Consider the following 70,037-nt stretch of genomic DNA (forward strand, 5'->3'; position numbering starts at 1 on the left):
GATGTTGAGGCCCTATGCTCAACTAGGAGGCTGTTGAGGCCCTATGCTTCACTAGGAGGCTGTTGAGGCCCTATGCTCCACTAGGAGGCTGTTGAGACCCTATGCTCCACTAGGAGGCTGTTGAGGCCCTATGCTCCACTAGGGAGGCTGTTGAGGCCCTATGCTCCACCAGGAGGCTGTTGAGGCCCTATGCTCCATTAGGAGGCTGTTGAGGCCCTGTGCTCCTCTAGGAGGCTGTTGAGGCCCTATGCTCCACTAGGAGGCTGTTGAGGCCCTATGCTCCACTAGGAGGCTGTTGAGGCCCTATGCTCCACCAGGAGGCTTCTGAGGCCCTATTCTCCACCAGGAGGCTGTTGAGGCCCTATGCTCCACTAGGAGGCTGTTGAGGCCCTATTCTCCACCAGGAGGCTGTTGAGGCCCTATGCTCCATTAGGGAGGCTGTTGAGGCCCTATGCTCCACTAGGAGGCTGTTGAGGCCCTATGCTCCACTAGGAGGCTGTTGAGGCCCTATGCTCCTCTAGGAGGCTGTTGAGGCCCTATGCTCCACTAGGAGGCTGTTGAGGCCCTATGCTCCTTTAGGAGGCTGTTGAGGCCCTATGCTCCACTAGGAGGCTGTTGAGGCCCTATTCTCCACCAGGAGGCTGTTGAGGCCCTATTCTCCACCAGGAGGCTGTTGAGGCCCTATGCTCCACTAGGAGGCTGTTGAGGCCCTATGCTCCACTAGGAGGCTGTTGAGGCCCTATGCTCCAAAAGAGAAGTATAAATAACAGCTTGTATAAATGACTCAGTGTCTTTTTTTCCCAAAGCATTTGACACAACGGTTGTGTCAATATTTAGTGCCAAACAACTGTTGTGTTAAATGTGTTAAATGTGTTGTACAACCTGACAGGGTATGTGGGCAATGTGTGTTTGTTTTTCAGTTCCCTCCATCCAGCACTACATTTCATTGATAGGACCATGGGAAAGGTGATTCCCCATAAACAATATAAACAGGTGTGTGTGTGTGTGTGTGTGTGTGTGTGTGTGTGTGTGTGTGTGTGTGTGTGTGTGTGTGTGTGTGTGTGTGTGTGTGTGTGTGTGTGTGTGTGTGTGTGTGTGTGTGTGTGTGTGTGTGTGTGTGTGTGTGTGTGTGTGTGTGTGTGTGTACGTTGTGTGTGAGACCAGTTCATATTGTGAGACCAGTTCATATACTGTATATACTCTAGTTGGATGGTTGTAGGCATCAATTCTCCCATTAACAATCACCCATATTAGCAAACTTATTTCATTTCAAACTTCACATTTCTCTAGTATAGGCTACTTATCATAATGAACGATATCAGTAAAATGCCTGCCCATAAGTGATCGGTATTGGTTGGAGTCGATAATTTTCGATTTTCTCATCCCAGCTCTTAGCAGTAGTCCTGTGATGTACTGATATTAATCCGCTTGCTATCAGTTAATGGTTAAATCCATGCTTTTCTCCTGGATGTAAGACGTTGATCTTCCTGCACTAAAGTATCACCATTCACTCCAGGAGACATATGAGCCGACTAGGTGAAAAATCTGTCGATGTGCCCTTGAGCAAGGCACTTAACCCTAATTGCTCCTGTATGTCGCTCTGGATTAGAGTATCTGCTAAATGACTACAATGTAAACATGTAAATACCACTCCAGCTAAAAACAGCTGCTGTGTGTGAACCACTAAATATGCATAACAAAATATGGAGAGTGAAATATGGAGCCACTAGAAATCTCCATGACGAAATAACGACCCTCCTCAGGCAGAACATTCAGGTAAACAACGCCCTCCTCAGGCAGAACATTCAGGTAAACAACGACCCTCCTCAGGCAGAACATTCAGGTAAACAACGCCCTCCTCAGGCAGAACATTCAGGTAAATAACGCCCTCCTCAGGCAGAACATTCAGGTAAACAACGCCCTCCTCAGGCAGAACATTCAGGTAAACAACGCCCTCCTCAGGCAGAACATTCAGGTAAACAATGACCCTCCTCAGGCAGAACAATCAGGTAAACAATGACCCTCCTCAGGCAGAACATTCAGGTAAACAACACCCTCCTCAGGCAGAACATTCAGGTAAACAACGCCCTCCTCAGGCAGAACATTCAGGTAAACAATGACGCTCCTCAGGCAGAACATTCAGGTAAACAACGCCCTCCTCAGGCAGAACAATCAGGCAAACAATGACCCTCCTCAGGCAGAACATTCAGGTAAACAATGACCCTCCTCAGGCAGAACATTCAGGTAAACAATGACCCTCCTCAGGCAGAACATTCAGGTAAACAACGCCCTCCTCAGGCAGAACATTCAGGTAAACAAACGACCCTCCTCAGGCAGAACAATCAGGTAAACAACGACCCTCCTCAGGCACAACATTCAGGTAAACAAACGGCCCTCCTCAGGCACAACATTTTTCGTCTGTGATTCGTTGTTTCCCTGTTTGCTACTCAAAGATATTTTACTTACTAAATAGACATAATTTACTGCAATACACTGCAGAACCTTCACAGACCCATTGTAAAATGAGAGGCCTGGCTCCGTAATAATGTGTCCTAGTGCATGAGCAATAACATGCCTAGCTCCGCCCACTGGGGTGTGGTTTACAGAGTAAACTGTAAAATAATATGCGTGTCTAACATCTTGACACGGTTGTCAGTTATCTCACTACACCGGCAGTGAGTATGCACACAATAATATCATCATTGTGAATAGTCAGATAAATATAGCAGTTCGATTGAAACGTTTACATGCTTTGCAAGAAGAACAATTTCCCTAATAATCCTGTTTCCATGGACACATCTGAAATCAGGCTACTTGATCCTGTTTCCATGGACACATCTGAAATCAGGCTACCTGATCCTGTTTCCATGGACACATCTGAAATCAGGCTACTTGATCCTGTTTCCATGGACACATCTGAAATCAGGCTACCTGATCCTGTTTCCATGGACACCTCTGAAATCAGGGTACCTGATCCTGATGGATTTTGACATATGCACAAAAATCGACAAACAAAATAAACGTTCAACCACAGCAACCATGTTATTTTGGGGGGAAATTCTATTTGATTCTGAGTTCGGACATATAAAGTTTGTATGTGAAAACGATTTATTTTCCGAAATCACTAGCGTATAAGCATAGAGGGAGGCTGAGGCTTCTAGTGCTGGCACATGGTCAAACGCACGCCTGCAGTTGACGTAGCCTCACTAGAGTAAATCCGTATCAATTCAATCACTTTTTTGACAGCACCCCCTTTTTAATTTGAACGAAACCTTCCATACACATTTGTCCATTGTAGAAATGCTCAGAAATATTTTTTTTGGGGGGGGCCTGAATGCTAAAAACACTCAAGAGATAAACATTTAAGCATACCGTGCCATACCATGACACATCCACATCTTCATCACTGGAAAAGATAAAAGGTTCAGATTTATATCATTTTAAAGCTTTTATTTGATCACTTCTGGAAAACAAACTATAACATCAATTACTTGATGTCCACATCACTAAGGAATTATCATGGTCCACACACATCAATACAGTTGTGAAGAGGGCACTAGAACACCTCGTCGCCCTCAGGAGGCTGAAAATACTTTTTATGGGGAATCATGATTCTCAAAAAGTTATACAGCTGCATCACCGCTTGGTATGGAAACTGTTTGGCATCCGACCCTCAAAGGCGCTACAGAGGGTAGTGCGTATGGCCCAGTACATCACTGAGGCCGAGCTCCCTGCCATCCAGAACATCTATACCAGGCGGTGTCACAGGAAGACAATGAAAATTGTCAAAGACTCCAGCCACACAAGTCATAGACTATTTTATCTGCTACCTCACAGCAAGCGGTACCGATGCACCAAGTCTGGACCCAACAGGACCCTGAATAGCTTTTAATCCCAAGCCATACGACTGCTAAATAGTTAGTTAAATAGTTAACCAATAGCTACCCAGACTATCGGCATTGACCCTTTTTGACTCATCACATATGCTGTTGTTACTGTTTATTATCTGTCCCGTTGCTTAGTCACTTTATCCCTTCCTATATGTACATATCTACCTCAACTATCTCGTACCCCTACACATCGACTCGGTACTGATACTCAGTTTATATAGCCAAGTTATCGTTACTCATTGTGTATTTACTATTCCTTTCATTATTACTTGTTATTGTATTTCTATGTTTCTTCTTGCATTGTTGGGATGGGCCAGTAAGTAAGCATTTCACTGTTAGTCTACACCTGTGTTTATGAAGCATCTGACAAAATACAATTTGATTTGAGACCATAGACAAAGACACAACATTCTCTTGAATAGTGTGGTGAAAAGAAGGAGTCTACCATGTCCAGAAGCGACTTCCTCATTCATTTCCTGTATTTAGGGTTCACTCAAACATCATTTTAAGCTTTGTTTTACTATTGATATTCGGGATTGTATATCGATTTGCTTTGCTTCAATATAAGTCATCGGATTTATTATTTTCAGCAGCTAGGTTTCCATCTAATTGGCGACAGAATATTCTAAAACCAGCATAAAACCAATATGCGCATTCCCCCCCAGAGATGTGTTTCCTTCAAGTTGACTTGTTGCAGATAAAAGGCTGTGCGTGATGACATACCTTTTGCGGTTAAAATTGCCATGTACCGGATAAAAAAAACACATGGAAAGTGGGTTTCCATCTCATTTTCAACTCTACTGATGGTTTTCTCACACACAAATGTTGAGTAATATAACGAGTGAGCCCACTCTGGTATTGGCACATGCGCTCTAGCCAACAGCGCTATCTGCGGGCGGTTGGCTAAAGAAGAACACGTCTAGCCTACATGATGACGTTATTATTATGGACAAAAGAGCTAGATTATTTTTAATTGTGAAACGGCAGCCAAGCATCGATTATCATGTAACCAAGATAAGACCCCCGATATTTATTGGAAAGGAGCATCAAGATCAAACCTTTTATTTTGAAAATTATAAATAGAAGTATAAGTTTATAACATCAATGTGGACCCCAGTTTTTATTTATTATCCTTTAAACTGCTTCTACTGGTTTGATGGTTGTAGGCATCAATTCTCCCCTTAACAAATCACCCATATTAGCAAACCTATTTCATTTCAAACTTCACATTTCTCTAGTATAGGCTACTTATCGTAACGAACTATATCAGTAAAATGCCTGCCCATAAGTGATTGGTATGGTTGGAGTCGATAATTTTCGGTTTATCATCCCAGCTCTTAGCAGTAGTCCTGTGATGTACTGGTATTAATCCGCTTGCTATCAGTTAATGGTTAAATACATGCTTTTCTCCTGGATGTAAATCGTTGATCTTCCTGCACTAAAGTATCACCATTCACTCCAGGAGACATATGAGCCGACTAGGTGAAAAATCTGTAGATGTGCCCTTGAGCAAGGCACTTAACCCTAATTGGTCCTGTAAATCGCTCTGGATTAGAGCATCTGCTAAATGACTACAATGTAAACGTGTAAATACCACTCCAGCTAATATAACGAGTGAGCCCACTCTGGTATTGGCACATGCGCTCTAGCCAACAGCGCTATCTGCGGGCGGTTGGCTAAAGAAGAACACGTCTAGCCTACATGATGACGTTATTATTATGGACAAAAGAGCTAGATTATTTTTAATTGTGAAACGGCAGCCAAGCATCGATTATCATGTAACCAAGATAAGACCCCCGATATTTATTGGAAAGGAGCATCAAGATCAAACCTTTTATTTTCACCACCATTTATTTAATCTGTAGCCTAATAAACTGCATGTTTTCCCGAAGAGTCGCAGTGGGAAGACTACACAACATGTCATCGTGTGACTCGAGGTTTACTTCAATATGATGGTTATTATATCAACGTTTGAGCATTAATGCATTTCCGCCGTCACTTCTCCCATAATTCATTTTACCGTCACTAAAAGATCCCACCTCTTCTAACGTATTTTGTTTTGTCGACATTTGGAAAGTTTACCGACAAAATGTTCTGTTTACATCAAGAATGTTATTACATTTTCTACTCTACTCGCATAAAAAGGTTGGATGGAAACCTGGTTAGTCTCTAAATTGTTTATGGTTAGTCTCTAAATTGTTCAATCAAACTTTTCGCCGCAAACTCCTGATATCAGGACCTAAAAACTACAATCCATCTCCTGAATTAGCCTAGTTGGTGCACATCCACACTAGGCCCGAGCTCATTTCCCCCAGTTTTCCCTGGCTAAACTAGTCTTCACTAGTTACCGCAGCCACAAAGTCATAATTATCGCTACTCCACCTATTTCTACAATGTATCTTCTTAAAATCTGATTTTAAAACCTAAACACACTGCTAACCTTATGCCTAACCTTTTTGTTTTCATGGATTTCTAAAATATAGTCCATTTTGACTTTGTGGCTGTGGTAACTAGTGACAACCCTAAACTAGCTGGCTAGCTGAACTATGCTAGTTTTCACCCTCATTGCTAAACTTAATAAATACTGCAACCTTAACTACAAGTCCTCTGCTAGTTATACAATAATGTAACGAAGAAATTTGCTTGAAAGAAACTTAAATTATGTATTGTTTTATTGAATAGTCATGACTGGTTTGAGATATCGTTCATAAAATGATGGTGGTGAAGGATATCACTAGCTAGGTTTCCATCACATTTGTGACAGATAATTCATGCTAATATCCTAAAATCTGCATAAAACTTGGCTCATCGCACTCTAGCGACTCCTTGTGGCAGTCCGGGCGCCTGCAGGCTGACTTCGGTAGTCAGTTGAACAGTGTTTCCTCCGACACATTGGTGCAGCTGGCTTCTGAGTTAAGCGGGCGGGTGTTAAGGAGCTTTGTTTTGGAGGATGCATGACTCGACCTTCGCCTCTCCCGAGCCCGGAGGATGCATGACTCGACCTTCGCCTCTCCCGAGCCCGGAGGATGCATGACTCGACCTTCGCCTCTCCTGAGCCCGGAGGATGCATGACTCGACCTTCGCCTCTCCTGAGCCCAGAGGATGCATGACTCGACCTTCGCCTCTCCCGAGCCCGTTGGGGAGTTGCAGCGATGAGACAAGATCTAAAAATTGGGGAGAAAAAGAGGGTAAAATACAAATAATTAAAAATATATAATTAATTAAAAAATAATAACTATTAAAAATAAATGGCTTTCCCTGGCGTGACGTTTTGATAACCATGCAAATCTCTCTAGGACATGGTGACTTTTATTAATATATTCGGCTCTATTTATCCCCCCAAAATTAAACGCTAATTAGCTGCTAATGTAACGGATGTGAAATGGCTAGCTAGTTAGCGGGTACGCGCTACTAGCGTTTCAATCAGTTACGTCACTTGCTCTGAAACCTACAAGTAGTGTTTCCCCTTGCTCTGCAAGGGCCGCGGCTTTTGTGGAGCGATGTTGCAGAGCGATGGGTAACGACGCTTCGTGGGTGACTGTTGTTGATGTGTGCAGAGGGTCACTGGTTCGCGCCCGGGTCGGGGCGAGGGGACGGTTTAAAGTTATACTGTTACACTAACGTGGCTATCATAAAGAACTACAAATGCCATGATGATCGGGATGAGACTGCCAAATCGAGGCAAAGGTATGAATCTCTCTGGATTAACTATCTAATGTTAGCTAAACGTAGTAATTAATACATTGGCTATACTGTATGTCTTTAAATGGACAATACTGTGAACTATCATGTGCAAGTTTTAAATTGACACAATTCCTGTTAGGGAAGGTGTCAGCTAGAGATGACGTGCAGGAGCTTGCTGGGATATGCGCAATGTCTACTTTAAAGCTAACTGGTATTCTTGAACCTGAGAGTAAACAGAGCCGAATATATTGATAAAAGTCACCTTGTCTGAGAGAGATTTGCATGGTTGTCCGAGAGAGATTTGCATGGTTATCAAAACGTCATGCCAGGGTAAGACTACCCGACACAAAGACCTTATTTTAAGTGTTTCTAAAATCCCCTGTTGGAAAAATGAATGGTAGAAAAACGACTGTAACCATATCTGTTTGACCGCTAGGTTTTATGGGTATTATGACACCTCAACTCTGGGGCTCTTTAGACGTAGCTGGACGTTTCTGAACTGTGACAAACCGGCAACCTCACCCAGCTCGGCTCGATGAGATATAGTGATTTTGCCAACACAGCCCGATTTATAAACTGTTATCAACGGACTATAATATTTGTTAATTAAATCGGACTTCATTAATATGAGTAATCCACGAATGTCACCAGTTAATGAACACGATAAAACTCGAGATATAGCAAGTCTATAGATCACAATGACTACAATGAATGGCTAAATGAATTCCGGACATTAATGGTCTTCCTCACTGATGTATAATGAGAACGGGACTTCCTCCTCGGGATAGAGAGCAGAGCAGAGCAAACAAATGAAAATAATATCGCGAGTGATTTAGGGATAAAATGAAGCCTAAGTAATGGTAGCTCATTATTGTATTTTTTTTCACCCACAATAAAAGAAAGCTGACAAAACAGTCGGTTGGGCTGTGCCCCGCCTCTTGCTACCGGAGACTCCACCATCCCACATTGCATTGCGAATGTGTTTGCTAGCATTAGCGTTTAACATTCAGTGGCGTTAGTGTTTTTGTAGGCAGGACATGTTGGTTTAGTGAATAACCTACTTTTTTATATTAATAACGACTCTTAGTGTATTAGGTACAGCACACGCAAACATGGAGATCGGCACAGAGATAAGCAAGAAAATACGGGTGAGGTCATTTCGATGCTAACTATTTGTCTTATTAACTATCTAGTTAGCGTAGCTAACGCTAGCTAGCTAGCTAGCTAACGGTGCTACCTTGCTATTAGCTCAAGTGACGGTAGCTAGCTAGCTAACCTTTGAGAGAATTTGTACAAATTTACAAGCAACCCAGAAATATGCCTATTAGGCACCCAGTACTGCAACTCACATGTTGGAAGTCCACAACAGCTCTGAGGTGCCGAATAGGTATTTTGTATATTTTTATTTTGACTTTTTGTTTAGAAGTAACGTTAGCTAACTACATACCGGAGGTAACGGTGGTAAATAATGATAGCTAAGGTTAGTTGCTCTGCAAAACTCCATATTGGGTGAGTAACGAACACATTTTGACATTAACTCTTGCAGAACTGTAGCTTTGGGACCCAACATCGGGAGTGTGTAGAATGGGAGTTTGAATCGGAGTTTTCTGGCCGTAAATTGGGTTTCTAACGCACATATACTGGTTCAGCTATGGCTGAATTTAATATTTAAGTTTATTACCCAAACAGAGGTGGGGAATATAAACTGTTACTGTTTCTACTGCTGATTGCTGCTTTACCTTTTCAACCGGTACTGGTACCTCGTAGCTAAGTTGTTTTCTGGCCCAAGGCTAGCAATTGACAATATATTGTTATTTTCTTCCAGGCTGCTATCAAGGGAAAGCTTCAAGAACTCGGTGCCTATGTTGGTAAGTGTGAATATTGACATCAGCTTCTGATCTGCAGCAATTAATCTGACTGCTGTTGACATTAGAAATATATATATAAAAATACAATTATAATATTTCTATGGATGTTGACCTTCTACCGAGGGTTCTAGAATATAATACGTTCTTCTGATTGTTCTCTCTTCCCCCAGACGAAGAGTTACCAGACTATATCATGGTGATGGTGGCCAACAAGAAGACTTCACAGCAGATGTCTGATGACCTGTCCCTCTTCCTCGGCAACAATACCATCAAGTTTACTGTCTGGTACGTATGCAACCAGCTAGGCCTGGTCCCAGAAACTCTAAAGTCATCATCTTGCTGTTTGGCAGCTACAGCAAGTGTCTTGAGAGGATTGTTTGGGTGTAACTTTGTATTTTCTATTTCAATGGTTCTAAGTATGGTGTGTTGTTGTTACAGGTTACATGGAGTCCTGGAGAAGCTGAGGTCTGTGGCTGTAGGTAAGTTCAGGTTACATGGAGTCCTGGAGAAGCTGAGGTCAGTGGCTAAGTTCCAGTGACCACAAAGGAGTACCAGCTCCCTAGCTGAAAAGTCAAAATATACAGTATTGAACAGAGTATATCACCCTATATTTATTTAACCTTTATTTAACTAGGCAAGTCGGTTAAGAACAAATTCTTATTTACAATGACTGCCTACACCGGCCAAACCCGGACGACGCAGGGCCAATTGTGCGCCGCCCTATGGGACTCCCAATCACGACCGGATGTTATACAGCCTAGATTCGAACCAGGGACTGTAGTGGCGCCCTTTGCACTGAGATGCAGTGCTTTAGACCACTGCACCACTCGGGAGCCTGCTGCGCCACTAGATTCCCACCCTAGTGGAACAAACAACCCCTAAGAAAGGATTGTAAACAGTCTTATCAAGGCTAGGAACGTTACAACACTATAGCATAAAGTAGTCTAGCTATTTGATTATGTTGTAGAGCTGGCATTGACAGTATTCTATCTCTACCCTTGTATAGCTAAATTTAAAATCTCTCTGTGTGTATCAAGAACCCGCGTCCCTGAGGCCTCAGCTGTACTCCGACACTGGCACCTCGTCAGGGAAGAGTGAGTGGAAGGGGGAGGAGTCAAAGGGCCTTGCGGTGTCCAGCTCACGCTCTGATAGGACAGAGGCCCGTGTGTCAAGCTCCGCCCATGAGCACAGGTAAGGGTTGATTTTCAAACATTGATTAGCTATATATTGAAAAGAAAGGCCATGCCATGTTCACTGAAATCAGCACGGTTCAGGTTGGCTTGGATCATATGCAACACACCCTTAACACATTTATTTAATTCAGAAGTAGCTCCTCAGACGAGACCTCAACACCTACATGTGGATCAATTAATTGACGTGAAGCTTCGGCATTTTATTGCAACCAAACAGGGTGAAACAGCCCAGCTCATACTCACACACACTAACATCACTGTCATTCTGTCCAGAAGGGTCTCCTCAGACAAAACCTCCTTGTCCCGCCTCACCTCCGCGGTCAAGCCCCTGATGGACCCTCCCTCCTCTGAGGCCGTCATCGACATCAAGCCCGAGCTAGACGATGACCTCATCGGCGAGGACCCCGTGGACATGGGCGTCCTCCCAGGTCGCCTGCGTGGATCCACCTCCGGAGGAGGGCGGGCATCAGCTCAGATCTACAGGCCACCCCAGGGCAGGTCCTCCTCGGGGACAGGCAGGTCGGCGGACGCCTATAGGTCCTCAGAGGGGTCCTCGGGGTCTCACAGCAGGCAGCAGCACAGCAGCTATCACCTGGACAGTAGGAGCAGCAGAGACAGCAGGACATACAGAGAGGGAGGCAGCAGCAGGGTACAGATTGTTTACTTATGACCTTTATTAAGTCAAGGGCCTTGCTCCAATACAACAAAAATGCATCCTTCCTCATTTTCTTGACATAATCAGAGATCAAGAAGTGATTTAGATTGGTGAAACCACCGTATTACTTTAATCATTCCAACCAATGAGATCTCTGATTACTTAAAGGAATGTAAGGATCAAACTGTCGCCAGTCAGTACGGCTTATCCCGTGTCTGTCGCCAGTCAGTACGGCTTATCCCGTGTCTGTCGCCAGTCAGTACGGCTTATCCCGTGTCTGTCGCCAGTCAGTACGGCTTATCCCGTGTCTGTCGCCAGTCAGTACGGCTTATCCCGTGTCTGTCGCCAGTCAGTACGGCTTATCCCGTGTCTGTCGCCAGTCAGTACGGCCTATCCCGTGTCTGTCGCCAGTCAGTACGGCTTATCCCGTGTCTGTCGCCAGTCAGTACGGCTTATCCCGTGTCTGTCGCCAGTCAGTACGGCTTATCCCGTGTCTGTCGCCAGTCAGTACGGCTTATCCCGGGTCTGTCGCCAGTCAGTACGGCTTATCCCGTGTCTGTCGCCAGTCAGTACGGCTTATCCCGTGTCTGTCGCCAACCATCTCTGTTCTTGTTGTCTCCAGCAGCAGGAGGAGGCTTCGAGGAAGCGCAAAGCCCCGGTGGTGAGCTCCGTGGTGCGGGTGAACCAGGCAGCAGACGGGGGTCGAGACAGTGATGAGGAGGAGGATGATGATGAGGAAGATGAAGGATACGGGGTCAAGAACCTGTCCAGCAGAGTGTCCCTGCCTTCCAAACCAGAACGCAAGTAAGGGAACGCACACCCACTATCCCTCTACCTCTGTTACTCTCCTTTCCACATGTTCATCTACTCTGTGTGTTTTGCTTCTTGTTGTGTTGACTAGCAACTCTTGATTCCAGTTAGTTAAAGTGAACATCTTAGAACAGCAGCAGAACTGTTTTCAACGTCCCTCCTTTCACATTACTGGTATGTTGGTACCCCCAGGGGGTTGTCTGTGTATTGACCCATGTCTCGGTGCGTTTCTAGACCCTCCCTGCCCCCGGCCAAACAAGCCAACAAGAACCTGCTACTGAGGGCTATGTCTGAGGCCCAGATCTCTATCAACAAGACTGCAGCCTACCCACCTAGTACGTTTCCCCTCACACTCTGTCAATCTGCCTTAAACCAAGAATACATCTGACTATTAGAAAATTATCACCTGTAATGTGTCGTCCTGTTTATCGTGACACCTATTACTGACTAAACTAATGAAAACATACTGTCGAAGGAACTAATTGAACCTGTGTTTCCCAGTGTGTGCCCTCAGGACCATACTCCACTACCACATATCTACAACACAAAATCCATGTGTACGTGTGTGTATAGTACGTATGTTATCATGTGTGTCTAAACTAATGAAAACATACTGTCCAAGGAACTAATTGAACCTGTGTTTCCCAGTGTGTGCCCTCAGGACCATACTGTCCATGTGTACGTATGTTATCATGTGTGTCTAAACTAATGATAATTGAACCTGTGTTTCCCAGTACCACAGAGACAGACGGTTCCGGTCGCGCCCAGGACGCGTTCAACCGCTGACGAGATGAACGCAGCCATCCAGCTGGTTCAGGAGCACCTCCACGGCCTGGTCCCCAGGGGGCAGTCTTACACCCCCTCAGAGCCTCAGCCCCCCAGGCAGCTAGGTAAGAGCCCCAGGGGGCAGTCTTACACCCCCTCAGAGCCACAGCCCCCCAGGCAGCTAGGTAAGAGCCACAGCCCCCCAGGCAGCTAGGTAAGAGCCACAGCCCCCCAGGCAGCTAGGTAAGAGCCTCAGCCCCCCAGGCAGCTAGGTAAGAGCCTCAGCCCCCCAGGCAGCTAGGTAAGAGCCTCAGCCCCCCAGGCAGCTAGGTAAGAGCCACAGCCCCCCAGGCAGCTAGGTAAGAGCCACAGCCCCCCAGGCAGCTAGGTAAGAGCCACAGCCCCCCAGGCAGCTAGGTAAGAGCCACAGCCCCCCAGGCAGCTAGGTAAGAGCCACAGACCCCCCCCCGGCAGCTAGGTAAGAGCCACAGCCCCCCCCCCGGCAGCTAGGTAAGAGCCACAGCCCCCCCCCCCGGCAGCTAGGTAAGAGCCACAGCCCCCCCCCCGGCAGCTAGGTAAGAGCCACAGCCCCCCCCCCCGGCAGCTAGGTAAGAGCCACAGCCCCCCCCCCGGCAGCTAGGTAAGAGCCACAGACCCCCAGGCAGCTAGGTAAGAGCCACAGACCCCCAGGCAGCTAGGTAAGAGCCACAGACCCCCAGGCAGCTAGGTAAGAGCCACAGACCCCCAGGCAGCTAGGTAAGAGCCACAGACCCCCAGGCAGCTAGGTAAGAGCCACAGACCCCCAGGCAGCTAGGTAAGAGCCACAGACCCCCCCAGGCAGCTAGGTAAGAGCCACAGACCCCCCCCGGCAGCTAGGTAAGAGCCACAGCCCCCCCCCCGGCAGCTAGGTAAGAGCCACAGCCCGCCCCCCCGGCAGCTAGGTAAGAGCCACAGCCCCCCCGGCAGCTAGGTAAGAGCCACAGCCCCCCCAGGCAGCTAGGTAAGAGCCACAGCCCCCCCAGGCAGCTAGGTAAGAGCCACAGCCCCCCCAGGCAGCTAGGTAAGAGCCACAGCCCCCCCAGGCAGCTAGGTAAGAGCCACAGCCCCCCCAGGCAGCTAGGTAAGAGCCACAGCCCCCCCAGGCAGCTAGGTAAGAGCCACAGCCCCCCCAGGCAGCTAGGTAAGAGCCACAGCCCCCCCAGGCAGCTAGGTAAGAGCCACAGCCCCCCCAGGCAGCTAGGTAAGAGCCACAGCCCCCCCAGGCAGCTAGGTAAGAGCCACAGACCCCCAGGCAGCTAGGTAAGAGCCACAGCCCCCCCAGGCAGCTAGGTAAGAGCCACAGCCCCCCCCCCCCCCCCGGCAGCTAGGTAAGAGCCACAGCCCCCCCCCCCCCCCGGCAGCTAGGTAAGAGCCACAGCCCCCCCAGGCAGCTAGGTAAGAGCCACAGCCCCCCCAGGCAGCTAGGTAAGAGCCACAGCCCCCCAGGCAGCTAGAAGAGCCACAGCCCCCCCAGGCAGCTAGGTAAGAGCCACAGCCCCCCCAGGCAGCTAGGTAAGAGCCACAGCCCCCCCCGGCAGCTAGGTAAGAGCCACAGCCCCCCCCCCGGCAGCTAGGTAAGAGCCACAGCCCCCCCCCCGGCAGCTAGGTAAGAGCCACAGCCCCCCCCCCGGCAGCTAGGTAAGAGCCACAGCCCCCCCCCGGCAGCTAGGTAAGAGCCACAGCCCCCCCAGGCAGCTAGGTAAGAGCCACAGCCCCCCCCGGCAGCTAGGTAAGAGCCACAGACCCCCAGGCAGCTAGGTAAGAGCCACAGACCCCCAGGCAGCTAGGTAAGAGCCACAGACCCCCAGGCAGCTAGGTAAGAGCCACAGACCCCCAGGCAGCTAGGTAAGAGCCACAGACCCCCAGGCAGCTAGGTAAGAGCCACAGACCCCCCCCGGCAGCTAGGTAAGAGCCACAGCCCCCCCCCCCGGCAGCTAGGTAAGAGCCACAGCCCCCCCCCCCCGGCAGCTAGGTAAGAGCCACAGCCCCCCCGGCAGCTAGGTAAGAGCCACAGCCCCCCCCAGGCAGCTAGGTAAGAGCCACAGCCCCCCCAGGCAGCTAGGTAAGAGCCACAGCCCCCCCAGGCAGCTAGGTAAGAGCCACAGCCCCCCCAGGCAGCTAGGTAAGAGCCACAGCCCCCCCAGGCAGCTAGGTAAGAGCCACAGCCCCCCAGGCAGCTAGGTAAGAGCCACAGCCCCCCAGGCAGCTAGGTAAGAGCCACAGCCCCCCAGGCAGCTAGGTAAGAGCCACAGCCCCCCAGGCAGCTAGGTAAGAGCCACAGCCCCCCCCCCCCCCCGGCAGCTAGGTAAGAGCCACAGCCCCCCCCCCCCCCCCCGGCAGCTAGGTAAGAGCCACAGCCCCCCCCGGCAGCTAGGTAAGAGCCACAGCCCCCCCAGGCAGCTAGGTAAGAGCCACAGCCCCCCCAGGCAGCTAGGTAAGAGCCACAGCCCCCCCAGGCAGCTAGGTAAGAGCCACAGCCCCCCCCGGCAGCTAGGTAAGAGCCACAGCCCCCCCCCCCCCCCCGGCAGCTAGGTAAGAGCCACAGCCCCCCCCGGCAGCTAGGTAAGAGCCACAGCCCCCCCCGGCAGCTCAGGTAAGAGCCACAGCCCCCCCCGGCAGCTAGGTAAGAGCCACAGCCCCCCCCGGCAGCTAGGTAAGAGCCACAGCCCCCCCCGGCAGCTAGGTAAGAGCCACAGCCCCCCCCGGCAGCTAGGTAAGAGCCACAGCCCCCCCGGCAGCTAGGTAAGAGCCACAGCCCCCCCAGGCAGCTAGGGAAGAGCCACAGCCCCCCCAGGCAGCTAGGTAAGAGCCACAGCCCCCCCAGGCAGCTAGGTAAGAGCCACAGCCCCCCCAGGCAGCTAGGTAAGAGCCACAGCCCCCCCAGGCAGCTAGGTAAGAGCCACAGCCCCCCCAGGCAGCTAGGTAAGAGCCACAGACCCCCAGGCAGCTAGGTAAGAGCCACAGACCCCCAGGCAGCTAGGTAAGAGCCACAGACCCCCAGGCAGCTAGGTAAGAGCCACAGACCCCCAGGCAGCTAGGTAAGAGCCACAGACCCCCAGGCAGCTAGGTAAGAGCCACAGACCCCCAGGCAGCTAGGTAAGAGCCACAGACCCCCAGGCAGCTAGGTAAGAGCCACAGACCCCCAGGCAGCTAGGTAGAGCCACAGACCCCCAGGCAGCTAGGTAAGAGCCACAGACCCCCAGGCAGCTAGGTAAGAGCCACAGCCCCCCCAGGCAGCTAGGTAAGAGCCACAGCCCCCCCAGGCAGCTAGGTAAGAGCCACAGCCCCCCCCAGGCAGCTAGGTAAGAGCCACAGCCCCCCCCAGGCAGCTAGGTAAGAGCCACAGCCCCCCCAGGCAGCTAGGTAAGAGCCACAGCCCCCCCAGGCAGCTAGGTAAGAGCCACAGCCCCCCCAGGCAGCTAGGTAAGAGCCACAGCCCCCCCAGGCAGCTAGGTAAGAGCCACAGCCCCCCCAGGCAGCTAGGTAAGAGCCACAGCCCCCCCAGGCAGCTAGGTAAGAGCCACAGCCCCCCCAGGCAGCTAGGTAAGAGCCACAGCCCCCCCAGGCAGCTAGGTAAGAGCCACAGCCCCCCCCAGGCAGCTAGGTAAGAGCCACAGCCCCCCCAGGCAGCTAGGTAAGAGCCACAGCCCCCCCAGGCAGCTAGGTAAGAGCCACAGCCCCCCCAGGCAGCTAGGTAAGAGCCACAGCCCCCCCAGGCAGCTAGGTAAAAGAGCCACAGCCCCCCCCGGCAGCTAGGTAAGAGCCACAGCCCCCCCCCCCCCCCCCCAGGCAGCTAGGTAAGAGCCACAGCACCCCAGGCAGCTAGGTAAGAGCCACAGCCCAGCCCCCCCCCCCCCCCCAGGCAGCTAGGTAAGAGCCACAGCACCCCAGGCAGCTAGGTAAGAGCCTCAGCACCCCAGGCAGCTAGGTAAGAGCCCCAGGGGGCAGTCTTACACCCCCTCAGAGCCTCAGCCCCCCAGGCAGCTAGGTAAGAGCCTCAGCCCCCCAGGCAGCTAGGTAAGAGCCCCAGGGGGCAGTCTTACACCCCCTCAGAGCCTCAGCCCCCCAGGCAGCTAGGTAAGAGCCTCAGCCCCCCAGGCAACTAGGTAAGAGCCTCAGCCCCCCAGGCAGCTAGGTAAGAGCCTCAGCCCCCCAGGCAGCTAGGTAAGAGCCTCAGCCCCCCAGGCAGCTAGGTAAGAGCCACAGCACCCCAGGCAGCTAGGTAAGAGCCACAGCACCCCAGGTAGGACCCCCAGGCAGCTAGGTAAGAGCCCCAGCACCCCAGGTAGGACCCCCAGGCAGCTAGGTAAGAGCCACAGCACCCCAGGTAGGACCCCCAGGCAGCTAGGTAAGAGCCCCAGCACCCCAGGTAGGACCCCCAGGCAGCTAGGTAAGAGCCACAGCACCCCAGGTAGGACCCCCAGGCAGCTAGGTAAATCAGACTCCAAGGCACAATCCCAAATTATCCCTATGTACTTGTGGAGATCTGAGAGATATGTTCAATGGCGCCGGAGGAGATTGCTGCTGTTTTTATTGTGCTATTGTGTGTTATTCGTAAGTTATTTTGTACATAATTTTTCTGTAACTGTTATATATGACCGAAAAGAGCTTCTAGATATCAGGTATCAGGACAGCGATTACTCACCTCGTACTGGACAAAGAATTTTTTCTTTAACGAATCAGACCCGAAGGATTTACTTCCGACACCTGACAAGACCCAAACTCCTGTGATTCGCATGAGAAAGAGACGGAGATATCGGGGACGTAGGTTTTGGGGTGCCTTGTAAGGCCTTGTAAGTGGGTAATCTGCCATTACCATCGGTCCTATTAGCCAACGTACAATCATTGGATAACAAAATAAAGCTACGATCACAAATATCCTACCAACGGGACATTAATAACTTTAATATCTTATGTTTCATTCGAGTCGTTGCTGAACGATGACATGAGTAGTATACACCTGGCTGAGTTTACGCTGCATTGGCAAGATAGAACAGCTGCCTCCGGTAAGACGAGGGGTGGCGGTTTGTGTATATTTGTAAACAACAGCTGGTTCACGAAATCTAGTAGTAAGGAAGTCTCTAGGTTTTGCTTGCCTGAGGTAGAGTATTTCATGATAAGCTTTAGACCACATTATTTACCAAGAGTTTTTATCTATATTTTTCGTAGTTGTCTATTTACCACCACAAACCGATGCTGGCATTAAGACCGCACTCAATGAGCTGTAGAAGGCCATAAGCAAACAGGAAAAGTAGCGGCAGGTAGCCTAGTAGTTAGAACGATGGGCCAGTAACCGAAAGTTACTGGCCTAACTCTATCTACATGTACATATAACCTCAATTACCTCGACGAACCGGTGCCCTCGCACATTGACTCTGTACCAGTAGCCCCTGTATATAGCCTCGCTACTGTTATTTTACTGTTGCTCTTTAATTATTTGTTTTATTTTTTACTTAACACTTATTTTTTCTTAACTGCATTGTTGTTTAAGGGCTTGTAAGTAAGCATTTCACTGTTTTTCACCTGTTGTAATTGGCGCATGTGGCAACTAAAATTGGATTTGATTGCTATAAGCAATATTGTGTAACCTCCACCTAGCCTATCAGAGAGCAAGGTGTAGCTACTTCTATATTGAGTACACTTTTCATATCCACTCAGCTCTCCGCATAGGGTCTAGAATTGGAATTGGGCCCATGGCTTCTCATTGCAGAAGGAGCATAAATGTTGTTTCAGTGTCACGTGCACTATTACAGTGAAATGCCTTTTTTTTTTGCAAGCTCCAAATCCAACAATGCAATAATCAATATTAATTGTCCTGACTATAACTGTACTGGTCTCTCCCAGTAGTTCAGTCTCGGTCCCTGGCCTCTCGGCTGCAGTTAGACGTGCCAGAAGACAACATGAGCGCACAGCACAGTGACTATTTAGGTGAGTCTGTCACATCCTAACTAGAAGTCTTTATGGATCCACCAAGGCTCCAGTGGGTTCGGATCCAGAATTTCGAAATCATGTCACGGGTCTGGGTCGGCTCTCTGATATTATCAAATAAAATGTTATTAGTGGCGTACACACGTATTTTGCAGATGTTATCGCAGGTGCAGTGAAATGCTGATGTTTCTATATAGCTCCATCAGCAGTAATACCGAACAAAACAATACACACAAATCCTTCAAAATAAAGACATTTTTTGAAATATCAGAACGCGCAATGTCTGAGTCTGGAATGCACTGAACTAAAATATAAAAATGTTGCCACAACATGGAAAGTGTTGGTCCCATGTTTCATGAGCTGAAATAAAAGATCCCAGAAATGTTACGATACGAATGAAAATATTATTTCTCAAATGTTGTGCACAAATTTGTTTACATCCCTGTTAATGAACATTTATTGTTTGCCAAGATAATCCATCCACCTGGCAAGCTGATTAAACAGCATGATCATTACACAAGTGCACCTTGTACTGGGGACAATAAAAGGCCACTCTAAAATGTGCCGGTTTGCTTATGGTAGAGAAATGAACATTAAATTCTCTGCTAACAGCTCTTGTAGATATTCCTGCAGTCAGCATGCCAATTTCTCCCTCAACTTTTAGTGGCCTTTTATTGTCAGTATTCAGACCCCTTCACTTTTTTCCACATGTTGTTACGTTACAGCCTTATTCTAAAATGTATTAAATTGTTTTTTTCCCCTCATCAATCTACACACAATACCCCATAATGACAAAGCAAAAACTGATTTTTAGAAAGTCTGTAAACATATCACATTTACATATGTATTCAGACCCTTTACTCAGTACTTTGTTGATGCACCTTTGGCAGTGATTACAGCCTTGAGTCTTCTTGGGTATGACGCTACAAGCTTGGCACACCTGTATTTGGGGAGTTTCTCCCATTCTTCTCTGCAGATCCTCTCAAGCTCTGTCAGGTTGGATGGGGAGCGTCGCTGCACAGCTATTTTCAGGTCTCTCCAGAGACGTTCGATCGGGTTCACGTCTGGGTTCAGGTCCGGGCTCTGGCTCTGGCTTGGCAACTCAGACATTCAGAAACTTGTCCTGAAGCCACTCCTGCGTTGTCTTTGCTGTGTGCTTAGGGTCATAGTCTTGTGGAAGGTGAATCTTTGCCCTCTGGAGCAGGTTTTCATCAATGATCTCTCTGTACTTTGCTCCGTTCATCTTTCCCTCGATCCTGACTAGTCTCTCAGTCCCTGCAGCTGAAAAACATCCCCATAGCATGATGCTGCCACCACCATGCTTCACCGTAGGGATGGTATTGGCCAGGTGATGAGCGGTGCCAGGTTTCCTCCAGACGTGACGCTTGGCATTCAGGCCAAAGAGTTCAATCTTGGTTTCACCAGATCAGAGAATCTTGTTTCTCATGGTCTGAATCCTTTAGGTGCCTTTTGGCAGACTCCAAGTGGGCTGTCATATACCTTTTACTGAGGTGACTTTCGTCTGGACCATAAAGGCCTGATTGGTGGAGTGCTGCAGAGATGGTTTTTCTTTCTGGAACGTTCTCCCATCTCCACAGAGGAACTCTGGAGCTTTGTCAAAGTGACCATCAGATTCTTGGTCACCTCCCTGACCAAGGCCCTTCTCCCCCATTGCTCAGTTTGGCCGGGCGGCCACCTAGGAAGAGTCTTGTTGGTTCCAAACTTCTTCCATTTAAGAATGATGGAGACCACTGTGTTCTTGGGGACCTTCAATGCTGCAGAAATGTTTTGGTACCCTTCCCCAGATCTGTGCCTCGACACAATCCTGTCTGGGAGCTCTAAGGACAATTCCTTCGAAACTCATGCCTTGGAGTTTGCTCTGACTTACACTGTCAACTGTGCAATGGAAACCGGATGCACCTGGGCCCAATTTCGAGTCTCATTTACATAGGGTCTGAATACTTATGTAAATAAGCTATTTCTATTTGAATACATTTTTTTTTTTTTTACGTAAACCTGTTTTTGCTTTGTCATGAGGTGTTGTGTGTGGATGGAGGACTGTTCTGTCCAACGCTGCGTGATTAGTGCTTTTTGAGGTCGGTTCAATTAGAAAATAAATCAAAAAAATTATGGGTTTCTATAAAATAAAATAGTCTTTATTTCATAATGAATTTCAGAGCTTTTTAATGGAGAAGCCAAAAAATATACATTCATTTGCCAAAATATTACATTGTCTCTGTCCAGGTCCACATTGGATAGACGACATCAATAGAAAAATAATTAATTACTATGAAATAATAAAATAATTTCATTTGTGTATATTTAATTTCTCTCGCGTTACTTTATTATTTTTCATCCTTAAATTCTTCTCGTTTCTCCTCGGGAAGTATCAGCCAGCCAGACAACGTTCTCTCCCTGCTCCCCATACGGTACTGTCTGTTCTCTCCCTGCTCCCCATACGGGACTGTCTTCAGTCATCCTATTTAGCCTAGCCTAAACATGCTGTCTGACGAAATAATTTCACTAGTTCTTCAAAATAGACTTTCAAAACTCTCTCTCCCTCCCTGTTGTGTACATTCCTCTCTCATGCGGTCTGTGTGTATCTAACTTAAAGTAGCAGCCATAACAGAGTATCCATCTCGGTCCGAGCTGGAAAGAACCGGCACAATGGATTATGGTCATTGTAGTTAATGACCACGTTTCTGCGCTGAACTAGGTTGAATATTTGCTAAGTGAAAACTACAACTACCTTCGGCCCAGCGTCCCACATAGTTCTTGATTCGATTTCTCTCATTAATTATTCGATTTCTCATTAATTATTCGATTTCTCTCAATAATTATTCGATTTCTCTCATGAATGATTTGATTTCTCTCATGAATGATTTGATTTCTCTCATTAATTATTTGATTTCTCATTAATTATTCGATTTCTCATTAATTATTTGATTTCTCTCTAGAAAAACGGGCACGTTGGGCTCACAAAAATAACAAATAAATGGAATTCAAGTAATGTATCTGACGTCAGTCAATTAGTTGTCTTTAATAACAAACAAAAAAACATTTACCTACATTTTTGTTAATCGCTCACCGCTACTAACACACTGGAGAGTAGGACTGTTTAACTCAGGACCAACTCCTTCACGTCTGACTTTGTATAGGATTAACTAACAAAATATTGGTTTTCTCACATCATCCTTGTGTAGCTCTGGAGGTGGCTGAGGGGAGTGTTCTGAAGCCATTTGACACACGCTCCTTCATCGTGAGGAGACCTGAACTGGAGGAGGAGCTGGTTCCTGTCCGGAGCAGACTGGGACAACTGGACAAGGTGATGATGATGAACATAACATGAATTGTATCCATTTAGCCCAAAATAAAAAATGTTTTCCATGTAAGCATGGAAATACATTTAGACAGACTGAAATCTGAGCTATTGGGGGGAGGGGGGGTTCTACTAGGCTAACATATGGAATTGTTTTAAGGTGGCCATGTGGAATTGTTTTACGATGGTCATATGGAATTGTTTTAAGATGGTCATACCATGGATCATTTAGCTCTTTGATTTAGTATTTTAGAACCCCTTTAGGTATTTATTTCACCTTTATTTAACCAGGTAGGCCAGTTGAGAACAAGTTCTCATTTACAATTGTTTTACTTTATTATATGAAAAATTATAGAATTTGGCCTTTACTACTATAGACCAGAGAAATGCATGGAATAACATGAATAAAATAACAAAATAGACCGAAAAAATCATAAGGTTTTGAAGTGTCTGTCCTGAATCTAGGACCGGGGTATTCAACTCTGACCCTGTGAGGTCCGGAGCCTGCTGTTTTTCTCTTCTACCTGATTATTCATTGCAGACACTTGGTGTCTCAGGTCTAAATCAGGCCCTGATGAGAGGGGGAACCACCCACCTGGTGTCCCAGGTCTAAATCAGGCCCTGATGAGAGGGGGAACCACCCACCTGGTGTCCCAGGTCTAAATCAGGCCCTGATGAGAGGGGGAACCACCCACCTGGTGTCTCAGGTCTAAATCAGGCCCTGCTGAGAGGGGGAACCACCCACCTGGTGTCTCAGGTCTAAATCTGGCCCTGATGAGGGGAACAATGTAAACCCGCAGTGGAACTGTCTTTGAGGTCCAGAGTTGTTTGAGGGATCTCAAAACTACTTCAATTCATTATTTTTTTTAAACCGGTACCGTGGTTACCTTCAGACGAGTCCCGTGACACTTGTAAGGGTCGTAGAGCAAAATGGAGAACACCATTCGTGTTCGTGAGTCATCTTTTCATAGAGGTGTCATATTAGTTTTGTTGGTCAAAGTATTTTCGTGAGACCTAGGCAGATGGATTGAGACATGAAGATACACGTAACCACTCTATTGTGATCTCCTAGAGAGTAACAACTGTAATTTTATATAAACACAACCTGCATATCTTATTTTCCACTGTGGTCCTGTTAGGTGCCTATGACGAGTAGGCTGGGGTTAGAGGAGGTGCCACCTCCTATGAGGAGTGGACTGGAGGAAGTGCCACCTCCTATGAGGAGTAGACGGGAGGAGACCACAGTGCCTATGAGGAGCAGGCTGGGAGCCATGGTCAAGGAGGAGATCCAGCCAGCTACTCCACGCATGGTGCAGCCAGCCAGGTATATCATACTGACTACCCTCTTCGTGTGTGCTGGCTCAGATATTTTCTTTATACGTTGTTGTTGTTGCAGCAGCAGGGTTCCAGCATAGCTTGTTTTCAGTGAGCCAAGTAAACAAAATTGTCATAATGCTTTTTGTCTGTCTGTCTCCCTTTCTCCTTTCCCTTCCTCCTCCTCTCCCTTCCTCCTCCTTCCTCCCTCCTCTGCCTTCCTCCCTCCTCTGCCTTCCTCCCTCCTCTGCCTTCCTCCCTCCTCTGCCTTCCTCCCTCCTCTGCCTTCCTCCTCCCTCTGCCTTCCTCCTCCCTCTGCCTTCCTCCCTCCTCTGCCTCCCTCCTAGCAGTGAGAAGGCTGAAGCCGCGGGATCAGCCAGTCCTAAGTTCATTGTGACTCTGGATGGGGTTCCTAGCCCCCTGGGTAACCTAGGAGACTGTGACATGGAGGCAGACGACAGTTATCCTAAACCAACCAAGACCACCATGCCTGACCCCTCCATCCACCTCGGAACAAAACCCAAACTCAGCATCCACCACAGACTGCAGGGGGAACCACAATACCCCGATGGTAAAGGGATTGATTTATTTATTGGCAAAATGGTTATAAATAAAATGCATGATGTTTTTTGCTTCTGTAATTAGTATTAGGGTGTGAGCCTTGACACTCGGGTATTACAATTGTGAAGGCTTTTTCAGTGGTTAAGCACTTTGACCGGTCAGCACTTGATTCATCGTTATTACTAGTGACTGATCATAACCACACCAGATGTTGTTCTGATTGGCTGTCTCTGTTTAACAGCTGAGGCTTCCACACCAGATGTTGTTCTGATTGGCTGTCTCTGTATAACAGCTGAGGCTTCCACACCAGATGTTGTTCTGATTGGCTGTCTCTGTTTAACAGCTGAGGCTACCACACCAGATGTTGTTCTGATTGGCTGTCTCTGTTTAACAGCTGAGGCTACCACACCAGATGTTGTTCTGATTGGCTGTCTCTGTAGAACAGCTGAGGCTTCCACACCAGATGTTGTTCTGATTGGCTGTCTCTGTTTAACAGCTGAGGCTTCCACACCAGATGTTGTTCTGATTGGCTGTCTCTGTTTAACAGCTGAGGCTTCCACACCAGATGTTGTTCTGATTGGCTGTCTCTGTTTAACAGCTGAGGCTACCACACCAGATGTTGTTCTGATTGGCTGTCTCTGTATAACAGCTGAGGCTTCCACACCAGATGTTGTTCTGATTGGCTGTCTCTGTTTAACAGCTGAGGCTTCCACACCAGATGATGTTCTGATTGGCTGTCTCTGTATAACAGCTGAGGCTTCCACACCAGATGTTGTTCTGATTGGCTGTCTCTGTTTAACAGCTGAGGCTTCCACACCAGATGTTCTGATTGGCTGTCTCTGTTTAACAGCTGAGGCTTCCACACCAGATGTTGTTCTGATTGGCTGTCTCTGTATAACAGCTGAGGCTTCCACACCAGATGATGTTCTGATTGGCTGTCTCTGTTTAACAGCTGAGGCTTCCACACCAGATGATGTTCTGATTGGCTGTCTCTGTTTAACAGCTGAGGCTACCACACCAGATGTTGTTCTGATTGGCTGTCTCTGTATAACAGCTGAGGCTTCCACACCAGATGTTCTGATTGGCTGTCTCTGTTTAACAGCTGAGGCTTCCACACCAGATGTTGTTCTGATTGGCTGTCTCTGTTTAACAGCTGAGGCTTCCACACCAGATGTTGTTCTGATTGGCTGTCTCTGTAGAACAGCTGAGGCTACCACACCAGATGTTCTGATTGGCTGTCTCTGTTTAACAGCTGAGGCTTCCACGCCAGATGTTGTTCTGATTGGCTGTCTCTGTTTAACAGCTGAGGCTTCCACACCAGATGTTGTTCTGATTGGCTGTCTCTGTTTAACAGCTGAGGCTTCCACACCAGATGTTGTTCTGATTGGCTGTCTCTGTAGAACAGCTGAGGCTTCCACACCAGATGTTGTTCTGATTGGCTGTCTCTGTATAACAGCTGAGGCTTCCACACCAGATGTTCTGATTGGCTGTCTCTGTTTAACAGCTGAGGCTTCCACACCAGATGTTGTTCTGATTGGCTGTCTCTGTAGAACAGCTGAGGCTACCACACCAGATGTTCTGATTGGCTGTCTCTGTTTAACAGCTGAGGCTTCCACGCCAGATGTTGTTCTGATTGGCTGTCTCTGTTTAACAGCTGAGGCTTCCACACCAGATGTTGTTCTGATTGGCTGTCTCTGTTTAACAGCTGAGGCTTCCACACCAGATGTTGTTCTGATTGGCTGTCTCTGTAGAACAGCTGAGGCTTCCACACCAGATGTTCTGATTGGCTGTCTCTGTTTAACAGCTGAGGCTACCACACCAGTCAGTCACACTGACACTTTCTGTCAACTACACTACAGCTCCTCTAGGATTTCAACGTTGTCTTAAGTGACCAGTTTTCTGGGCTAGTCTGTGACCTGACTGGGGATGTTCACCAGTCACTACTGTCAGCGACCAAACTACAGAAATCTGTATTTTTCAATGGAAAGAGATTCTGGTGAGGCAAGGAGACTTTGGGCTGAGCAAGGTTCTCACTAGCCAGCGTTGACACTGTGCTGGATAGGGTACGAGTCAACTTTTTGTTTGGGATGTTTTTTGTTGTAAGAAACACCCAGAGAGCTAGGTGGATATCTTTCTACGGAGTCGTTTCTGGTCTGGAAAGCCGTCCTTCATCTGAACTCTGTCATCCTTCTAATCATGTCATTCCACGGGTTTCAGAGTTAGGGATGGAGACTGAGGAGGAGGAGGCGGGTCCTGTGAAGAGACAGAAGGTTCTGGAGAGGTGTAAGTTCTGGCCCGTCTGTAAGAGTGGAGATGAGTGCGTTTACCACCACCCTACCACTCAGTGCAAGTAAGAACAGCCTGATGCAAATCTTTTTCCCTTTAGCCTCTAGAATGTTGAATAAAGACCAATAGACACTCCGTGAATTTGAAAATCAAAACAATGTCTGCGTTTTTAGTCTGTTTTGTGGAATTCTGGGTCGTTTTAAACCCTAAAGCTACATAAATGTATTTAATTTTATTGACTTGACTAATATGTTGTTCCCTCCTCCGTCCCCCTCTCTCTTTCTGTGGCTAGAACTTTCCCCAGCTGTAAGTTTGGGGACAAATGCCTGTTCGTCCATCCTAACTGTAAGTTTGACGGCAAGTGTTCCAAGCCAGATTGTCCCTTCACTCACGTCAGCCGCAGAGGACCTGCCCCCTACGCCCCCCCAGTCAGACCAGGTACAGACACACCCCTTTTAAGCCCCTCCCCCAGTAGATTAGAACGTAACGCTGCATTCATGACACGTGGGGAAACTCAGAAAATACGACTTGTAAACTGGAAGCAACGGGTTGCTTTGAACCGATTTGAACGCGAACAAGCTGGGTCAACCATAAACTCAAAGTACAGCTGTCATACTCCTATTCTAATGTTAAAAAAGATATATATTTTACGAGCGCAGCATTAGATTAGGATGTTTGTATATGTTATTAAATATGTAAATATCAGTTGAGATGTTACCTTTTTTATTTGTTGTCTTCTACCTTTGTCTGTATCTAACAGCCGTGTTTTAACTGGTGTTCGTTTAATTACAGTACCTCCAGTCCAGACCAGCAGTGTCTGCCGTTTCTTCCCAGAGTGTAAGAAGATGGACTGTCTCTTCTACCACCCCAAGGTCAGAACAATACTCTAGGACCATGAGGTTGAAAGGAGTTTGTCCTCAAATACCTGTTTGAGCTGTCTGTTATAAAAAATCTTTCATTAGGCACTAGTAAGGAAATAATGAATGTTTTGAGTGCTGATCAAAATGTTGCTGTATAACTTCAAGATGATGTTGATGACCGTTTTCTTTTCTCTGTCAGCCTTGTCGGTTTGGAGCCCAGTGTAAACGTACTGGCTGCACCTTCTACCACCCCACTGCCTCGGTCCCTCCCAGACACGCCCTCAAGTGGACTAAGGCCCAGAGCAGGTAACCAAGCATTACTTACCTAGTATTACCTACCCAGAGCAGGTAACCTAGTATTACCTACCCAGAGCAGGTAACCAAGCATTACATACCTAGTATTACCTACCCAGAGCAGGTAACCAAGCATTACTTACCTAGTATTACCTACCCAGAGCAGGTAACCAAGCATTACATACCTAGTATTACCTACCCAGAGCAGGTAACCAAGCATTACATACCTAGTATTACCTACCCAGAGCAGGTAACCAAGCATTACATACCTAGTATTACCTACCCAGAACAGGTAACCAAGCATTACATACCTAGTATTACCTACCCAGAACAGGTAACCAAGCATTACATACCTAGTATTACCTACCCAGAGCAGGTAACCAAGCATTACATACCTAGTATTACCTACCCAGAGCAGGTAACCAAGCATTACATACCTAGTATTACCTACCCAGAGCAGGTAACCAAGCATTACATACCTAGTATTACCTACCCAGAGCAGGTAACCAAGCATTACATACCTAGTATTACCTACCCAGAGCAGGTAACCAAGCATTACATACCTAGTATTACCTACCCAGAACAGGTAACCAAGCATTACATACCTAGTATTACCTACCCAGAGCAGGTAACCAAGCATTACATACCTAGTATTACCTACCCAGAGCAGGTAACCAAGCATTACATACCTAGTATTACCTACCCAGAGCAGGTAACCAAGCATTACATACCTAGTATTACCTACCCAGAGCAGGTAACCAAGCATTACTTACCTAGTATTACCTACCCAGAGCAGGTAACCAAGCATTACACAATCCCAGTCTTACCTACCCAGAACAAACTCTACATACTTAACGTTACCTCTCATAACTTCCGTGGTGTGTTTTTATAAGTTCGAACACGTTTCATTATCATTTGTTATGCAACATCTTTTACTGGTATTTTGTTCTAGTCCAAGTAACTTTCATGAGACGTCATTTCAATCTCCGTTGTCAATCTCAAAACTGTGTCCTATTTGGTCCTAATGCTCTTCTTTATTTTCCTTGTATCTTCCTAGCTAAACTACAAGAGTACCTGAGACTGACCGAGTCAAGATGATGTGAAGCTATAGAACAGGGTTCCCCAACTGGTGGCCCGCGGGCTAAATTTGGCCCGCAGGTGATTTTATTTGCCCCCCCAACCCTCCGCCCCCAAGTTTTCTGAGCAAAATAAAGTGTTTATTATTGTTGGACGTAAGACTGTAAAAACACCAGCATTTCAGCTTCAAGTGAAATTTTAACTTTGGGAATGTGTTCCAAACTATTCCCATGCATAATAGAGAGATTTGATTGTATACAAATGTAAGCAAAGTTTGAAGTAATTGTTTTAGTCAAATATATCTGTTTGGGCTTCTTGCTGTCAATTTACAGTTCTTGCTGTCAATTTACAATTTACAAATTTACAATTTTTATTATGTTCTGGCCCCCTGAACATTTCTTTAGAATTTTGTGTTGCCCGTGAATCTAGTTTTTGATCCCTTCCTGTAGAAGATATGATGATACTGTTCAGTTATTCTTTTATTCTCTTACGGTTTAATTATCAACGATCTGGTCAGTCCTTTTATTTGTTTTTATTTCATTTTGTGAAACTGACATTTTTTCTTTTTTAACCAGACAAAACTTACAGGGTTTTGTAAAGTTGTTGTACTGCATATTTTGTTTTGATAATGTTGAAAGTATATTAAAATACTCCCATGTCAAGTTTGCTGGTGTGTGTGTATTTTCATAACCTCGTCCCCAGGCTCAGTTGAGGGAGAGACGGATCATTACGCTGCTGGACTGACTGGGTACCACCCCTTTGATCTGTCTGGACCTGCTGTTTCCACACTGAACAGCAATCAAATGTATTTTGTAAAGCCTCTTTTTACATCAGCAGATGTCACAAAGTGCTTTATATAGAAATCCAGCCAAATACTTCAAAGAGCAAGCAATGCAGATGTAGAAGCACTGTGGCTAGGAAACACTCCCTAGATGGCAGGAACCTAGGAAGAAACCTAGAGAGGAACCAGGCTCCGAAGGGATCGTCTGATGAGGGGTGGGTGCTGAGGAGCCTGGTTCCCCAATGGGTGGGTGCTGAGGAGCCTGGTTCCCCAATGGGTGGGTGCTGAGGAGCCTGGTTCCCCAATGAGTGGGTGCTGAGGAGCCTGGTTCCCCAATGGGTGGGTGCTGAGGAGCCTGGTTCCCCAATGGGTGGGTGCTGAGGAGCCTGGTTCCCCAATGGGTGGGTGCTGAGGAGCCTGGTTCCCCAATGGGTGGGTGCTGAGGAGCCTGGTTCCCCAATGGGTGGGTGCTGAGGAGCCTGGTTCCCCAATGGGTGGGTGCTGAGGAGCCTGGTTCCCCAATGGGTGGGTGCTGAGGAGCCTGGTTCCCCAATGGGTGGGCCATGGCTGCACCTCTGCCCAGTCATGTGAAATCCAAAGATTAGGTCCTAATGAATTTATTTCAATGAACTGATTTCCTTCTATGAACTGTCAGTAAAATCTTAAATTGTTGCATTTGTATTTTTTGTGTGTGTGTGTGTACATATATATATGTGGACACCCCTTCAAATGAGTGGATTCGGCTCACAGAACGGGAACACTGTGTGCTGAAGTGAGTTTCGTGTAAAAATCGTCTGTCCTCGGTTGCAACACTCCCTACTGAGTTCCAAACTGCCTCTGGAAGCAACATCGGCACATTAACTGTTTGTCGGGAGCTTCATGAAATGGGTTTCCATGGCCGTGCAGCCGCACACAAGCCAAAGATCACCGTCCGCAATGCCAAGCGTCAGCTGGAGTGGTGTAAACCTCGCCGCCATTGGACTCGAGTGATGAATCACGCTTCACCATCTGGCAGTCCAAAGGACAAATCTGGGTTTGTTAGATACCAGGAGAACGCTACCTGCCCCAATGCATGGTGCCAACTGTGAAGTTTGGTGGAGGAATAATGGTCTGGGACTATTTTTCATAGTTCAGGCTAGGCCCCTTAGTTCCGGTGAAGGGAAATCTTAACGCTACAGCATACAATGACATTCTAGACGATTCTGTGCTTCCAACTTTGTTGCAACAGTTTGGGGGAAGGTCCTTTCCTGTTTCAGCATGACAATGCCCCTGTGCACAAAGCGAGGTCCATACAGAAATGGTTTGTTGAGATCGGTGTTGAAGAACTTGACTGGCCTGCTCAGAGCCCTGACCTCAACCCCCGTCGAACAACTTTGGGATGAATTGGAACACCGACTGCGAGCCAGGCCTAATCACCCAACATTAGTGCCCGACCTCAGTAATGCTCTTGTGGCTTAATGGGTGCAAATCCCTCCCAGAAGAGGGAATAAGGCTGTTCTAGCTGCAAAGAGGGGGAACCAACTCCAAATGAATGCCCATGATTGTGGAATGAGATGTTGGATGAGCAGGTGTCCACATACTTTTGGTAATGTAGTGTATCTCAGACTGCCACTCTAAGCTATTGTACACCATTGCATAATATGGAAACCATTACTATGGAAACCAATAATATGGAAACCATGTCCTTTTCAGGATCACTTAATGTCAGAACCCAGTTCACACCAAGTAAAACATACATCATGTATCATCTTTGTCCTTCAATAAAATGAATTAACTGTTACGAGACACAAGACTTAGCTTAGCGCCAGAGTTTCTCTTTCTCTCTGCTCCCGGAGGACCTGAGCCCTAGGACCATGCCTCAGGACTACCTGGCCTGATGACTCCTTGCTGTCCCCAGTCCACCTGGCTGTGCTGCTGCTCCAGTTTCAACTGTTCTATCTGTGGCTATGAAACCCTGACCTGTTCACTGGACGTGCTACCTTGTCCCGGACCTGCTGTTTTCGACTCTCTCTAGCGCACCTGCTCTCTCTAATTTTGAATGATCGGCTATGAAAAGCCAACTGACATTTACTCCTGAGGTGCTGGCCTGTTGCACCCTCGACAACCACTGTGATTATTATTATTATTTGACCCTGCTGGTCATCTATGAACGTTTGCACATCTTGGCCATGTTAGAAGGATTACTTTATCCTATCCTAGGTATTCCTTAAAGAGGTGGGGTTTCAGGTGTCTCCGGAAGGTGGTGATTGACTCCGCTGACCTGGCGTCGTGAGGGAGTTTGTTCCACCATTGGGGTGCCAGAGCAGCGAACAGTTTTGACTGGGCTGAGCGGGAACTGTACTTCCTCAGAGGTAGGGAGGCGAGCAGGCCTTAGTTAATAACAGTAATAACAGTTAGTAATAACAGGTGTTAGTTCTGTTTTTGTCTTTTTATATTTTATTACATAAATAGATGTACTAAAGGGTCACCCACAACAACTAGGGCAGGATTTCAACACGGACAGCAAGCAAAATTTGAATACCACTGCAATTTCGTATGCCACCGTAAGAGGTCGCTGTTGACCACACTAGGCGCCGTGTGACGTCACGAATTTAACTTGAAATGCCCTAAAAATCGTCTCTTCTCTCGCCGGGTGCAGTGGCGTGCGCCTGTAATCCAAGTTGCTGGGAGGCTTAGGCTGGCGGATCGTTTGAGCTCAGGAGTTCTGAGCTCCAGTGGACTATGCCGATCGGGTGTCCGCACTAAGTTCGGTATCGATATGGTGCTCCTGGGGGAGCCCGGGACCACCAGGTCGTCTAAGGAGGGGTGCACCGGCCCAGGTCGGAAACGGAGCAGGCCAAAGCCCCCGTGCCGCTCAGTAGTGGGATCGCGCCTGTGAATAGACGCTGTAGTGCAGCCTGAGCAATACAGCGGGACCCAGTCTTTTTTAGTTATTTTTTCTTCCAAACATCTTTATGAATCTTTTGGTTTGCATATGTAACAGAAATATGCAAACGATACACTTGTATCGTGAAGAAACCCACAGAGCAGACGTCAATGTATAATATCCATTGAAAGTACATGGAAACAACGTTGATTCAACCAGTGACAACAATTTATAACGATAATGTTAATTTATTTGCTTCATTTTCGGCCGTTTCTCTGATTTAGCCACGATGTGACAAACATTGAGGCTGCCTCCTGCTGGTGCTCCGGCGTAACTACAACTATCTTTCTGAAAACTTCATCGAGAGTTCCAGTAGTGGGCGCTGTTCTGGCTTCATACTGGTAAGCAATATCATTGTAAATAATTTATTTTCTTCTTTGAAATAACATTCTGTAAATTCTATTAAATTACAATGAAGTCTGAAACAAAACATTTTGAAACTTCCATCAAATCAAACAAAATGTCAAATCAAAAATATTCTTACATCAGCTGATATATCAAATCATACTATAAACTCATTGGTTTCACAAATCATTGAAAAGACTAAAACAAACCAAATGCAATCCATTGCATAAACCTTTTTTAATTTTATTTATTATGATTAGCATTTTCTGTACACTGATTACAGTTCGTGGTCCTCGGGGTGGTAGAGTTCACTCATCAGCCGGTAGATGTAAGAGGGAGCGTTGCCGCCGATGTTAGAGATGAACAGAGTGATGAGTTCAGGAGGAACGTAGTCAAACACGGGGCAGTGCACGTTCACCTTGGATAGAATCTCTCCTACAGAGACAAACGTATAAAGAGTCAGATGAGAGAAAAACATTATTTGATTTTTTTAAATCAGTCATTGCTAGCTTTTACACAGACAAGCGTTGACACTTTGGCTAAGAGTCTCAAGAGTATAAAACATGAAATAGGTTCTCAATTAAAGTACTACCTGCTGTGAAGGGAAGCACCTCATGTGGGGAGACAAACTTATGGAATGTGTCCTCTTCATTGGGGAACTGAGAACAGGAAAACAACTATTTCCCTCATTCAATGATAAGGAGCTTTCAGGTGAAAAAAGGGCTCACTGACATCCATCTCCATCCAGAACGTGTTCATGTTCATACTGAATATCAAATCAAATTTATATAGCCCTTCTTACATCAGCTGATATCTCAAAGTGCTTATACAGAAACCCAGCCTAAAACCCCAAACAGCAAGCAATGCAGATGTAGAAGCACGGTGACTAGGGGGGAGGGGGGGTCTCCCTAGAAAAGGCCAGAATATGGTTGTGAATACCTGAGGCGAGAGCTTGAACATGGGAGCACAGATGATGAGCGGAGTAGAGTGGTGCCTGGCTGCTAGAGCTACAGAGTGGGCTCCATTGACCGCCCTGAGCCCGCCATTGGCTAGAACTGTCTGTGTGCCGATGATGACCTGGAAAACACCACATCTGGTCCATTAACAGTAGTCAAGCTTTCAATAGTTTAGTAAGAGCCTGTTCTAAAATAAGCAACATCACAGTAAAAATAAAAATGTAAAAATCGAACTCACCTTATTCACTCGGGACATCACTGCAAATATGGCAGCATCTGCTATTACAGTGGTCTCGATGCCCGCTTTGGAGAGACCTGTAGCCATTTCATGACCCTTGGGAGAGGGACATTACTGTAGCATATTAAATAATGAAATATTATGGAGAGAATTCATTAATTAAATAGATGTGTGCTTCCTTTAGCACTACTGTATATACATATAAATAGATAGAAGGATGATGGATGGATAGAGGGAGGGATGATAGAAGGAGGCAGGGAGGGATGATGGATGGATAGAGGGAGGCAGGGAGGGATGATAGAGGGAGGGAGGGATGATGGATGGATAGAGGCATACAGGGAGAGAGGGATAGATAGGGATGGAGGTATAGTTGGATGGTGGGATGGTGGGAGCGAATGAGGGATGAAAGGATGGCATATACCTGGCAGAAGGGGGCACACTCGGCCACGATGACGTGGAACTTGCGTTTCCTCGCTGCGTCTTTGAGGAAGGCCTCGACGGTACGTGAGCGGCCGACAGTCATGATGACCTCGTTAGAGTGGATGTGTTCCAAGGCCTGCATGGCGATGTTGTCTGTGGTGCCATCTGGGAGAGGAGGACGACAAGAAGGAGAATATAACAGTAAGCTCAGTGCTGCTTGACCAAGGATAATATTCTCATAGGATCTTTAGGAATAAGCAGTGTACAGATGAAAAGCACTAGAGAACAGGGGGGGGGGGCTGAAAGGGGACTTCAGCTAATGCCGACTACGTCCTCCAGATGACAGAGATCCTCCAGATGATACAGGGATCCTCCAGATGATACAGAGATCCTCCAGATGATACAGGGATCCTCCAGATGATACAGAGATCCTCCAGATGGTACAGAGATCCTCCAGATGATACAGATCCTCCAGATGACAGAGATTCTCCAGATGATACAGAGATCCTCCAGATGATACAGATCCTCCAGATGACAGAGATCCTCCAGATGATACAGAGATCCTCCAGATGATACAGAGATCCTCCAGATGATACAGAGATACAGTCTGAGATGTTATTTTCCTTATGCTTCAGTTAAGCGACATGATTATATCTCCCTCACTAACTTTAAGCATCAGCTGTCAGAGCAGCTTACAGATCATTGCACTTGTACATAGTCCATCTGTAAATAGCCCACCCAACTACCTCATCCCCATATTGTTATTTATTTTTTTGCTCCTTTGCACCCCAGTATCTGTACTAGCACATTTATCTTCTGCACATCTGTCACTCCAGTGTTTATTTGCTAAATTGTAATTATTTCGCCACTACGGCCTATTTACTGCCTTACCTCCCTAATCTTACTACATTTGCACACACTGTATATAGAATTTTTCTACTGTATTATTGACTGTATGTTTTGTTTATTCCATGTGTAACTCTGTATTGTTGTTTGTGTCGCACTGCTTTGCTTTATCTTGGCCAGGTCGCAGTTGTAAATGAGAACCTGTTCTCAACTAGCCTACCTGGTTAAATAAAGGTGAAATATAAAATAAATGAAAAAGCTTAAAAAGCTGCTGGAAAGTATTTGATAACGGTTGGTGTTAATGTGTGTGTGCTATCAGTGAGACTCTTACCTAGCTCTGTGAGGAGTTCATTGATGGCCTCTATGACGTTGGCTTTGAGATGAACAAACTGTTGTCTGAAGTTCTCCTCACTCAGCCCCCCCGACGTCAGCAGCTTGTGGAGGGACTCCTGCTGCTCGGTCTCCTCACTGCTACCACGGGACCTGAGGAAACAAAAAAACATTGTTGACATGAGAAGAGAGTGACAAGCTGGGTATATTTCATTGAAATGATCGTAGAACAACAAGACATTGTACAGATGGTAGCTTTAACATGAGTAGAGTGGCAACAGAGAGATGTTCAACAAGTCCATCTCTATTACATAATTAACCAGATTCTGTTTTAGCTAAAGTTCCACTCGTTGTACTCCACGGCATATGCTCAAAAAGATGTTTAGCATGACAGGGTTGGTAAGGAGTGGAACAATAGCTAAACAGATTGGTACCCAGACTAGCCTATGATATGGCCAACCATAACAAGCGTATCAGACACCAGATGAACAATGTTGATTACAAAGCGTCAGCCTGTTCTTTGAAGGAATATTCCCCAGACTCCCCCCATCTCTCTCACCTGGCATACTCCTCCCTGATGATCTTGAGCACGCGCCGTACCATGTTGCCCACCGTGGTCTCGGACGGTTGGGCGGCCGTCATTCTCCTTCCCTCGTTGCGAATGATCTCCATCAGGTCGCCTGTTATGACATACAAGAGGATTTCTTTGTCATACATCATTCCTAGTCAGTGAATAGAGAAATAGTAATGGTGTCTTTTTGTAGGAACCCACTCTGCCGTGGTTCGTTGGACAAACATATGGGGGAAATTATTTGCGTTTTTTTTTTTAGGGGTTTTGGATAAAATGCTGAAAATAAAGTCTGTGGTAAACACAAGCTTAGGATATCTTATCTTGTTATATGAGAATCTTCATCAGCGAAAGTCACTTTTTGTGAATTTTGAAGAATTTATGTAATGATTAAAAAAACTCAAAGCACATAAAGGCTTCATAATTCATAAAGGTCATGTTAACTGACTGGCATTATCGCATAGAACAAAATGTATAAGAGCTCCTAAGCCTGTGTTAACCTCAGACCTTATTTTCGGCATTTATTATTAATTCCTCATTCATTTTTCCCTATAGGGAAGGCTGAACGAGCCAGAGATAACTTATTTCCGGGTTTTAGGACGACAAACTGGCGAGCTCTATTATCAAAGACTTTTAGAAATAACCTAAGATAGACCGCAGCCTGTCGTTTCCAATGGGAGCAAATTAAATCATAGTGGTCAGAACAAGCAAGGAGATAGTGAGCTCCTATTGGCGCGTTCTGGCATTTATTTGCATATTTCCGTTAGGTAACGCCTTCTATGTGAAGTGCGTGTGTCCAATAACTCAATTCGCCCTTGCTCTCCTAAACAATGCCATTTTTTAAAACTTTGGCAAAGGTTAAAGTAAAAAAAAATGCAATCCACTTTGTTTGTTATAGATTCTAGTTTTGGAAACAGAAAACTGTATAGAGTTCAAATGTTTAACGATGAGAAAATTAGCAGAATCTCGGCCAAAATCCATTTCGCGCCATCTTCTCCCACTGGACTTCCTGTCATCACCATATTTGGTAGTGAGTAGAAACGTCAACCGGATGCTTCACATTTATAAATCCGGTGAAATATATGTCTAATTGTTCTATCTGTGCTATTATGTTCAGACATAGCGCGGTCACACCATTGACCAGTTTCAAAATTACATCAGCTTCTCGTGGTAGTTCAGATTTTGACAGCTGGCTAAAGTTACTATCGTCTAATAGCGGATAAAAAGTTGGTCACAAATGCTAAATGTAATTTACAAAAACACTTACAGCTAGCTTGAGAACTAGAAAACTATTAATCTAGCCATCGAATAAACTAGCTAGAGTTCTGCTGTTATAACGTATACCTGCGCTGCTCCATCGTGCTTGGGCTGTTATTCTCCGAAGCAAATATGTGGTTTCTCTGGCCATTTCCCCCGACCCTCGGAGGGGTCCTGTCCCACTGCCTCCCCGCTTCAAATCGGCAAGAAAAGCCTCGATTCGTTCCGTAAGATCTGTTTCCTTGTCTGCCCCAGGCATATTGTTTTCTAAATTTACTTGCTAGATGCTGTATAAAAAACAATTTGGTGTTGTCACACATTTACTTAAGAGGGAAATTGAACCGGAACTACATTGCGCGTGAAGGAAGGTGCTTCCGGGTCATTATATTAGTCCAACGCTGATTGGACCAAATTATTAGAAACGCACATCTTGCAATATTTTCATAGATTTCATAATTTATTCATAATCATTTTATTAGGTAGACAGTAACAGGTAGACAATACTAGTGTAACCTTTATAAAATTATATATATGATCCACTTATAAAGATGCCATAATGACAAAGATTTTTAGAGCCAAGCAGGAGCTAGTGAGATCCTGTTGGTGCCTTAGGGAACTCCTCTGTGAAGCGCTTGTGCAGTAACTCAATTCGCCCATGCACTCTTTCTAAACAATGCTCTTTGTAGAAACGTTGGCAAAGTCTACAAAATGCGCTCCACTGTTACATATTTTAGTTTTGGAAACAAAGATATATGGAATTAAAATGTTTAATCGATGAGAACATGTAGAATGTCGGCCAAAACCCACTGCCGGACACTTGGCTTCCTCTCGTCACCAGATTTGGTAGTGAGTGGAAACGCCAATTGGATTTTTCACATTTATACATCCGGTGAAATATTTGGCTCATTGTTCTGTGATAACGCTGCGTGAATGTCCTTTGGTCATCCCATCACAAAATCTCAAGCAACATTTTTTTTGTAAATCCATCCAATATTTTTATTGAATAAAAGCCTAAACACAAACCTTTTCCAAATTGATATCAATCAACATAGAAATCATTGACTGAAAAACATAGCAAATGTTAACTGTTAAATGTATGTACCCCACATAATTGGTTATTGCAGTAGCTTTAATAACAGTGACAAAAAATTGTTGGAATATCTTTTAACCAACTCCAAACCCTCATGTAACTCAGACCCCATAATTATCTCCGAAAGAATGTTGGATGGATCTTGAAAGCCTGGTCGCAGATCAGTTTGTACTCTCACTAACTCCATTGCCGTCCTTGTCACGCCAAACCTGACAAGGAGTTGCCATGATTGGACCAAAGAGAGTGGCAACTCAGGCTAGGATCTTGGATGTAAGTGTTGTAATTTGAAATCGATCCCCAAAATCAATAAGCAATAGCCTGGTCCCAGATCTGTTTGTGTTGTCTTGCTTTGCCAACTCCCATTGACACTGTTGTCAAACAAACAGATCTGGGACCAGGCTAAAGAAGCAAATAATTTCCCCTGAAATTGCAGTAAAAATAAAAAATACACTAGCCTACTCAAATGGAATACATCCAAGGAAGAGTTAGGATATTTTCCATGTTACTACAAAACTACCACCGATGCAAAGTTGGCATGTAAAATGGCAGTACAATCCTACTATCCTGATGTTGATGATAGTATAACATGTCTGCCATTTTTTAAGTAATAAGGTTTGACATGAATTTGTGAGTCAGGTTCTAATAGGCAGATTCAAGGGTTCTCGAAAGAGGAATTCATACAGGGGACCACTACTTGGCTTAAAACACATTCAGATGGCAATGTAGATGTGTGGCTGTTATCTTTTGTACATCTTTAAGATAAAATAAAAACTTAAGAACTAGCAACAAGTGTATTGCTAGAAATTACCTAGTTTTCAAAATGATATTTTTTCTGCGTTAAATTACAGCCTATTCCTTAAATAGTGCACTACTTTTGACCAAGGCCCAATGCACTTTTATATGGAATAGGGTGCCATTTAAGACAACCAACCATTCATTCCCTGATAACTTATGAAACCCTCTCCCCTAAAATACCTGCCCTGCGATAGCATTTTACAAAATCAAAACAAACTAAAAGACACTGTCAAATTTAGTTACCAAAACATGTATTCAAATTAATTAACCGACAAAGCACACAAGTTCAGTGGTTGCCATAGTTTCTCTTTTGAGTTATACCACATTCCACCTGCTGTTCATCGAAGGCTTCACTTAAAAAGGACAATATAAAGGGACATCTCAAATGGCACCCTATTGCAATACTTTGACCAGAGTCCTATGGGACCTGCTCAAAAGTAGTGCACTATATAGGGAATAGGGTGCCATTGGCGACATACAGCACACTATAGCTCGCTTGGCATGGCCAAGACTTTGTACAACAATATAAAGGGCCATAGACATTCTCTCAAAAGGGGGCAACCATTCATCCCAACAAAATAAAACATAACTCCAAATCAAACTGTACACATTAAATGACAATCTGAGAAATGTAAATAACACATGGAACATTCTCGCTCTCTTTGAAGATAAATCTGTGTATATTCTACATTTCTACCTTTAAAAAAAAAAAAAAGATATTTCACTCTGCTGAATGAGCCCCAGGTGTATATAGTTTTCAGAGAATAGGCTACCCCTTTGTGCCCTCTCACACCACCGAAACTAGTAGAGAGTTCTGCTCAACCCTTTGTTTTGTCATTATTGGATAGGTCCGAAACGGTGCCCTGGTTATGCCCTGTATAGTGAACTACTTTTGACCAGAGTCTACGGGCCTTCGGCAAAAACTTCAGCCTATGGGGCTCTGGTCAAAAGTAGTTCACTATACAGGGTGCCATTTCGGACAAAGCCATAGTTTTTGCTGAAGCTAGTCCGATGAGGGTGAAGGTTGATCGGGTAGCATTGGCTGCTCCTCCTGGGTGTAGTGGTGATGCCTCTCTACTCAATCAGCTTCTTGGCCTTGAAGAAGCGTCGCAGGTAGAAGACCTGCCAGGTGGCCAGGCCAATCAGACAGCACATAGAGAAGATACTGAAGTACAGGACGCGTGTGTTGGTGGACTCTGGAAGAAGGAGAACAGAGGTAGAAATATTGACGATAGTGAAAATTACCCCTCATAGCCTGGTTCCTCTCTAGGTTTCTTCATAGGTTTTGGCCTTTCTAGGGAGTTTTTCCCTAGTCACCGTGCTTCTACACCTGCATTGCTTGCTGTTTGGGGTTTTAGGCTGGGTTTCTGTACAGCACTTTGAGATATCAGCTGATGTACGAAGGGCTATATAAATAAATTTGATTTCAGTAATGTAATGTAAAAAGATATGTGTTGACGATGAGCTACGACTATGCATTAGAATAATCACATATATAACTTGAAATTCTGCATAAAACATGTATTGATGGTCAAGGGGAAGATTTCTCAAATGGACGGACTGAGAAGTTCACAATCACACAACACAGGTCCATGTCGGACTAGTAAACGGAACTACTACTATCAGTACTGTGCTCTTCTTACCGTTGGTATCTCTCATCTCCTCCTCCCTCCTCTTCATGTAGGCAAAGTCATTGACGATGGACTCTGATAGGTCCTCCAGTCGCCTTAGCTCCACCTCCAGGGGCTTCAGCTTCTCCACTTTGGCGATCTGAGTGGACGAGAGAGCCGCCAATCAAAAAAAAACTATGCAGGTTGGTGTTTATTGGATTTAAGATCTCAACTTGTTCCGGTGGATAGTGCAGCAGGAAAGGGATGAACATTTATAAATAAGGACATTTTAGATAGAAGCTTGGACTGTGTCTCAGTTTGTCCAGTAGGTGTCACTCTCGAGCTATGCAGTAGCAGTGCCAGTTTTCCTAGTAGTTCAACATGAACAGGAACACAGTGCAATCGGTCTGGTATGCAGAACGCTTTATCCCTCCTCTCTCTAGTTTTACAGAATTTCTCTTCCCATAAGCTACAGCTAAAACATATAAACTCAGCAACAACAAAAAAGAAACGTCTTCACTGTCAACTGTGTTTATTTTCAGCAAACTTAACATGTGTAAATATTTGTATGAACATAACAAGATTCAACAACTGAGACATAAACTGAACAAGTTTCACAGACATGTGACTAACATAAATTGAATAATGTGTCCATGAACAAAGGGGGGGGGGGGTCAAAATCAAAACTAACAGTCAGTATCTGGTGTGGCCACCAGCTGCATTAAGTACTGCAGTGCATCTCCTCCTCATGGACTGCACCAGATTTGCCAGTTCTTGCTGTGAGATGTTACCCCACTCTTCCACCAAGGCACCTGCAAGTTCCTGGACATTTCTGGGGGGAATGTCCCTAGCCCTCACCCTCCGATCCAACAGGTCCCAGACGTGCTCCATGGGATTGAGATCCGGGCTCTTCGCTGGCCATGGCAGAACACTGACATTCCTGTCTTGCAGGAAATCATGCACAGAATGAGCAGTATGGCTGGTGGCATTGTTATGCTGGAGGGTCATGTCAGGATGATCCTGCAGGAAGGGTACCACATGAGGGAGGAGGATGTCTTCCCTGTAACGCACAGCGTTGAGATTGCCTGCAATGACAACAAACTTAGTCCGATGATGCTGTGACACACCGCCCCAGACCATGACGGACCCTCCACATCGATCCCGCTCCAGAGTACAGGCCTCGGTGTAACGCTCATTCCTTCGACGATAAACGCGAAAACCGACCATCACCCCTGGTGAGACAAAACCGTGACTCGTCAGTGAAGAGCATTTTTACCAGTCCTGTCTGGTCCAGCGACGGTGGGTTTGTGCCCATAGGCGACGTTGTTGCCGGTGATGTCTGGTGAGGACCTGTCTTACAACAGGCCTACAAGCCCTCAGTCCAGCCTCTCTCAGCCTACTGCGGACAGTCTGAGCACTGATGGAGGGATTGTGCGTTCCTGGTGTAACTCGGGCAGTTGTTGTTGCCATCCTGTACCTGTCCCGCAGGTGTGATGTTCGCATGTACCTATCCTGTGCAGGTGTTGTCACACGTGGTCTGCCACTGCGAGGACGATCAGCTGTCCGTCCTGTCTCCCTGTAGCGCTGTCTTAGGCGTCTCACATTACGGACATTGCAATTTATTGCCCTGGCCACATCTGCAGTCTTCATGCCTCCTTGCAGCATGCCTAAGGCACGTTCACGCAGATGAGCAGGGACCCTGGGCATCTTTCTTTTGGTGTGTTTCAGAGTCAGTAGAAAGGCCTATTTAGTGTCCTAAGTTTTCATAACTGACCTTAATTGCCTACCGTCTGTAAGCTGTTAGTGTATTAACGACTGTTCCACAGGTGCATGTTCATTAATTGTTTATGGTTCATTGGACAAGCATGGGAAACAGTGTTAAAACCCTTTACAATGAAGATCTGTGAAGTTATTTGGATTGTAACGAATTATCTTTGAAAGACAGAGTTCCTGAAAAAGGGACGTTTATTTTTTGCTAAGTTTATAAATAAATTGGATCAAGACAATATTAAAAATCAGGGTTTTGGCTAGGGGATAGGGCAGTTTCAAATATATATACGAATAATGTCATAAGCTGGAAAATCACATTTCTCAACCAAGTAAATCAAATGAATAACTTTGTACCGACGCCACATTCCATTGGAAATTATGTACTTCTGGTGTACCAAAACGCAATGGAAATTATGTACTTCCTGTACCAAAACACAATGACGTTGTCGGTCTGATCGAGGCGTAAGAATAAAAGAGAACAAGTGAAATCAAGCTGACCAGACGGACCAGGTGACCAGACGGACCAGGTGACCAGACGGACCAGGTGACCAGATGGACCAGACGGACCAGGTGACCAGACGGACCAGGTGACCAGACGGACCAGACAGACGTCACAGTAGCAGGCCATTGCTTTGGTTACAGACAAGACAGGGATTCTAGCCAACTTGCACTTCCTGGTTTCCTTTCCAACTAGGCTCTACTCTAACACAACACGTTGGCGTTACGTAGCTAAGTACGCACGTACTGTACAGTATTCACCCACATAGGCATGCCCACATTAACACAGACACCAGTAGCTGGCCTAGTCCTCCAACCCACGCATGAGCTTCGGGCTCAATCAGTATGTGTGGGGTGTGGGTAGAGTGGATTATCAATTCACAATACAAGTCAGTAGAACAGTGTGTGCAGTGTTAACTCTAGTGTCTTCAGAAAGTATTCACAACCCTTGACTTTTCTTTACAAGGTTTTCCAATGCCTTGTAAAGAAGGGCACCTATTGGTAGATGGGTAAAAAGAAAGCATACATTGAATATCCCTTTGAGCATGGTGAAGTTAATTACACTTTGGATGGTGTATCAATACACCCAGTCACTACAAAGATACAGGCGTCCTTCCTAACTCAGTTACCAGAGAGGAAGGAAACCGCTCAGGGATTTCACCATAAGGCCAATGGTGACTTTAAAACAGTTATAGAGTTTAATGGCTGTGATAGGAGAAAACTGAGGATGGATCAACAACATTGTAGTTACTCCTTAATACTAACCTAAATGACAGAGTGAAAAGAAGGACGCCTGTACAGAATATAAATATTCCAAAACATGCAATAAGGCACTAAAATAATACTGCAAAAAATGTGGCAAAGGAATTACCTTTATGACCTAAATACAAAGTGTTATGTTTGGGGCAAATCTATATTTTCAAACATGGTGGTGGCTGCATCATTTCATGGGTATGCATGTCATCGTTAAGGACTAGGGAGGTTTTTTTTGTTGAAAAAAGGAACGGAATAGAGCTAAGCACAGGAAAAATCCTAGAGGAAAACTTGGTTCAGTCTGCTTTCCACCAGACACTGGGAGATGAATTCACCTTTCAGCAGGACAATGAACTAAAACACAAAGCCAAATCTACAATGGAGTGGTTAACCAAGAAGACAATGAATATTCCCGAGTGGCTGACAGAGCATCAAATTAAGTCTTTTTTTTGGTCCACCAGCCACTGTGGGAAGTAGATTATTATTCTTTTTAATCTACCAGCCACTCAGATTTTTTTTACCAGACAAAATATTTTTTGCCCACTAAAATTACACCGACAAAACACACAAAAACAGAGGAACATGCTTTATAATGTTTCTAAAACAATATATGTATTACTAGTAAGAAGTAATGTGGTATATTGTTTAATTTCATCTTTTGTGACCTGGGTCTTTTAACCCCCCCCCCCCAAAAAAACACCTGCCCCTTTAAGGTTACCGTGGTAACGTGACTCCAGTCATGTTTGTACCTGTGAGATTGAGTTTGACTAGTTGAAACGCCGTCTCTTCTCTAGCAGTTGAAACTCAAACATAGAAAAACAATCTAGCTTGTGAACAAAATAATGTAAATAGCCAATAAACACAAGGACAAAGTCTCACTTTCGTTTCAAGTAAATTAAACCTATTTTTTATGCCTGTGCGCAGCGCTTCTAAAAGTCAATTTTCCACTCAGCTCTTCAGGTGTGCACAGCTCCCAGCCAGGCAGAGCTGCAGCACGAGGTGGAATAGGCTATATAGGATTCCTACATCTTTTGACTTTGGGCGATTGACATACCAGCTATGAAACAAAACAGCGGAAATACTTTGAAAACAGCTACCGCAGCATTTATGTTACTATAAATGTGATATGATTTTTTTTTTTTTTTCACAAATGCAAGTGAAACGCTCACACAGCGGAGCTCTCACTTCCCACCAACAAGGCTGGTGAAATAGACTTCTTAGCCGCCAATGCCAAAATCTACCCACATCAATTTAAGCACTGGTGGCCGAGTTACGGTTTTGACTTAAATCTACTTGAAAATCTACTGCAAGACTTGAAAATGGCTGTCTAGCAATGATCAACAACCATCTTCTTGACAGAGCTTGAATAATTTTTTATAATGTGCAAATATTGTACACTCCAGGTGTGCAAAGCTCTTAGATAAGTACCCAGAAAGACTCACAGCTGTAATCGCTACCAAAGGTGATTCTAAAATGTATTGACTCAGGGGTGTGAATATTTATGTAAATTAGGTATTTCTGTATTTTCATTTTCAATACATTTCCCCCCCCCTAAAAAAAACTTTAAAAAATTGTAACAATTTCTAATTTTGTCATTATGGGGTATTGTGTGTAGATGGATGAGAATTTAATTTAATACATTTTGAATTCCGGCTGTAACAACAAAATGTGAAATAAGTCAATAGGTTTGAATACTTTCTGAAGGGCCAACACACCTTGTTCTAATACTAGCCCAGTGACTCAATCATCATAACAATCAATGGAAGCCCCATGACATGACATTACCTTTTTTTCTCCTTCATTTTTTAGATTGTCTAGTTTTTATTTTTGGTGGTTGTTAGTTCTCAAAGATGATCTCATAAATATATTGTATATCTCCATTAACTTTTTTGACGTACTTTATATCCGTTTACATGAGCTAGGTTTACATCCAAATGACAACACATTTTTCATGCAAATATTCTAAAAATCTGCATTAAAAACAATGAGCATTTTCCAACCATGTTGTTTCCATTAAACTGACTTTTTGCGGATAAAAAAAACTGTGCGTGATGACAGTGCACATAAAAATAACTTTAGTGATTCAATTCTTAATTTTTTTAAAACAAGTTAAATGGGTTTCCATCTAATTTAACTCTACTGCATTATATAGCGAATGTGCCCACTCTGGCCTTGGCATGTGCGCTCCAGCCAACAGCTTCGCTGATACAGTGCGGGTAAACTACCTACAGTACATGAGATTATTATGGACACAAGAACTAGATCATTTTTATTTGTCAAAACGGCAGCCAACCATCGATCATCACCAGAATAAGACCCTCGATCATCACCGTGCACTTTCACCACCTTGTGAAATTCATCATCATTTATTTAATCTGTAATCTAATAAACTGCATGCCTTTCCCCGAGTCGTAGTGGGAGGACCACACACCATGTCATCGCGTAACTCCAAGTTTACTTCAATATTCGTTATTATATCAATATTTGCGCATAAAGACGTTTCCACCGCCATTTCACTCAGAATAAATTTTAGACAAAAAAAAAAAAATCCCACCTTGTCGAACATATATATTGTTTTGTTGAAATGTGGAATGTTTACAGTGAAATTTGCTGTATCCATCAGGCCCGTCGTGGCATTTTTATCCGACGTACTTAACTCGCATTTAAAAAAATTGAAAGGAAACCTGGTTACTGAAAACGTTCTGCCATCCCCAAAATTATTTATACTTTTTTTTTTTTTGTGGCGGCACCTTACATGAAATATTTTGTCCCTGAAAATCTGATGAAATGCTTCCTAAGTCCCTACCAAAATGTTGGCACCAAATTAACAAGTCATACTATTCCAGCCCAGTGTACAGAGGGGCTTCTTTAAACAATTTCAACTATCATTTAACATTTCCGAGACAATGGGCCTGCAAAGCAAATAAGCAATCCCTTTGTGGTGCAAGAGTGTACGTGCATTTCAGTTTCACTTTGAAGCAGTACCAGCGACTCACCTCTTCATAGTTCTTGGCCTCCACTCCGTGCTTCATGTCCAGATTAAGCAGCTGGTCGGGGATCCTCCCAGTTCCTGGGTGACAGAACACACACGTCATTTTCAAGGCATGGATGGCTTTACTCAGCTCATTCAATAACAGCAAGCAATAATACAAGTTGGAAGGACTCCTTCCAGGTCACATGGACCGTGTTCGGCTGGACACAATGTTTTGTTTCATTCACATAGAAATATGCTATGTAGAACAAACAATGTTTTGTTTCATTCAGATAGAAATATGCTATGTAGAACAAACAATGTTCCCATTTCTATCTGAAACAGAGTTTGGGTCCTGAATGTGACCCAGCTATAAACCTATCCCGTCCTAACTTATCCCCTGCTGCTTCATTCACTTATTGGTTGCTGACTGACTGGCCTCCATTAAGTGTTTAAACAGAGTAGTGTTCTGTGGGGTTTTGCTAGGTTTAGCGTGCTAAAATAACTATAAACTAGAAGGATTTTACATTAATTAAAGTTTGAGCTACTGACACATGTAGGCCTGACAATTTGTCTTTGTTCTCAGGAGTAACAAGTTCTCATAGCCTAACCATGGGGCCACAGCCTGAAATATGTGTGTGTATGCAACATTGTACAAGGGCATAAGATATGAACAGCAGTGTGAAATGTGTGTGTGTTATAATGTGCAACAAAGTGTGGCTAGTGTGAGGTTCTGAATTATGCACTATAACCCAATACTATAACACATGTGATTGAATATTAGCAACTGTTGGCCTGGGAGCCTGGGTGTCTGTGTGTGTGTGCTGGAAGTAACAGTTAGCTCCAGATAAGTGTGCTGGGAAGCTGTGGTTAGCCTTGAGCGAGAACAGTGGGCTTTGTATACAGGTGCAAGTAGCTCAGACAATATTGCAGAGCTGTCTGACCTCAGTCTCTGGGGTGAAGGAGCGTAATCTACACAGCAACAGCGTCGGGACAACACATGCGTTAAGGGGCCAGGACTGGCTTAAAGCGCCAACACCAACGATAGGCTGGGTGAGTCTAAACCACGCCCAGTCTCTACTCTGACAGGCCGGCTCGGAAGCGGGAACTATCTCTGTCATGAGTATATATTATAATATCTTTGTCAGTAACAAGTGTCTTCTCTGTTTTCATCCTGCGTGATGTTACAGTGAACCCGTATATACGGAAATTGCATTTGCCATTTATTAACTTTTGAATTAAACAATTATTTTAATCAAGTTCAGTTGTGTTATTGTTCCTATCTCAGTTGAACCTTACGCAGCCCTAACAGTTCTCAGAACCATGACCCAAATGTTGCATGTGCTGACCAGCGAAAGCCTGAAATCCAGAACAGATGGGTACCCACTACTTGTGGTGTAATGCAGTTAAGCTATCAATTGCATTGAACAATGCCTGCTCCTTGCAAACATCTAGGTTAAGGATTACCATCACTTTAAGTACCACAAAATACATACTATTCACTTTGACTTACCCATGGGCGATTTGCTCTCAAAGCACACTTCAAACATGTCATAATCCTCTGTCGTGAAAGCAAACTTCCCTTTCGTTGCACTTTCCTTTGAGTATAGGATGTGTCCCGACGAGTCTGTGATCTAACGTTAAACACAGATGATAATACAACAACATAAAAAGGCATAAAATACAACACGTGTATTGACAGCTGGTGCATGAGTGTTGCAACGGGCAATGTTTACCCAATGGCGTGTAATAAAAACTCTCTCACACAACATCAGCTAACTTTGTCCATGTAGTAGGCAAATTATAGACTTGTATGATTATGATTTGTATGAGTTGTCAAGTCTTATTCTAACCCTACATTCACTTTGTTGACATCACCGTCATGAGCAAGATTCTACAGCATGCTAACATCGCTAGCTAACTTAGTAGCTACACGTATCACAAAGTGGATGGGGGAGTTAAGACTGACGTGTAACATCCTGAATGAGTTTTCACCAACTCAACTGATACTAAACATTGAAATAAAATAGTTAAGTTTAAATTCCTTTACGTATGTAATATTATACACACTTCGTTTGATAAAATGTACAATTCTGCTATTTCAATCAAAACCATTTAAAAGCGCAAGAACCAGGAAAGACCTGTCACAGGCCCAACCAGGCTAACGTTAGCTACCACGCTAACATTAGTTAGCAAGATAACAGCAGCTGTCAACAAGACTTTTAGCTAGCCAGCTGTTATGAATAGCAATTTATATGAATACGGTTGCATTTCCACGTATTGTTTTAAAGTCACTTCTCATCAGAAAATGATATGACCAAACTGCGTTTGGGCCTTCACTGTTAACAGTTAGTAGCTAGTTAGTTTAGCTTAGCCGTCAGTACCGTATTGCCAGCAGCATCAAACTCACCTTCAGGTTGGTTTTTGTGTTGGACTGGTCGCTGATTTCATACTCCCCCGTGACGAGCACGTCTTTGTGGATCTCTTCCCGTAAACATTTCCTTGAATTTACCGGTAAAAAGAACGAAATTGATAATACCGATTCAATGAAAACCGGTAAAAGCAGCAGGGTAGCGAACCGAGCCATGGCTACTAGCCGAAACAAACATGCGCAACCGCTAGCAAACTACTGCAGCTTGGCTTAAAGAACTCGCTCTACGCCTCGGATCTCTCCATAGCGCCGCAACCGTAAAGGAGGTCTGTAAGAGACCAAATGGATGGATGTTTCCACTAGTTACTACAGCCACTAAGTCAAAATTGGTTACATCTTAAGAATGTATTCAAGGATGGAGTTAGGCATGAGGTTATAAATGTGGTTAAGGGTAGGGTTCATGTCAGGCTCAGGTTTAAATCATATTTTAAAAAGATAACTTGTAGAAATTGGGTTTAAGACTTTGTGGCTGTAGTAACTAGTGACGACCGTGGCTGAACGGATGGATGGATCGATAGACAGATAGATTACACAAGGACCTAACCAGACAATTCAGTAAGTGTTTAATCCTCAACAGCGTTATGTAACAGGCCATATCACATTCACAGTTACTGGGGTATTCTGAAGATCCCAAAAACTATTATTTTCTCGTCAGCAGCAGCAGCTCAGGGATGAACCAATTCGGTTTGATGGAGTTTATTCGTTTCCAGGGAAACCTTCACTTCCGGATCCCCTCGAGAGAACACATCACTCCACTCAGGATGCTTCTCAGATGGCACCCTATGCTCTATTCAGTGCACTACCCCCCGCTTAGTACGTCAAACAACCCCTCTGAATGTCACTCTCCCTGACAGTTTTCTGAAGTGCCATTAACCCACATGTTTGATGTTATTTAACCACTATTTATTTAGGTTAGTCTCACTGACTGGGATCCAATCTATTACCACAATAGATCTGGATTGGGACCAATTCCATTTCAATTCCAGACAATTCAGAAAGAAAACCAAATTACAAATTCCCAACATTTCCTAAATGAAAATCATTGAAGAAAATTGGAATTTCAGTGTACTTCCTTCGCCCATCCCCTGTGTATTTATACCCGTGTTCTCTGTTTGTCTGTTGCCAGTTCGTTCTTGTTCGTTAAAACCTACCAGTCTTTGTTTTCCTGCTCCTGCCTGTTTTCCTGCTCCTGGTTTCCAGTCCTTCCCGGTTTTGACTGTTCTGCCTTCCCTGACCCTGAGACTGCCCGCCGTTTTGTACCTTACCTCACCGTTCTGGATTATTGACCCCTGCCTGCCCTGACCTGTCGTTTGCCCGCCCCTGTTGTTGTAATAAACTCTTGTTACTTCTACACCGTCTGTATCTGGGTCTTATCTAAATGTGATAGTGTGTGTAGCATGAATGAGTGATTGAGTGTGTGCTAAGGTGCAGAGAATCAGAGCAGGTGGTCAGTCCAGTTCAACTGTTCAGCAGTCTGATGACTTGTAGATAGAAACTGTCTCTGAGCCTGTTGGTGTCAGACCTCATGCTCCGATACCATCTGCCTGGCAGTAAAGGAGTGAACGGCTGGAGGGTGTGGGGTCCCTGATGATGCTGTGTTCCTTCCTAAGGCACCGTTTCGAGTAGATGTCCTGGATGATGTCCTGGACTTCCGGCGCCGAAAAGAGATGGCCGCCTCGCTTCGCGTTCCTTGGAAAATATGCAGTATTTTGTTTTTTTATGTGTTATTTCTTACATCGGTACCCCAGGTAATCTTAGGTTTCATTACATACAGTCGGGAGGAACTACTGAATATACGATTAACGTCAACTCATCATCGTTCCTACCAGGAATATGACTTTCCCGAAACGGATCCAGTGTTTTGCCTTCCACCCAATACAATGGATCTGATCCCAGCCGGCGACCCTGTGCGACGCCGTAAAAGGGGCAAACGAGGCGGTCTCGTGGTCAGGCTTCGGAGACGGGCACATCGCGCTCCACTCCCTAGCATACTACTCGCCAATGTCCAGTCTCTTGACAATAAGGTTGATGAAATCCGAGCACGGGTAGCATTCCAGAGAGACATCAGGGATTGCAACGTGCTCTGCTTCACGGAAACATGGCTAACTCAAGAGACGCTAACGGAGTCGGTGCAGCCAGCTGGTTTCTTCATGCATCGCGCCGACAGAAACAAACATCTTTCTGGTAAGAAGAGGGGCGGGGGGGTATGCCTTATGATTAACGAGACGTGGTGTGATCATCATAACAACACACAGGAACTCAAGTCATTCTGTTCACCTGATCTAGAACTCCTCACAATCAAATGTCGACCGCATTATCTACCAAGGGAATTCTCTTCAATCATAATCACAGCCGTATATATTCCCCCCCAAGCAGACACATCGATGGCCCTGAACGAACTTTATCTGACTCTTTGTAAACTGGAAACCACACACCCTGAGGCTGCATTCATCGTAGCTGGGGATTTTAACAAGGCTAATCTAAAAACAAAACTCCCTAAATTCTATCAGCATATCGATTGTGCTACCAGGGCTGGAAAAACCCTAGATCATTGTTATACTAATTTCCGCGACGCATATAAGGCCCTCCCCCGCCCCCCTTTCGGAAAAGCTGACCACGACTCCATTTTGTTGATTCCAGCCTACAAACAGAAACTAAAACAACAAGCTCCCGCGCTCAGGTCTGTTCAACGCTGGTCCGACCAATCTGAATCCACGCTTCAAGACTGCTTCGATCACGCGGATTGGAATATGTTCCGCATTGCGTCCAACAACAATATTGACGAATATGCTGATTCGGTGAGCGAGTTCATTAGGAAGTGCATTGACGATGTCGTACCCACAGCAACGATTAAAACATTCCCAAACCAGAAACCGTGGATTGACGGCAGCATTCGCGTGAAACTGAAAGCGCGAACCACTGCTTTTAACCAGGGCAAGGTGACCGGAAGCATGACCGAATACAAACAGTGTAGCTATTCTCTCCGCAAGGCAATCAAACAGGCTAAGTCCCAGTACAGAGACAAAATCGAGTCGCAATTCAACAGCTCAGACACAAGAGGTATGTGGCAGGGTCTACAGTCAATCACGGATTACAAAAAGAAAACCAGCCCCGTCGCGGACCAGGATGTCTTGCTCCCAGACAGGCTAAACAACTTTTTTGCCCGCTTTGAGGACAATACAGTGCCACTGACACGGCCCCCTACCAAAACCTGCGGGCTCTCCTTCACTGCAGCCGAGGTGAGTAAAACATTTAAACGTGTTAACCCTCGCAAGGCTGCAGGCCCAGACGGCATTCCCAGCCGCGTCCTCAGAGCATGCGCAGACCAGCTGGCTGGTGTGTTTACGGACATATTCAATCAATCCTTATCCCAGTCTGCTGTTCCCACATGCTTCAAGAGGGCCACCATTGTTCCTGTTCCCAAGAAAGCTAAGGTAACTGAGCTAAACGACTACCGCCCCGTAGCACTCACTTCCGTCATCATGAAGTGCTTTGAGAGACTAGTCAAGGACCATATCACCTCCACCCTACCGGACACCCTAGACCCACTCCAATTTGCTTACCGACCCAATAGGTCCACAGACGACGCAATCGCAACCACACTGCACACTGCCCTAACCCATCTGGACAAGAGGAATACCCATGTGAGAATGCTGTTCATCGATTACAGCTCAGCATTTAACACCATAGTACCCTCCAAACTCGTCATCAAGCTTGAGACCCTGGGTCTCGACCCCGCCCTGTGCAACTGGGTCCTGGACTTCCTGACGGGCCGCCCCCAGGTGGTGAGGGTAGGTAACAACATCTCCACCCCGCTGATCCTCAACACTGGGGCCCCACAAGGGTGCGTTCTGAGCCCTCTCCTGTACTCCCTGTTCACCCACGACTGCGTGGCCATGCACGCCTCCAACTCAATCATCAAGTTTGCGGACGACACTACAGTGGTAGGCTTGATTACCAACAACGACGAGACGGCCTACAGGGAGGAGGTGAGGGCCCTCGGAGTGTGGTGTCAGGAAAATAACCTCACACTCAACGTCAACAAAACAAAGGAGATGATTGTGGACTTCAGGAAACAGCAGAGGGAGCACCCCCCTATCCACATCGACGGGTCAGTAGTGGAGAAGGTGGAAAGTTTTAAGTTCCTCGGTGTACACATCACGGACAAACTGAATTGGTCCACCCACACAGACAGCGTTGTGAAGAAGGCGCAGCAGCGCCTCTTCAACCTCAGGAGGCTGAAGAAATTCGGCTTGTCACCAAAAGCACTCACAAACTTCTACAGATGCACAATCGAGAGCATCCTGTCGGGCTGTATCACCGCCTGGTACGGCAACTGCTCCGCCCACAACCGTAAGGCTCTCCAGAGGGTAGTGAGGTCTGCAGAACGCACCACCGGGGGCAAACTACCTGCCCTCCAGGACACCTACACCACCCGATGTCACAGGAAGGCCATAAAGATCATCAAGGACAACAACCACCCAAGCCACTGCCTGTTCACCCCGCTATCATCCAGAAGGCGAGGTCAGTACAGGTGCATCAAAGCAGGGACCGAGAGACTGAAAAACAGCTTCTATCTCAAGGCCATCAGACTGTTAAACAGCCACCACTAACATTTAGCGGCCGCTGCCAACATACTGACTCAACTCCAGCCACTTTAAAAATGGGAATTGATGGAAATTATGTAAAAATGTACCACTAGCCACTTTAAACAATGCCACTTAATATAATGTTTACATACCCTACATTACCCATCTCATATGTATATACTGTACTCTATATCATCTACTGCATCTTGCCATCTTTATGTAATACATGTACCACTAGCCACTTTAAACTATGCCACTTTATGTTTACATACCCTACAGTACTCATCTCATATGTATATACCGTACTCTATACCATCTACTGCATCTTGCCATGCCGTTCTGTACCACCACTCATTCATATATCTTTATGTACATATTCTTTATCCCTTTACACTTGTGTGTGTGTATAAGGTAGTAGTTGTGGAATTGTTAGGTTAGATTACTTGTTGGTTATTACTGCATTGTCGGAACTAGAAGCACAAGCATTTCGCTACACTCGCATTAACATCTGCTAACCATGTGTATGTGACTAATAAAATTTGATTTGATTTGATTTGATTTGATGCGTGGGAACACGTTGCCAGTGATGTACTGGGCCGTCTTCACCACCTGCTGGAGGGCCACGGTCCCAGTGATGTACTGGGCCACGGTCCCAGTGATGTACTGGGCCGTCTTCACCACCCGCTGGAGGGCCACGGTCCCAGTGATGTACTGGGCAGTCTTCACCACACGCTGGAGGGCCACGGTCCCAGTGATGTACTGGGCAGTCTTCACCACCCTCTGGAGGGCCACGGTCCCAGTGATGTACTGGGCCGTCTTCACCACCCTCTGGAGAGCCTTGCGGTCGTGGACGGAGCAATTCCAGTACCAGGCCGTGACGCAACCGTTCAGGACGCTCTCGATTGTGGAACGGTAGTATTTGGAGAGGATTCTCAAGCAACCCCAGGGTGGTGTCCAGACCCAGGGTGGTGTCCAGACCCAGGGTGGTGTCCAGACCCAGGGTGGTGTCCAGACCCAGGGTGGTGTCCAGACCCAGGGTGGTGTCCAGACCCAGGGTGGTGTCCACACCCAGGGCTTGGAGTCGAGCTTGAAGGGAACAATAATGTTGAATGCTGAACTGTGGTAAATGAACAGCGTTCTCACATACACTGGGTGTATGAAACATAGCTCTTTCCATGACATAGACTGAACAGGTGAATCCAGGTGGAAGTTATGATCCCTTATTGACGTCACTTGTTAAATCAACTTTAATAACTGTCGATGAAGGGGAGGAGACAGATCAAAGAAGGATTTTTAAGCCTTGAGACAACTGAGACATGGATTTTGTTTGTGTGCCATTCAGTGTGAATGGTCAAACAAAATATTTATGTGCCTTTTAACAGGGTATGGTAGTAGGTGCCAGGCGCACCGGTTTGAATGTGTCAAGAACTGCAATGCTGCTGGGTTTTTCACACTCAACAGTTTCCCGTGTGTATGAAGAATGGTCCACCACCCAAGGGACATCCAGCCAACTTGACACAACTGTGGGAAGCGTTGGAGGCAACATGGACCAGCATCCCTGTGGAACGCTTTTTCGACACCTTGTAGATTCCATGCCCTGACAAATTGAGGCAATTCTGAGGACAAAAGGGGAACATGCAACTCAATATTAGAAAAGTGTTCCTAATGTTTAAGGGCACTCAGTGTATGTGTTCCTCTTCCACAAGGAATAGATGGCGGGATGACGCAATCATGTCTCCACACCCTCCAGATATATTGCCCTCCCTTGTCTGAGTCAATGAGCTTTCTTACTGGCGCTCCTGTACAAACAACTATTATAGACTCCAGTCATTGATACTGTATATGTCACTCATGACGTCATCTCTCATTGACAGACTACGTAGCACAATTGGTATCGTGCATCTGATCAAATTAAAGCAAATGTGTTAGTTAACTGAGATTACGCCATGTGCTGTGGATGCTGTATTTACCTAGAATGTATTTCAACACCAGATATCAGACTGGTCATGCGTGGTCATTGCTTAGTGACAGCATGGAAAGTTTTATTGTATATAGGCCTATATATAAATATCATCACAGGTATCAAATATGACACAGACATCCTCTCCCTTGACAGTGTGTATGAGAAATAGGTCATTCACATTTGTGTCATTATACATTTATATATGAGACATTACCAACCTGTGGAGATTTTTCTGTGTCTGTGTCTATTTGATATAATAAGCAAACTGTATTATTTTGGTGATTGAGTCAGAAAATAAAGAGACAGAGGAGATGTAAATCATTTTTTCTTGGATTTCAAAAGAATTCCATGTCCTGACTCCTGGGAGTTAGGAGGTGTCAAAGGATGAGGATGGGTCTACCAATGAAAATGGAGATGGCAGGGAGACGAACTCAGCTCTCCCCCTCTCCATCATTACTGCACTCAGAATTACATCCAGCCGCTTATTCTCCCTCTCTCTCTCTCTCTCTCTCTCTCTCTTCCTCTCTATACTTCCGCTCTTTACCTCTCCCTCTCCATCCTTCTGCTCTCTCTCTACCTCTTCCTCTCTCTCTTTCCCTTTCTCTCTCTCTCTCTCTACCTCTTCCTCTCCCTCTTTCCCTCTCTCTACATCTCTATCTCTCTACATCTCTCTCTATCTCCCTCCTTCTTTTCCTTTGTTCCCTCCCTCCCTCTGTTCTTTATTCTCAGACATACACTGCTGCCTGCTTCCTCCCCTGGGTTGCAGCATCGACGCAGGTTGGCGTCACAGAGTTCTAATTTTACTGCTGTTGATGCTGATGTTAAAAGAAGCGACGAGCACCTGCTATTCCTGCCTCCGCTCCTTCTCCCTGGAGCTGGCAAGGCATATTAATAGTGACAGTTACTACTAACACACTGTTTGAGCTGAGAGAAACATTGGAGCATCACTCGCTGCTGAGAGAAAAATGCTCTAAAAAGCTCCAAAGAGATATCTACTTTTGTCGGGGGGGGGGGGCAGGTATTTTGTCAGATCTTAAAGGTGTTGAGTGTGGGCGCTGAATGCTTACGACATGAAGAGGATAGCGTCAGTAGGACTAGTCTCTCTCTCTCTCACATACGTCAAAACAAGATGCTTGTGATTGTGAACATGAGTTCCAGCAAGAGATTTGAACAAAGATTTTGATTACAGCAACAGGGTAAAAAAAAAACACATCAATATTGGTGCAGTTTTAACCCTTAACTCCTCTGGGGGTTTTGAAACACATTCTAGGAAGAATTCACACGAAGGGAATTAAAGATCAGGAGATAAAGAACCAATGTGTAACAGCTGTGATACTTTCAAAACTATTGCACGAAAAGGGGTGTGTCTATGATAGACCAGTCAGTCAGAGTGAGAGCGGAAGTTCATTGTGTCTTTCAGTGTGTGATTGCTGACTTCCTTATCACGACCCGCCCTCCTCTCATTCACTAGATCACACACTAAGCCTTTCCTGAGTACAGTCATAGATTAAACTGCCGCCATCTAGTCTATACAAGGGAAATATGAGGACATAGGAAATGAGTGAATGGGTTTGATAAATGACTGGTTTTTTATTTATTTATTTTACTTTTATTTTAACTGGTATTGGGGTGGGAAGGGGGTGGATGAGAGGATATGATAAGCAGCGAACGTCCATATCTTGGGCCTGTCTCTTATATCATGTGAGTGATACTGTAAATTGAATATAATATGCTGTAGTGACAGAGATGTGAGATAAATAGGCTTAGGCATAGTGGTCAAGTATAGCATAATTAACCTCGTCATGATCATGGTACAGATCTCTAAAGACAATCTGATCCCACCTTAAGACCATTACAGACCTGCCTGAGCTTGAACCCCTTCTCTTCCAGACCACCACCACTCCTCCTGATGTCTTCCCAACAAGTTACTATTTTCCCCCTATGAATGAAAACTAATTCTCTACAGTGTGACCAGACGGTGAGCTCTGTACCTTAAAAAGCCGAGTTTAGCATCAGAGTAGAGTACGATTTTGGGGGTATATGAATAATTTAATATAACATCGCTTTGCTCTTAAAAATGGGAGTCTTCTCACCACACCACCACTCTTGTTCCCTGTTATAGCTGTCTGTGGCCTGTGGCTCTACTATGTCCATTATTGCCCAGAACAGTAGACCTAGTCTAAAGTGATCTGCTTTCAAATATAGCCCATATCAGCAGGGCCATGCTTTCACCATTTTATTGAGCATCTTTCTTTAGTTCAAAAGTTAGACATATATATTTTACAATACCTTTTCTGTATGGGGGTAAAGATGACAAAAGTAATCTAATTGAATATTTCCTCCCATAGAGACATTTTCTTCACAAAATACAAGTGGATAATCTATTCAACACATGACATAAATCGCTTTTAGAGTGTCAGATACAGACCCCAACATTCTGCAGGTGCACAGACTAAAGCATGATACACTAATGTTGCTGGCTATGAGATGACAAAAATCCTGCCATTTTTTTATTTCAGAATTGTTTCATGCAAAATCTTTAGCCTATATATTGTTGCAATCTTATCGAACATTTCCCAGACTGAACTCTACAGCTGTTTCAGTAGCCTTCAGTTGCGTAAGCAGTCCAGAGGGATCGAATAGTGATAAGCAAGTCCTTCATAATATAAACACAAGATTGCATCTAGTTAGTGCATTGTCAGACATTTAGCTAAACCCTAATTAGCTCCAAATGCTGTATGCTGTTGCATGCATCCCGACAGCGAGAGAGAGCATCCTGTGATGCAGAAGAGAATATATAAATCTTCTGATTGACATACAGTTGCTCATGTAAACGGGTTATAAAGTGGAAAGCAATTGATTGCCAAAGCGGTTTATGCCGAGTATGTTCCAGAAATATTATCAGCCGTTGAGGCAGCAACATCTATATTTGGGCACGGAAGTGGAGGTCACCGCGCAGCGTTCCGTTGCCCAGTGAAGAAAAAAAAAAAAAAAACGGATAAGCACGCAATGACGTCAGACCGCTCTGACGTTGAGTCGACCTTGGCAACAGAGCGATGGAACATTAAATAGACAACGCATGGAGATCCTGGAGAGGAGTAGACTGGCCAATCCCTCAGCCTGGTTCCTCTCTAGGTTTTTTCCTAGCCACCGCGCTTCTACAGCTGTATTGCCTGCCGTTTGGGGTTTTAGGCTGGGTTTCTGTATAGCACTTTGTGACATCTGCTTATGTAAAAAGGGCTTTATAAAGTAATTGCCATCTTTTTATGGTCCAATTTTAGACAATTGTGTAAATGCCCCTATAGAACAATGTTTTGATTTTCTATATAAAGTATTTCAGTGCAAATTGTGTGTTTATTTAGACAATGGGGGAAGAAGCAAAGAGATCTTTTTAAATATTTCATTTTTATTTGTTACAAGGTTTGCAAAGGTCGTTTGCTTTGTAGTTCATTTAAATTAAGTAAAAAAAAAAAAAAAACACATTTACATTTCATAAATTAAATACTAACGTTTTCACAGAAAACTCTCATACTAAGATATAGACCACACAGACCATGGTTAGAGAAGCTCATCGTGTTTGTTTTATATATCACAAACAAGTTCACATTCCAGCAACCAGAAAACAAACCGGTCAAGATAACTATATTGCACTGAAGAACAAGTCAACAACTTTGTTATCTAGTGCCATAAAATCAATATACGGTTTGTAAACCCAAACTATTATGTGTTATAAGTTAAACATGCTTTAACTTGCTACATAGTTGAAAGAGGCAAGTAATAACCTATTATAGTCGAGAAAACTTGGTAAACAAATCAAATACGTTGCTTCCTGGTTGTGTGTCCAAGTCCATAGCCCTGCGATCATTCTGCACATCTAACACTGTACATGAAGTGCCAAATGTGCTCTAGAGGAAGTCGTGTTGTGTGGAAGAAGGGGGGGGGGGGGGGGTCCCCAAGTGCACTGCTTTTGACCAGAGCCCTAAGCAGTGCACTATATAGAGAGCCATTTGGGACTCAACTTGAAGTTCTCCTCACAGGGCTAGGAGGGTAGGGGAGCTGAGGGAATCAGAGGACTGGTCATTGCTGGAGCTGCCTCTCCGGTGGGCTACACCACAGGTAGGGAAAGCCTCAGCCTCTGGGTAGGTAAAGACGAATGAAGACTTATAGGTAGTGCAGGATGGGGTGCAGGTGACCACAGGGGTGCACAGGGGCTCAAAGTCATTATTGGCTGTACTGTAGAGAGGCTCCCAGTCCTGGGTGTACAGGGAACTGGCCAGATCGACCTCGGGCACCGACCGGGCCGTCTCCATCTCCGTCTTGGCGAGGAGAGACAGGGACTCCAGGCAGGCTGTGTCCAGGTCGGCCATCTTGACGTCGGAGACGGAGATGGAGGTAGTGGACAGGAAGGGACTGCTGGAGAATATGGAGGCAGAGGTTGAGAGGGTGGAGGTGAGGGGAGTGGCGGAGCAGGTGGAGCTGGATACCATGCGCCGAGGTGGGGACAGCTGGATGGAGACCCCGTGGGAGGGAGAGATGGAGGGGAAAGTTGTGTCCATATCAGAGGGGATCTTGCAGATGGGCTGGTGGGCTGCCAAGATGAACTCTAACTTCTCCTTCTCTTTGAGCAGGTTGGCGATGTCGTTCTGGAGAGCGGACTTCTCATCCTCCAGCTCGTCAGTTTCACCCTGCAGAGTGTCGGTGAGTTCCTTCCTCCTGTTGCGGCACTTAGCTGCTGCCTGCTTGTTCCTCTCTCTACGGACTCGCTTCTTCTCCTCCTCCTCAGGCGAAAGCTATAGAAGAAGAAAAAAGAAAGAAAATTAAGTCCCTGCAGTTCTCCAATTTAATGCAAATGTCATCATTAAACCCTACATGCACGGTTTTCCAATATTCAAAACGAAAGCAGTGTACATAAATTGTTGCAACACTATAGTCCCGTAGACCAGCTTTAAGATCGTAAGGAGAATTACCTGTTCCATTTTGCCTCTGCGCCCAGAGCTGTAGCCCTTGTTCCTCATGGCTCTAGTGTAGGTTGGGGGGCTGGCGCTGTAGGGATGGGCTCTGTGAGAAGGTGCCACAGAGGATAGTGGCTGGACCAACCACTGCAGGTCTGGGCTGGCAGAGATGGCTGTAACAGTAGGGATGAAGGACGGACCACTGGACACTGAATTCGGGTCTGTGAAGTCCTGTTGCAGAAGGAGGGTAAAAATCAGTCAGTACAGTAGAATGTATATAGACAAGAGGGTCAACTACCACGGAGGGAGGGTGGGCGATGCTGCTGAAGCAATGCACCAGCATCATTTCACTCATGCATATGAATGAAGCCAGTTGGTTGGTCGGTCTATTAAAAGCCATAGTGTTTATAAATATCCCTAGTGATGTAGGCTATGACGCTCAACCTCTCTGGAGTTTCCTCGCTGTTTGTTAAATGAATGAACTACAGGAGCGTGTAGTCAGTGCTCTGTTGCAGAGCAGAGATACTTTAGAAGCGTCTAGCTTTATATGCTTCAACATCTACCATGCACATTCATGCACTGTTATAACATGTTAAAGTTTAAGATACGACATTAAAGGTTTAGCTGCATACGGTATCGCTGGAATTGCATGGTTTATAATCCACCATTACTACGTGGTTATTACACTTATAAAACAGGTATTTAAAGAAATTGTAAAGGCAATACGCCACATTGATTGATGTATATACCTGAGATTGGGGAGAGCCCATGCTGGAGTAAGATCCCTCAGGAGAGTTGAAGGTAACCAGCTTGTCGCCGGATGGAGAAGCTGTACTACAGCGAGAAGAAGAGTCACAATCGGTGTTGAAAGCGGAGTACATCATCGTTTCAGGAGATCACGAAGAAACTCGATAAAATTCCAAATCAAGTGAAACGAAAGTAAGCTTCGGCTAAAGCTGTCAAAGTCAAGTGATCCTTTTGGCAGGTTAGCTGATGTCTCTTTCGTTTGTTGCAGTATCTCTCTTCTGCCGCGGAAAGTTTGACTACCGACTCTGACAGTTCGCATGGTTTTTATAGGCTTGCTAACCGTCTGGCGAGGAAATAATCGTGACGTGGGATGGGACGTACCTTCCCTGAATGGGTGAGGAGCACAACATAACAACGGTTTATGAACATACTAAACACAAATTATGAGACTTGTAACACATGTTTAACTATCGAATAAATTAATTGTGTGCTTAAAAGGGCTTTTATTGTGTGTTTATTGGCATAAGATAAAAAGTTAGAACTTCTAAATTCCCTTTCCCAAGAAATGGAACGTTCCAGAAGGAGATCCCGTCAACGTAATTTACCTTATATGGTGCATCCTGTTAAATGGGCGGGCCCTGCTGGGAAACGCAGAACTATTGAAGATGGGAAGGTTGAAGACGATGAAGTAATTCCATACAGAAGCGTCCGAAAAGAAACTAATTCATAGGACCAGCTCCATTGATAACTACTAGCGCCGTTGCTAACTAGCGACGCTGGTCCCATGAATTGCAAAGAGTTCTGGGATATTAGAATCCTCCTGTTTTAACCTGTATATTTTGAACCTAGACAGGAACATGACGTTAAGGAAAGACAACACAGCTGTTGTGAAAGCTGGAATATGGGATACTAATGGTCAGCTATGGCAGAATATAACAAAGTAAAGCTATTTATGGTTAACATTATTTATAGTTACTTTCAACAACAATGCTATAGTTTCTATAGGATTTAATGCTGTGTTATTTGTGTTTTACCAGAGGACCCATATTGTCCCATGGTGTTGATGTGGAATATAGGCTAATTCTCCTATTCAGGTTAGTTTCACAGCCTATAGGCCATATGCCTATTTTAAATACCAATGTGGTGCACACCTTAGTCCTAATCTAGACCCCAGAATGATTGATGATAAGGGATATAAGGCAGGTAGCCTAGAGCGTTGGGCAAGTAACTGAAAGGTTGCTGGATCGAATCCCCGAGCTGACAAGGTAAAAATCTGTCGTTCTGCCTCTGAACAAGGCAGTTAACGCACTGTTCCCCGTCATTGAAAATAGTAATTTGTTCTTAACTGGCTTGCCTAGTTAAAGAAAGGTTAAATTATTAATATATATATATATATATATATGCAACTTCCCTATTTGTGGAAGAAAATATTGAACAACTTGACATTGTAAACACAACGGGTAGAATTTAGGAGGATCCCGATGCCTATGTAGTATTTAACATTACATATGATTTCAGTTAGGTCATCGAAAATATGCTTAAGTTCCTCACGAGTGTAAACTAATTCAACAATGTCCAGGTGTTACTAATACCTGAAAAACGGATGAATTACGTGTATGCATATAGAATAGGTCTATAGACATACGGCCATTCTAGAACTATTGCACAAATCATAAACAGAGAGCAATAATAATACCATACAGCTGCTGAAACTGAAGCCAACAACATGTACTTTGGCCCGAGGCAATGTTTGTACCTATCGGTTCCAGGTGAGGTGATGCGAGGACATGGCAGCAAGTGAAGCAACAAGTCAGCCAGGAAGTACTTTTCCATTGTTGTGGTTGAGTACGGTTGTCTTACCTCGCTTAGATGGTCATAACAAAGGTGTTCCCTAGGAATGCTTGATATACAGTAGCCTAGTAGTGACTGTCGGGATCCCTGTTCTTTAGAACTACTAGTAATTGTAGTAGGACGGCATGTGGTGAGATGATGTGTATCATCAGATCAAAACACACAGAAGTAAATAAATGTAACAATGTAGATAGCTGGTCCTTTTAATATGGACTTAATTATTTTTTGGATTATGATTATAAATCCTGGATAGGCATGAATGTAGCTAAAGAACATCTCAAACTATTATTCATAGGCATAATGTACAAAACAAACTGATGTTTTGCTTCTATTCTGCTTTTAATAAACATGTTTAAATATGGAAAACGTCACTCTAATAGACCAGTAGTCTACAAAAGGGTTCCCTCTTTCCCCCCCCACGCATTTAAATATGCCCTATACGCGTCCTCTCGGCGGGGCTATAAACTTGGTGCTTGGCGGTGTTTCACCGGCTCATGTTTTGTTGAACAAGTCTGCGTTGTCCCGGCAACGCTCCACCCCTTCGCGTCAGTGACGCTCTGGCTTTGCACAGCAGTCTTTCAGAGCGGAGCAAATGGAAAGGAAGGCATAGTTACTTGACAACTGTTTATTTAGGTAGCCAGAGTGGTTGGCAAGACTCAATATAGGCCTGCACAACATCGGACTACAGGGCTTGCATTTAACGCAATGTTTATTTTGAGCGGATTTCAGATGTTATGAATTTACAGTCAATTGCAGTTTATTTAGGCTATATTGCCAGTCATTGTATAGGCCTAAATACAATGTATGTTGTCAAGGTTTTACACAAGCGGAGCCTACTTTATAGTCACTCAGACAGCTTTATGAAATTGTTATACACATCAGAGCAAGCTCATTGTAGGCCACATGATCAAATGCCTGAGATGAAATGCTTGAGTTATAGGCTATAATGGGGAAATTAAATGTTTATGCATTGGTTGTGAGTATTCAAGTGTTATTTAGCCTATATCAGAATTAGCTTTCCCACAAATGCAACTTAAAGTAATCGGAAAAATAAGTCCTCTGATGTGTAGCTTCTTTTCAACATTGCACAAAAAGTTGCCTATTCAGGCTTCTCTCCCATCAACGGGTCGGCTTAACGTTGTGATCTGTCACTCTGTTTCCCAAAATCCCAGTGATGTCATCTATTGATCCCTAATAAGCTATAGATCTAAATATAGAGTTCCTAAGTTCCAAAGCATTTCCCACATTCACGCTTGAGTGACCCCAGTGAACACATTTGTTTGACCTGAATTTAGGGCAGGGGTCTATAATTGTCTGAAGCTCATATCTCAGTCCCTAAACCGACGGGCGATCTGGTGACAGAATGAAAGAGAGTGGAGACCACCCTAATGAACTACCAGTAAATATAGAGGGGGCGTGGTTGCCGGGAAGCGCTAGGCAGACCCTCATTCACAGGGAGGCCCCGTCTGTCTGTCTCTTTATTCTATTCTCACGTTCCATCGTTTCATGGTTCTATCGCCCCGGGCCACTACTTTAGAGGAGTTGTGAGGTCACCCGAAGAAGAAAAAAATAGCTGTCCGTAATATGTATTGAAGTGCCTGTTTAGAAAAAGACCATTAATGTGCAAGAGAATGAAAAGGGATTACGTTCCAAATGTCTCCCTATTCCCTAGTGCTGCACTACTATCCCAGGGTGCCATTTGGGACGTACTCGAGGACACGCTGCCTCCAACTCCTTGATAATAATAGTCTACAGTAGCTGTCACGAAATTGCAAGAATAAGATTTAATCATTATTATATGAATATGTTATACAACGTTATGACGCCTCTATTTATAGAATGAATGACGGACACGGGTTCATTTCAAGGCATCATTTCATTTTTTCTTTTCTCTAGGCTATGCTACAGTGTTTGAATGGTCGAATTTTAGCCCATCACTCAAGTATGACGCAACGTGTGAACCGGAAACTCCACATATGGTCCTAATGGTGTCCTCTCTGATTGGTTATCTGTCTGCAGCGTAAAGTCTGTTGCTGGAGCTATATTTCAAGTTGTGGGCCATGCATTAATAATTATCACAGCTAAAATCTCACAATTAGAGAGGCGTCTCTGTAGCAGGGGTGTAAAGGTACAACACCTCATCCAAACCCTTTTCAATGTATGTTCTAACATGAATAACACTTTATTAATTTGCTGTTAAAAAAAAACATAATTACCTGAGTGGATGCAGAAAACATCTGCTATTCTATTCAGATACATCATTGAATGATTATAACAAAGAACACAGCTGGGGGTCCCTGAGGAGAGGTTTGGAACGGCTGGGGGTCCCTGAAGAGAGGTTTGGAACGGCTGGGGGTCCCTGAGGAGAGGTTTGGAACGGCTGGGGGTCCCTGAAGAGAGGTTTGGAACGGCTGGGGGTCCCTGAGGAGTGGTTTGAGAACGGCTGGTGGTCCCTGAGGAGAGGTTTGGAACGTCTGGGGGTCCCTGAGGAGAGGTTTGGAACGGCTGGGGGTCCCTGAGGAGAGGTTTGGAACGTCTGGGGGTCCCTGAGGAGAGGTTTGGAACGGCTGGTGGTCCCTGGGGAGAGGTTTGGAACATCTGGTGGTCCCTGAGGAGAGGTTTGGAACATCTGGTGGTCCCTGAGGAGAGGTTTGGAACGGCTGGGGGTCCCTAAGGAGAGGTTTGAGAACGGCTGGGGGTCCCTGAGGAGAGGTTTGGAACGGTTGGGGGTCCCTGAGGAGAGGTTTGGAACGGCTGGGGGTCCCTGAGGAGAGGTTTGGAACGGCTGGGGGTCCCTGAGGAGAGGTTTGGAACGGTTGGGGGTCCCTGAGGAGAGGTTTGGAACGGCTGGGGGTCCCTGAGGAGAGATTTGAGAACGGCTGGTGGTCCCTGAAGAGAGGTTTGGAACGGCTGGGGGTCCCTGAGGAGAGGTTTGGAACGGCTGGGGGTCCCTGAAGAGAGGTTTGGAACGGCTGGGGGTCCCTGAGGAGAGTTTGGAACGGCTGGAGGTCCCTGGGGAGAGGTTTGGAACGGCTGGGGGTCCCTGAGGAGAGGTTTGGAACGGCTGGGGGTCCCTGAGGAGAGGTTTGAGAACGGCTGGGGGTCCCTGAGGAGAGGTTTGGAACGGCTGGGGGTCCCGGAACGGCTGGGGGTCCCTGAGGAGAGGTTTGGAACGGCTGGGGGTCCCTGAGGAGAGGTTTGGAACGGCTGGGGGTCCCTAAGGAGAGGTTTGAGAAACACTGCTGTAGTCTATAGGAAATACAAGATTGGCAAATGATTTTCAAAGCTATTTCAGTATAGGCTATATATAGCGTGGTACATACAGTATATGTTCTGTGCATTATCTAAAACGTGGCCATGTGTGTATTATGAAACAATGTTTTTACAAAGGGAACAGGTTATAACGTGTGTAATGCAAACTGCTGCACAGGATATAGCCTATGATGTGACGTAGTTCATTCACACGGGTGGTGGTTACAATGTAGGCATCAATTTCTTGAAGAGGGCCTCAACATACAAACAATGTGGTCATATTTGAGTGGTACAATTAATCTGAATTACATTGAGACGGCTATCATCTCAGTTTAAAATGTGTGTGGGTAATATTGCAGCTCCGTTGCTAAAACCAGCCTGTTTATTCTAGCCTATAACACCCTACCCTCTTTGTGGAATGGTACCGTCTCTCCACACATATTTCATTAATAAAATTCAAGCTCACAATAAAAGGAGGCGCGCTCCACTATCTGCAGCTACTACCATTCACTTGAAAGCGGTGAAAGTAATGCACAGAGGTGACAACAGCAGGACCGTAGATTATAGAATACGATAATTTAATAGGGATAGTGATTTATTTTGTAAAGCTTTATTATTAATACATTTTGTTGATAAGGCATCATCATGTATCCGGACTCGAGCCCAGTCTACGATGACTCCTCGAGCTCGTCTATCAGCAGCAGCAGCAGCAGCAGCACCTGCGCAGCATCGCCTACCGGAGATATCCCCCGGTGTAGCCAGCGATCTCTAGATTCACACACGAACGTATCGTCAATGGACAGCAACATGTCGCAGGTATTTAAAAAAAAATCTTATTAGAAACAAAAGGAAAACATTTGAATGGAATTGTCGTTGCCATTTTTGAAAATATTCATTATGTTTGTGTTGCATTGAGTTTGTGGCAAAATCAATCATTTATTAACAAAAAAATAATAATAATTGCATATTAGGCCTAACTAATAAGACACGGTGATTCTAGCCAACTAGATCGTGAACCGCTCTTGTGAAATGTAGCATTGTCAGCACCATTACCTATGACCTATTCAGATGTTTATGGCATGTTGAAAATGCCTTTATTGGGTAGGTAGGTAGGTAGGTAGGTAGGTAGGTACCGTACAGTCTAAGCCTACATGGCACCGTCAGACTGTTGACTGATCACCTTCAAATTCCTGACAATCCTAGCGTGGTATAGAAGGTCCATGTTGACCATGTTATAATTTAAGACTTGACTGATGCCATCATGCCAATAGATGATGATGGTGATGATGATGATGATGATTGGTGTAGCTATTTTTGGCATCATGAGATGGACTGTCATTGATTAATTATGTGTGATGTCAGAAACCATTTAAAATGCTAATAAAAAATCATTCTAGATGTTGTGAATTAGTACAGAATTATCTTAGTAGATACACCATAAATAGTGCTATAAATTTTACGCCAATAACCAAATCACTGATGCACATCACACCCCTTTTGGAAAGGGCAACCTTGCACGTCATTGGATTCAATTGATTCGATTCAATAAATTCAACATTCCTCGTATCGTTTTTGCAGGATGTCTGCGGAGAAACAGACTCTCCATGGCAGTCTCCCTTTGTTCCAACGGTGACTGCAATCTCAACCTCCCTGGATCTGCACTGGATGTTCCAACAGACCACCGTCATCACATCAGCATCAGTCTCCTCCTCCTCCTCCTCCTCCTCCTCTTCCTCCTCCTCTTCCTCCTCTTCCTCCTCCAGTGGACGTGCAAAGCTTAGCAGAGCGCATGGCGCAACCCAGTTGTCTTCCAGAGTGGAAGGCAGCAAGAAAGGGAAAAAACAGGCAAGCCTTGTTAAATATCAAGGAGAATTTTGATACATCTTTTAAAAAATAGTCTTGAATGTCTGATGTGCGTGCGTGCACGTGACTGACCAGATAGACTGTGCCAATGTTGTAGCATTTTACGCACGTCTCAGTGATTGATTGGGTGTAGAGCCTGTTACTACGCATTACATTTGTATCCTAGCCAAGGAGAGTCTACATTCCGTAACATATTTTCTGACACTGCATTGAAGGATGTGTAGGCTTTTTTTCAGGGCAACCCTTTGCCAAATGTTGAATTAGCCACGTGATGAGATGGCAAGATTCCTGATGCAGGTCAGGATATGCATTGACAGGGTTCTCATTTGTTGAGACTGATCTAGCCTTCGTCAGAAGAGGACGAGAGGAGAAATATCAGGAGAGAGAGGAATAAAGTGGCTGCTGCCAAGTGTCGCAACAGACGGAGAGAGCTCACCGACACCCTGCAAGCCGTAAGCGCACCTTGTTCTCATCTGGGGAAAAAACGACTGTTATGTCCTTATGGAGATGCTTAGCAGAATGGATTTTACCCAAAGTGATTGAGGCTCTCCATACGTCGTACTAGACCAAGTATCTTCTTTTAATTGTCATTTCATAAATGTGTTAATTAATTGATGTGTGGTTCTCCCCTTATAGGAAACTGATCAGCTTGAGGGGGACAAAGAGGCCTTGCAGACAGAGATCACACATCTCCTGAAAGAGAAAGAGAGGCTGGAACAGATCCTATCCACCCACCAACCAGCCTGCAAACTAGCCGTCGCTGAGGACGATGTGGAAAATGAGATCGACGATGACATTGAAGGTATTCTACAACACGCCCCAGATTCTGCCCAGCTGCTCTCCATCTTGGAGAATGCAGACAAACTCCAACTCCCAGAAGGCAATGCAACAGTAGCGACTGTGTACAAGGGCCCCTTGTTCCAAGAAATGGACACCGTCCCCGTCCCAAGCATCTCCATCTCTGCCTCGGCCATCTTGGGTAACTCCAACCTCCTACTGTGCTCCAGTGCTGAGGAAGAACCCATGGAGGATCTAGACTTCGACCAGGGTGACCTACAGGACCTGGTCCCCAGCCTGGAACTCAACATGGCTGTGGCCACTGAGACCGCCCCGTCCGTTCCCGACATCGACCTCCTCGGGGGCCCCTTCTGCCTCTCAGACTGGGAGACCCTGTACAAGTCTGTGGCCAATGATCTGGAGCCCCTCTGCACCGCCACGATGATGTCTTCCAGTGACAGTCCTACATGTAGCAGTTATTACCGCTCTGTGTTTTCGTTCAATTACTCCGAGATAGATCATGTGGCTGAGGAGAAGGGCTGCTGTGAGAGCTCCGAGGGTCTCAAAGGAGTTGTTGGCGGTAGATCTGATTCGATTAACGGTAATCTCAATTCTCCCACTCTGTTGGCCTTGTGAATCTGTTATGAACTGGTTGAAGAAATAGGGCCAGTTCCCCACACACAGATTAAACCATAGTCTTATTAAAAAGTAATAATAGCATGTTCAATAATGATTCTCCATTGAAAGTGCTTCCCTAGTCCAGGACTAGGACTAGATCTGTGTCCGGTAAACTGGTCCATGAGGTTGATATTGAATCAATAAGCTATGGTCTATTTATCTATCTATCTATCCCCTGATGTTTTGTTAACCTTTAACACCAAATTAAATGGTTACTGTGACTGTAACAGTGTTAAC

The 70,037-nt window shown here is 45.2% G+C and overlaps 5 protein-coding genes and 1 long non-coding RNA gene across 13 annotated transcripts in view; 2 read left to right on the top strand and 4 right to left on the bottom strand.

The window, feature by feature from the left end:
• Positions 1-6,544: 6,544 nt before the first annotated feature.
• LOC139582474 (uncharacterized) lies at positions 6,545-8,020 on the bottom strand. Its single transcript, XR_011676368.1, has 2 exons — positions 7,837-8,020; positions 6,545-7,054 (listed from the first exon to the last, which is right to left on the bottom strand). It is a non-coding gene; the product is annotated as an uncharacterized lncRNA (long non-coding RNA).
• A 241-nt stretch (positions 8,021-8,261) lies between these two features.
• On the top strand, positions 8,262-29,205 carry zc3h14 (zinc finger CCCH-type containing 14). 8 transcript variants are annotated; one of them, XM_071412516.1, is made up of 18 exons: positions 8,262-8,722; positions 9,400-9,442; positions 9,613-9,727; positions 9,881-9,921; positions 10,480-10,633; positions 10,912-11,284; positions 11,916-12,094; positions 12,335-12,435; positions 12,835-12,990; positions 18,752-18,832; positions 22,036-22,157; positions 23,291-23,475; positions 23,816-24,036; positions 26,244-26,376; positions 26,605-26,750; positions 27,105-27,184; positions 27,372-27,478; positions 28,524-29,205. In XM_071412516.1, the coding sequence occupies exons 1-18, from the start codon at positions 8,687-8,689 to the stop codon at positions 28,525-28,527; spliced, it is 2,277 nt and encodes a 758-aa protein (XP_071268617.1). In that variant the 5' UTR covers positions 8,262-8,686; the 3' UTR covers positions 28,528-29,205. The 8 variants fall into 8 exon arrangements, with proteins under 8 accessions (XP_071268617.1, XP_071268616.1, XP_071268614.1 ...); XM_071412515.1 differs by having other exon boundaries at positions 8,335-8,722; positions 10,909-11,284; positions 11,913-12,094; XM_071412513.1 differs by having other exon boundaries at positions 8,336-8,722; positions 10,909-11,284; positions 11,913-12,094; positions 18,749-18,832.
• A 3,608-nt stretch (positions 29,206-32,813) lies between these two features.
• Positions 32,814-37,586, bottom strand: LOC139582475 (translation initiation factor eIF2B subunit beta-like). Its single transcript, XM_071412518.1, has 8 exons — positions 37,298-37,586; positions 35,945-36,065; positions 35,387-35,538; positions 34,211-34,374; positions 33,790-33,885; positions 33,535-33,672; positions 33,188-33,254; positions 32,814-33,030 (listed from the first exon to the last, which is right to left on the bottom strand). Exons 1-8 carry the CDS (start codon positions 37,467-37,469, stop codon positions 32,873-32,875), a joined length of 1,068 nt encoding a protein of 355 aa, XP_071268619.1. The 5' UTR covers positions 37,470-37,586; the 3' UTR covers positions 32,814-32,872.
• A 593-nt stretch (positions 37,587-38,179) lies between these two features.
• On the bottom strand, positions 38,180-49,442 carry LOC139582476 (transmembrane emp24 domain-containing protein 10-like). Its single transcript, XM_071412519.1, has 5 exons — positions 49,108-49,442; positions 48,211-48,331; positions 46,723-46,796; positions 40,739-40,865; positions 38,180-40,291 (listed from the first exon to the last, which is right to left on the bottom strand). Exons 1-5 carry the CDS (start codon positions 49,282-49,284, stop codon positions 40,170-40,172), a joined length of 621 nt encoding a protein of 206 aa, XP_071268620.1. The 5' UTR covers positions 49,285-49,442; the 3' UTR covers positions 38,180-40,169.
• A 9,624-nt stretch (positions 49,443-59,066) lies between these two features.
• Positions 59,067-61,688, bottom strand: LOC139582477 (protein c-Fos-like). Its single transcript, XM_071412520.1, has 3 exons — positions 61,382-61,688; positions 60,648-60,863; positions 59,067-60,470 (listed from the first exon to the last, which is right to left on the bottom strand). Exons 1-3 carry the CDS (start codon positions 61,514-61,516, stop codon positions 59,712-59,714), a joined length of 1,110 nt encoding a protein of 369 aa, XP_071268621.1. The 5' UTR covers positions 61,517-61,688; the 3' UTR covers positions 59,067-59,711.
• Positions 61,689-66,922: 5,234 nt separating this feature from the next.
• LOC139582478 (protein c-Fos-like) overlaps positions 66,923-70,037 on the top strand; it is a 4,144-nt gene continuing 1,029 nt past the window's right edge. Inside the window, exons 1-4 of the mRNA XM_071412521.1 lie at positions 66,923-67,298; positions 68,061-68,327; positions 68,690-68,797; positions 68,982-70,037. The exon at positions 68,982-70,037 is cut by the window's right edge and continues 1,029 nt beyond it. Coding sequence (XP_071268622.1) covers positions 67,128-67,298; positions 68,061-68,327; positions 68,690-68,797; positions 68,982-69,758 — 1,323 coding nt within the window. The 5' untranslated portion in view covers positions 66,923-67,127 and the 3' untranslated portion in view covers positions 69,759-70,037. The remainder of the gene's footprint in view (positions 67,299-68,060; positions 68,328-68,689; positions 68,798-68,981) is intronic.

Source organism: Salvelinus alpinus, chromosome 8 (assembly GCF_045679555.1).
Source record: "Salvelinus alpinus chromosome 8, SLU_Salpinus.1, whole genome shotgun sequence".
NCBI classification, from domain to species: domain Eukaryota; kingdom Metazoa; phylum Chordata; class Actinopteri; order Salmoniformes; family Salmonidae; genus Salvelinus; species Salvelinus alpinus.

Excerpts from the sequence above, each read along its gene's own strand:
- LOC139582475 (XM_071412518.1), bottom strand. The coding sequence starts at position 37,469 with ATGCCTGGGGCAGACAAGGAAACAGATCTTACGGAACGAATCGAGGCT. Across the intron at positions 35,539-35,944 it reads ATCAGGGAGGAGTATGCCAG|GTCCCGTGGTAGCAGTGAGG; the intron begins GTGAGAGAGATG and ends TTGTTTCCTCAG. Across the intron at positions 33,886-34,210 it reads AGTGTGCCCCCTTCTGCCAG|GGTCATGAAATGGCTACAGG; the intron begins GTATATGCCATC and ends CCCTCTCCCAAG.
- zc3h14 (XM_071412509.1), top strand. The coding sequence starts at position 8,687 with ATGGAGATCGGCACAGAGATAAGCAAGAAAATACGG. Across the intron at positions 8,723-9,399 it reads AGATAAGCAAGAAAATACGG|GCTGCTATCAAGGGAAAGCT; the intron begins GTGAGGTCATTT and ends ATTTTCTTCCAG. Across the intron at positions 18,833-22,035 it reads ACAGCACAGTGACTATTTAG|CTCTGGAGGTGGCTGAGGGG; the intron begins GTGAGTCTGTCA and ends ATCCTTGTGTAG.
- LOC139582477 (XM_071412520.1), bottom strand. The coding sequence starts at position 61,516 with ATGATGTACTCCGCTTTCAACACCGATTGTGACTCTTCTTCTCGCTGT. Across the intron at positions 60,864-61,381 it reads TGGGCTCTCCCCAATCTCAG|GACTTCACAGACCCGAATTC; the intron begins GTATATACATCA and ends CTTCTGCAACAG. Across the intron at positions 60,471-60,647 it reads GCAGAGGCAAAATGGAACAG|CTTTCGCCTGAGGAGGAGGA; the intron begins GTAATTCTCCTT and ends CTTCTTCTATAG.
- LOC139582476 (XM_071412519.1), bottom strand. The coding sequence starts at position 49,284 with ATGGCTCGGTTCGCTACCCTGCTGCTTTTACCGGTTTTCATTGAATCG. Across the intron at positions 48,332-49,107 it reads ACACAAAAACCAACCTGAAG|ATCACAGACTCGTCGGGACA; the intron begins GTGAGTTTGATG and ends GTTTAACGTTAG. Across the intron at positions 40,866-46,722 it reads AGGCCAAGAACTATGAAGAG|ATCGCCAAAGTGGAGAAGCT; the intron begins GTGAGTCGCTGG and ends TCGTCCACTCAG.